Source organism: Papilio xuthus, unplaced genomic scaffold (genome assembly GCF_000836235.2).
Source record: "Papilio xuthus unplaced genomic scaffold, Pxut_1.1 DF826933.1, whole genome shotgun sequence".
In the NCBI taxonomy this organism is placed as follows: Eukaryota; Metazoa; Arthropoda; class Insecta; order Lepidoptera; family Papilionidae; genus Papilio; species Papilio xuthus.
The window spans coordinates 5,448,254-5,520,342 of NW_013531716.1; the positions used below are offsets into that span (position 1 = coordinate 5,448,254).

Here is a 72,089-nt window from a genome sequence, read left to right on the forward strand (position 1 = left end):
TTATTCTGATTAGGTCAAAGTTTATTTTTATTTTTTAAATTAAGAACTATATTTTGATGTTCCAGGTATTGTTTCCTTGAAAGTACTATGAATATATGAAAACATTATTAAATTTTTTCTTGATAAAAATTTCATGGTAATAAGATACTCAGTATGTATTAAGTTTCGAAGTATTATTTTTTTTCTGTGACGGGCGTTGTAATTTGGTAAGCAGACAAGACGCGCCGTGTTGTTCAATTTAATAATAAAGGACCTGGCCAATTTTACCCGAGGCACTTGTAGACTACAGTAGGGTAACCATTTTTTATCAGATATTTACCTTTTCATGGATGACATTAAAAAAACGTAGAAAAAAAGCACAAACTCGTAGACTTATTTCCTTATAAATCTTATAAATAATATCTAATAAAAATGTATATGATAAATAAAAATGATGAAAGAAAACCGATTTGAGGCGAGGCAATAAATATCTTTGTGAAGATTTAATAAAAGCTTGTTCGAGATTTATAGGTACCTATTAAATATTAAGTCCTTGTAAACATTGATATTACACCATATTATTGTATAATATAAACCCAAGATAATGCTAGTTTTATAAATTCGTTGACCTTAAACAAAAGTATATAAATATATATTTAGAAACTTGCACGTGACAACCCTGGACGGAGTGCTATCGTCCCTCGCGAGTGCCACAATTTCCCTGCAGTCGCCACTTGAACGAGCCAGAAGAGCGCACCAATTATACGAAGCAAACTTCTATTTATTATTCAGCATCCGCGCATTGCGATTGGCTCATTCACAGCGTTTTGATCACTCGATTGGTCACAATTACTTGTTATTTTGTAAAGTGCTCGATTATTGATCTAATAAAGTTAATAGCCACTTTTTTCTATTAGCCCAACAAATGTTAGAGTCCATTGTGTTCATTTTTATTGAAGCCATGCAAGTCAATTGGTTTCTGTTCTAAATTGAATTGAACAACCGTATCATATACACTTGTGATCTTGTTTAAATGACTTTCCCCTGGAGTAAAACATTAAAAAAGATATCTCATTTTTTGACGATAAATAATATTACTAGCAATCGCCTGCGACTCTGTCCGCTCGGCATTAGAAAAAAAAAAACTTAATCAGTAGTCTTGTTCCAGGGTATGCTCTAGATCTATGCAGCCGTTCTGGAACTTCGGACAAACATCCATACGTCCATACATCCAAACATTTACATTTATAATGGTAGATGTTTTATAAGGTTGGATGTGTTTAAGGTTTTGACAGTCATGGTTAAATATTATCTTGCATTGGTAAACAAAAGAAAGCGACAACGGTCAAAGTTATAAATTGCTTGACACAAAGGACAAATAAATGAGATTCAAGATTGTTTTCATTCCCTTAATCTAATTGTAAACACTGACCCCTATAAATAACAAGTAATGCTTCGGACGTATTAAATTAGAGTTACCATAAACCCACGGATGAAATCGAATAATGTAATGTAATAAATTAAATAAACATAATATTCAGATTGTAATTTCATAGACCGGCTTCTTATCAATAGTAACAATAACTTTCTTGTTACTGAGTTACAAAATCCTGTTAATCATTTAGCCGCGTTGTGGAACAGTCTGTTCTTGGCGATACTTCCAATCCAATACGACTTAGGGACCTTCAAGAAGTGAGCATACCGTTTCCTTCTACGCATCTGCAGTTCATCTCGTGTTGCAGATGTTCATGGGTGTTGTTGATCACCACGGTGTTGTCTTATAAAAAAATATCCTGTCATCTCTTTTACCTGTCTGTGACTACGGATAACATTTCTAATTTTCTTCAAAATAACAGACAGATAACACTATGTTTTATATAAGTCCTGGCAGTGGGAACTTAGAAAATAAAGACCTGTTCTCTTTTCCGATACGTGCAGGTAACATCACGATGTTTTCCTTCATCGTAACAACGTCGGATAAATGTACATATGTAAATCGGTAATCGAAAAACACATTGATACATGGCGGGATTCGAACCCCAGGACCTGCAGATTGCAAGTCAAGTGCTTGACCACTGAGCCACCGACGCTCCTAGAGTCATAATATTAACATATTTTACAAGCTTATACTCGACTATCAACTAACTGTTCTTGATACTTTAAAACTAATCGATTCTGAATTTATATTCTTGTAACATAGCTGCAACATTAGTTATGGCAAGAATTATCCAAGGTAGCTATCATACATTGGTTCCACTTTACAACATAATTGTTGAAACACGGTTGATGCATAACAAGTTACTGTTATGTCAATTAATTGCAGAACTGATAATTACTTAGTACTCAGTGCTTATCTTCTCAATTGAAATTTGATTTTTTGTATACACTTCTTGAGCGCACCAGAATGTTGAAATGTCCATTATTTAATGTAGTTTTCACGTTTTTAAAGGCGATAGCAGATCAACAGTGAGTTTTAACAGTGGTAGAGCATGCTTTAACATCTTCGCACAAATTGGCCCGGTTTGCCCGGTGAAATACCACGACCACACAAAAGACAGGTGTGAAGTGGAAGCAATTCCGCGTTTCGTCTGATGAGTGTGCGTCCTTGAGGCCTATGTAGTCCTCTTTCTCCTCCCACCCTTTGTCTTATAAGGAAAGGATGGGAAGTGAAAGTGGACTTTCCAGGTGAGAGGATGCATGGCATCCTCTCCTTCGTCGATTAAAGGTAGGCAACGCATATGCAATTGCGCATGTCTATGGGCAACGGTCACTTCCCTATTCCAGCAATTTTAGGTGGCCGCTCGCTCGTTTGCCACATTATGATATAAAAAAAATCTTTTTTTGTTTATGCGTTCTATTTTGAAAAAGAACACTTGATAGTAGCCAAGCAACTTTTTGTACCTACAAACTAATGAGTTAAAATCTATTTACACGTTTTTACTTACATTAAAAAGTTCTGTATTAACTTTAAATAGATTGATAAGTTTTTGTGGGTGCTACGTATATGAAAATTCAATCTTTATGTGGGATAGTTAGCATGCGCATGTTTGTGCACATTGGTGATCGAGTATGTTTAAGCGCGTTATGCGCTAGGCAGACTTACTGAGCGTGCAGAAAAGTGCACATGGTATCTTGCCTCCCAATCCCTTTATGTCCCAGCGAGACCTAAAAATTTTTTGGACATTATCTCTTGAAATATTTCGAGCCACCATAAAGTTTGGATAGCACTATAGTTTAGTAATTGGATGTGATACACTCGAAACATGTTATTGGATCTTCTGACTAAGCGGAATGTGTAAGAGCGATGCCCTTGTGGATTTAGAGACTTGATGATGATGGATACGTAACACAGTTGAGACTTTTGCGGTAACGAAAAAGTGATCAAAGGAAAGACGGATTGAATATATCAGATTATATAAAAATAGGAACAATTACATGTAAAAAAATCGTCCTTTTTATTGTAGAACTGTTATTATCATATTATAGTTTACAAAATGATACTAAAGACAAAAAATTCAATTTGAACTGTGATTGTTCTCGTGATGTTAGAAATATTACGTAATGATAAAAGTCTTTGACACGTCGTGTCGGGTAAGCAACAAAAAGAAATGTAAAAACTTGATGGCTATCTTAGACTTACGCCACTTTTCGATTTGTCTTGCATTCCTTACAGCCATGAAATGCTCCGTGAGACGATATCGATTTTTAATTACTTTCTTGTTCAACTACAAAGGTTGTACCGTAAAATAAAAAAAAGCAACAAATAAAACAATTATTAGATTTCAAAGATTAATTAGCGTGCGCTATTACAATGATTATGAAATATTATTATTTATTTAAGTTTGATTTTTTCTAAATTAAAAAGTAGGATACTATGACAATGACTGGTATTATAGCAAACACCTCAGTCTCCCTAGTGAATTGTGACTACAAGCGTTGTAAATTGCTTAACACGTCGGGAGGATAAAAAAAAATAGTGACAGTAATTATTTAAAAAAATGTTTGAACTAAGTGTTGTATTAAGAATACATCTTTAATCTATGTCGACTTAATTTAGGTGAGCAGTTTTTATGAGTTTATCTTTAAAATATGTCTGATGAATCAGAAAACTATAGGTGACATAACTTTATATTCTCACGAGGTCAAGCTGTGTGAGTCAACTTATAATGACTTTAAAACCCTCCATCGCAGTGACTTATGTAACACACTCGGCGATAATATGTCATATATGTATTTCCTTTTTTCGTATATTTTCTTATTAATAAGTTCTTCATAAAAATATGAATGAACCTACGTGTTTTATTTTTGTCTAAGGCATTGTCATAGAGGTTATTAGATCGTGAATTTGTTTATATATTATTTAATGTATTTCTTATAATGTTTTCTATCTCAAACTATTTTTGAACATCTGCGGTATTTTTAATTAACATTTAAATGCATTCTACTCAAAATAAACAGACCTAAGATGGCAATAGCTTCGAAAAGTATAATTTTATTTCCTGATTTTATATAATTGGCATCAAATGAAAGGATCGGATATTGATTTAGGTAGTGATTAAACATCGATGAATCAGACGCTGAAAATAAGTGGAGGCATTAAATTTTTTTTACGCCATTTTATTACATACGACCGTTTCCAATTAGTTATCTCCGATGTTACGTAGAATTGCGTCTTGGCGCGAGGCTCGATCCCGTTAAATTGCATCACAATTGTATCGAGAGCAAAAAGCTGCTCGTCATCTCCTCCCATCGGCTCGATACACGTAACGACAGAATGATTGAGCCAAGTGGAATGCACTGACGCTTTTTATATCGACTCCAACGAAATTACATTAACACGTGTGTGATGATTGAACTTTTGATGAGTATAGCATGTACTATATCTTAAGGTCTTAATGCTTAATACCTTTACTAATTTACTGTTTAAATAGTATGTAATTACGAGTATAAAGTATATAAAACTTTGAGCACTTTTCGAAGTTTTAGGTAGTGTCAATTACACCATGAAAACAACGACCTGAAATCATTTACACTTCAATAAATTGAGTTTTCCCTCACGGTTCATTAAAATATTAATTAATTTATTTATAGTCATGATTAAGTATGATATTCAAATACTATTTTCGTCTGTCAATATTATATTTTTTTAAATAAACAGTTCTCCCTGGATCGTATCGCATTTAAAATATTGAGTGACATTTAAAATTTTCATTTGCAGTTTGTATTTGAATGTTTCTTTTTGGGCTGATCTGCCCACCGATTAAGCGGTCCGATGGTAATATATTTTTTATTCTATAGCCATGATCAGCTCAATGGGAAATATCCTTTGATTTATATGAACAGAATGACTGCTTTTTTCTTCAATGCTTTTCATTTATAGTCGAGAAAGTTGACTTACTATTATAATCATTTCGATGAAGTGTTATTTGGGGATCACAATGGAGTTAAGTGGAAAAGATATAATAGCCATTAACTGTATAATGTTCAATTTTAAGTGGTAATGAAATTTAATTCTTTGACTGGACGTGATAATAAATTTAAGTCGGGAAATATTTGTCATTGTTTTTTTCATTGCCTATATGATTACATTATTGATAATTTTTAATGAATGACTATTAGAAGAAAACAGTTTGCTTTAACAGCGTTATGGAAAGAATGTCAGTTGTTATTTCTCACGAACGGCCTGATTCTATAATCATCTAATTGACAAGAAATTGCTTTGACGTCATATTCGTAAGGGTTATGTTAAGTTAATAAACCGTACTTAAAACAATTAACGAAAAATAATTACTGTATTACTCTTAAAATACAGTTAGACATTGTATTGTACACGTGTTTTAAACCTGTGACCGCCGGTGATTATTATTATGAATTTCAAAGTGGTTTTAAAAGTTTAAGTTTTGACTATAAATGTGTACCACGAAAACTCCTGTCAATATAGTACTTTGTTCTTTAGTTGCCAAGATCGTTAACTACGCTTGTTCATATTTAAATAATCGTGATTTTTGTTTATGTCTAATATATGTTTATGGTAAATGAGTTAACATAATGTGGCTTAGTAACAATGTTTCACATACATTTTAGTTTAAACTTACGTCAACCTTTTTTACCATGACTATAACGTATGGAGCGGATTTTTAGACAAATCATGGCTATTGAAAACAGACGACGATGAAGGAAGTAGTGTGGTGATACATATTTATAGTGGAATATATATAACCACTTTGACGTCCATAATGTTCTTTGCCGGGTTCCAAAGGGTTAAAACACGTGTTTAACTAAATTGTGTCTAACTAATTTTTTTGGGCATTACAGAATATGTTTAAGTTAAAATGTAATTTTAAAACTACTACGGAATGGGGACTAGAAGCGGGGCAATGGAAGGAAAATTAGTATTTATAAGAAAGTTCTATTATTTCAAATGGCTAAATATTAAATACCCTATTAGAATATTACGTCTTTTATTTACAATTTAAGTTTTTTGTTGTCGCTTTAGTACAATGACCAAAATATTTGTTTTTATTATAAATAAACGTTTAAAAAACGCTTTAATTGCTTCCAACTGTAAACTCTCGCGTTAAGGGTTGGTAAAAAATTTAAAACACAGTAATGACACGATATTATACGGCCAGCGGACTGTTTTATTTGGACAAAGGCCGAACTTAACCGAATTTTAATGACCGCTACGAAATTATAGACGTTGAAAAATTCTTATTGCGTTCAACTGATGCCGGAATTTGGATGGACGCCAATTTGTCTGATTCAATTTGTTATTTAACCCGCAAGTGATTATCGCTTACTCGACTACGCGGATAAAGGTACGCGTCCATTGGCCCGCACCGGACGCACCGCACGGACGGCCCGCAACGGAAAATTGCCAATTACCATAGCGATTCCATAGCTATTTCACATAGCATGCCTCCTTTATCCGCGCCGCGTCGAAAGACGGCATTTATCAACAAGCAATCCGTTGCGGGCCGTGTGTGTGGTGTCAATGGACGCAAACATCAAAGCTCACCTATTGTTTTTGTTTTTTTTTGTTATTTTAATAAATAAAAGAAATACGAAATATTTTGAATTTTACGACCGAATCGGATAATGACGTTGATATCTGATTACATTAATTTGATGACTATTATTTTAAAGTCATTAAAATGGTCATATACATTATGTATGCATGTCGAAACAGTTGTATCAACATATTGCCAATTCTGTTTTTGGAACGTTAATGAAAAGGATAGTAATATGTCTTCATACAAATATTTTTAATGTGGAAACCCACAGTATAGTGATAAAAATACAGAACTAATTACCATAATATAAACCCCGTAATGAAAACTCATTTGAAATAACCTTCTTGGTACTCCGAGTTTATCTACAAGTAGTCCTTCAAGTTCCATTACATTCATGGGTTTCATTATATTTTATGACGTCACGCCTTCTTGACCACAGGCTTGCAATAATCCGGAGTGTATAAGATAGGATCTGGGTCCCTGTCCTTTAATAACTGTGATTGGTCCACAGAACCCGCAGTAAAGCCCATTTCATTGCGAGTACTTGATGTTGGCTCATTTGTGTTCAAGTCGTATACGACAGATAAAAGACTGGACTCCTGATATAATTATACTAATGAAACGTTCTGTCGGCTTAATTTTGTTATAAGTCTAAGGTAAGGATGAGAAGGGAATGTTTATTTTATTAATAAAGTTCATCATTACATTCACATGTCTAGAGTAATACAACTTTGTGCTACGAAGTATATCGGTCATGTTGGTCGCTTGATTCACTAGTTTAAGTGAATTCCAACCGCTCTTTGTCAGCATGAATTGCGAGCCGGGAACAGTTCTATCGACCTGAGTTAGTTAAATCTTTGCCCGTAAGCGGGCTTTGTTTGACCCGACAACTGATGTGTTTGTAAGTTGTTAAGTGTCGCAACCTAAAGCTTTCAATGGATTGAATCGAGTTGTGAATGTGTTATATTTTTAAAAACGACTTTCGTCAGTAAACCCTTAAATTTTATAATAAAAAATTAAGTATTTTTGAATACTGAACAATGTGTTATCTATTTCATAATTCTAATCTTAATAAGAAAGAATATATAGAAGATATTTAAATGTATTAATTTTAAAAATTAAATCTAAATTGAGAAGTTAAAAAAGTCTTTATTTTGATAATCGTTGAACTTAACAGATGGCCAGTACAATTAGTGCATTTAAAAAAGGAACCCTGTAACAATTAGCAATGACAAAACAATTAGGGTTGCCATCAAGAATACTAATTCGCCACTTAAGCTGCGACGGGGTACGTGCTGAATAAAGTGGAACATTGGAGATAAAGAAAGCGTTAATTGCCTCCTCTATGTGTGGGTGACGAGTATTGTTACTTAAAGCATTTAGCCTGTCTTTCAGCTGCTCTCGAGTCTCAGTGTTGCAATTGACAGCTGTCAAGCGTTAGACTTCGAACACTATGTTACCATGTATCGGAATAAATTATGCAGATTAAATTGGAAGGGACATTTATGGTCTTGTTAAATGTATAACATTTAATTAATAATTATAGTTATTTTTAAGGTTAAGTTTTCAAGGTTTCATGACAATTTTTAATGAATAATATGTTGCTTCATTAAAAATTGTAAGTGAAACCTTGACAGCTGAGTTACACAAACATATTATTGTTTAGCTTATGATTTTTTTCTTTTGTTTTATCGACGTCTTAAATATTGTAAACAAGAAACAAATGAGAATTAAATTTTTAATGAATATAAAATAAGAATGAATTAAAATACATATGTAGAACGTCATCAATTCTTAATCACTCCTTTAATTTTACCAAAATAAAATGTGACATTTTCAATTAAAAAATAAATATTTAAGTACACAAACATTATTTAATTAAACGTGAGGTTCTGGTCTTTTTATTAAACATATCGCCATCCCCGTCTTTTATCTTCAACAAAACAGAGATAACAATATTTTTTAAACGAGGTTTTTGGTCTGAGAAACCGACGGTTAGGGTTGATGACGTTCTATGTAGGTTAATTTATTCTTATTTCCATTCATTTAAAATTTAATTCTCGTTTGTTTCTTGTTTACAATATTTAAGACGTCGGTAAAACAAAAGAAAAAAAAAATTAGATTGAAAACAATAACATGTTTGTGTAATTCAGTAATCGAAGCGCCAGTAGCCTAATGGTTACAGTACCGACATCCGATCACGTAGCAGTGGGTTCGAATTCACTATTTGACTATGATGAACCATAGTAGCACAAGTCTAGAGTTAATTTGAAATAGCTTAAAATAAATATTAGTTAACGTATGTGTTTAAAAAATTAAAAAAAAATCTTTTATTACCTTAATATCATGTTGTCCTTCGCTTCGATCCAAAGTCAAAATTATGTAAACAGAAGAACGCTAATTTCCATGGTAGCTTCGCTATCAGATATTAAGATATCTTTATTTTTAATTATTTTCTGAAAATTTTGAGATAAAGTGAATATGTTCTAAAATATCTATAGGTAATCTATACATATTTATATTTATCTATACTCTATACTTTTATTAGAGGTATGATTTGTATTTTTGTAATTAACGAATAAAAATTCACTAAGTGACAAGCTATAAAACATAGTTGTGAAAAATACAGTAGTATATTTAGTTTTTAGTAATAGTAGTAATATAGAGAATATAGTGAGAAAACGTAAAAATATTTTGGACTTTCTTACGTTTAAGTGTTGGTATTTGAATAGGGAATAGTGTCAGCGTATTTATGTGTATGTGTGCAGATAAGTTGTGTGGGTAACGTGTGTATCGAGAGCTAATTAAAGATGACGTGTCTTCGTTTTTGCAACTCGAAGCTGCGTCGCGACACAAATTGCAATGATAATTTTGTTCTGTATTAGTAGTTGTATGCTTAGATATATGGAACGCTATGTGTGTTTGTTTGTGTGTGACAGTGATCTATGTACTGTTAGGATGAAAATCCGACACTTTGCCGGAGTACTGGGCAACACTAGCCTTACTAAAATGTCGACGTTTATGTTTCCTTCCTAATCATTCTGTCGCTCAATCTTGTAACGAAAGCGCGACATTCACGCCAAAAGATACTAACTAATCTATATATATATAAAAGAAAGTCGTGTTAGTTACACTATTTATAACTCAAGAACAGCTTTACCGATATGGCTGAAAATTGGTGAGGAATTAGCTTAGAGCCTGGAGTCGGACATAGGATACCTTTTATTCATTTTTTTTTAAATCTATGCCTTGAAGAGCTGCTTTTCATTTAACTTACTAATATTATAAATTAGAATCGCGGGCGATAGCTAGTACTATATTAAAATACACATCGGTGAACTTCATAAGTAGTTTAACAGTGGTAGAGCCCGCTTTAACATCTTCGCACGAATTGGCCCGGTGAAATACCACGACCACACAGAAGACAGATGTGAAGTGGAAGTAATTCCGCGTTTCGTCTGATGAGTGTGCGTCCCTAATTAAGTCCTCTTTCCCTTCCCACCCTTTTTCTTATGAGGAAGGGTTGGGAAGTAGAAGTGGACTTTCCGGATGGGAGGATGCATGGAAAGAGAAAATATTTTCTTTCTGTGCATCCTCTCCTCCGTCGATTAAAGGTAGGCAAAGCATATGCAATTGCGTGCGTCTATGGGCAACATTCACTTCGCTATATCAGCGTTTTCAGGTGGCCGCTCGCTCGTTTGCCACCTTATGATATAAAAAAGTAGTGTTTTGTATGTTTGAATCAAATTCTGACTTAAAGTTCATAAAAATCGATCTTACCGTTTTTTAAGAAGACGAGTTTGTTAGTAAAAACTACATGTTATATATTCTAATGTGTTCAAATGTATATTGTGCCAGTGTCATTTATAAAATATGCTTACTTAAAAGTAAAATTAATTACATGGGATACTATAATCTGTACTAATTTACTAATTTAAAATTTTATTCATAATTCAATATTAGCGTAATACAAACATAATTCGATTTTTTTTATTAAAATGTATAAAATAAAATCCGGCGAAATAAATAAAAATAATTGTATACATTGTTTATAAGGAAAGTATTTGTTGTCAGGCAACTATGTTATAAATATAGGTTTAACCTTTTTTATTTTATAAATTGCACTGTATATAAACCCATAAACTTCCTGTATAGAACAAAAAGAAAGGCCTCAAGGTTGATCTTTGTTTTATTTAAAAAAAAAAACCAAAATACAAAGAACAAATATAATACGTAAATACCAGCTTCTCTAGTTCTATGTTAGTTTGTTATTGCTTACGATAGCTTTGCAAGTTCAATACAATATTCGTTTTTTTTCATATCTAGCTGAACTCTACGTCATTGACAATTTGAAATTGTCTGAATTAAAATCTAAATATTGTCAAAGATTTAAGCAATACGAACTTTAAACGCGTTTTATTCATATAGATAATGATTTCTCGTGGTATTTAAAGATTGAAAATTTCACCTAAAATCTTATATATGTTTATGTAACATATATGTATATGTTAAGCTGTATGTGATTTAATTTTAGTCGACCTTAAACCTATTTATTTTACAACTTTTAAAGTAAACAAAGTTAACATTTAATAAACATTAAAAAAATTAAAACATTGTATTTTGTATTTTCAAAACAAATATGATATTTAATTTTTTTGAAATTCAAATCATAACTTGATTAATATAAATAAAAAAAACATAAATAATATGTACAAGAGGCGGCTATATAACATTTATTTAAAGCGTGCTGTATTCTACTATTCGAGCGGTATCATTTGATGCCCATAATGAGGTTGCTTATATGTCATCAGTTCTAAAGAAACTAAACTCGACTAAGTTCTAAGTTCGAAAGTACTAAACTCAATTATTAAACTTGACCTAAACAAATAAATAAACATCGAGTGATATCAGCAAAACTTTGAAAGCAGTCATAACTTTTTGCAAAGAAAACAACTACATTGATAAACAATCTGTTTTTCCGGAGAGTTGTCGAGAGTTTTGATATTGTAGAACACGGTGTGTCGCATCTCGGTGTTCCGAGCTATTAAGTCCAGATAAATGACATCTCGTGTCTGGCAGTCGACCAGATCACTCTTCACATCTTTGTTGCGAAAAATTGTTTGCAATTGTTATTAGTCTAGCCAGCTTATTAACTGTAATAGTTCTTACAACTTTACCTTATAACAGAGATGGCGTATAAGATATCCAACTACAGGATATGTGGAATTAAAAAAGTAGAAAAAGTTATGAACATTTGGTAATTTTAGCTACTATAATTTTTTCCATACCATGCCATCCAAAAATCTCTGTCTTTCATTTGATTGGATATTCCAGAATGTTTGATTTACAATTTAACCTTTTTCTTATCTGTGATCGAATTTAATAAATATTTTATAGTATCCCTAGTATACACTTGTCCTCAAGACAGCAAACTGATTAAATTTTAAGTCACTTTCAAAACTTTCATTCGATCTTCAAAGTTTATAAAATATTAACACATTGGCAACTTGAAGTTTAACCGCGAACCCTATCTCTATTTATACGTATTCAGAATGTCACTCACATTGTTCACATTGGAAACCTTATAAAATACAGCTGTTATACTGATATGTGTTTCTGTCCTTCTTTCTTTCATAGAGTAGAAATGAAATAGAACTATCGATGAAGGGCGAATTTTATCAACTTACATTGGCGACAGGGCATGACATGACGCCGTCGCTTGCGTGACCTCCTGTTACAACACCATGTATCCCTAAACTCCAATTTTATAAAGTTAATGCAATTCATCTGCTGCCTTATTGCTATAATAATAAGGCACTTTTTGTATATTAGATATAAATGTATATTTGCTTCTTGTTTGAAAATCATTATCATAGTAATGCGTCATTGTCCAAATTGCAGCTCTTGTTTAAATGACTCATAAACTTTGATAGTAAACAAAATTGAAGCAACCGCACAAACTGAAGCCACGCAATAAATATTGAAGACAATGGCCATAACAGAACAACTATAACTTTTATATGCATTTTTTATGCCTGCATTTTATAGTTTGACATATTCCGCGACCGTCGGTTCAGTTTTATTTGTTCCATAGTTATAAAACTTATAGTAGTAAAGGAAAACGATAAATTATTAGCGCATTGTGTTAGGCTTCTTATTTTTATTTATCATTTTCCACAGGTCGCGTGAATAAAGTCATTTTTCAACATTCAGACAGGGAGAAGCATGGTGGTGATTAATCGTTTCGTTTAAAAATATTCGTGGAAAAAACTATACGGTTATTTTCAGTCGAGATCAAAAACGGTAGAAATCAATTTTGATTTAGACTAAAAGTTTTTATCGTTTTTGATTTTTGTCAGTCCGTGAACCAGTGAACAAATCGTTTGATTTATTGTTAGCTCGTTCCATTGTCACGAGGATTTTTATCGATTTATTCCTCGAGTTTTAAATTTTTTTAAACCAGGATTGTGTTCTATACCAGTATTTTGTACTTACATTTGCATACTAGAATATTCAAAATATAAGTTATCGATTATTCAATATCCAAACTGTTAAAAAGAAAATCTGAAAATGAGCTAGTGTATTGACTCAACACTGGCCTTGTTAAAATGTCCACGTATGTGTTTCTCGTGTTGACATTCATTCTAACACTAGACTTAGTAACGAAAGCACGTAATTCAAGCCAAAGGATTGTAACGAATAATGTCTAAAAATACTTAAAACTTATTTGCTGATATTTGATAGTCAAGATTTTTTATGGAAAGCGAAACCAAAGCAAGATGATAAATGTATTGATGACTAGCAACGCCATCTGGTATGTTTTTCCAGTACTACAATAATCAGATTTAGTAAACTTCCACCATACTGTAAAATCTTTCTGCATTTCCCTTAGGTGGATATAAAACTTAGTAAAACATAAAGCACTAAACATATAGTCAAAGAATAAATCTTTTGTTTTAAAGTTATATACATTAACACGATTGGCAATTTGTTGTTAAAGTTTGAACTATCAAACTTTCTAGTTATCGAAGGAAAGTAATAAGTTTTAACAAGACGTATTAGTAGATTGGAGAAAGTTGCAAACATATTCTTAAATCATTAGATCTTAACTAGATACTCAGACGTGTAGAACGACCTGTATTAACATGAGACTAGTATACACTGTATTATAAAGAACTCTTTGACCCTTACATCTGTAAAGCCCCAGTTTCACTAAGAAACTATCCGCACAGTTCTGGATGTGTGCAAGCTATTTAGATTATATTATAAATGTTGAAATAACAGTCGCATGAAGCTTGATTCGCGCGGCTAGTCGTGTTAGTGGGAATGAGGTTTTAGCTGAGTTCGTAACACAAAAAATAACATTCCTTACACCGCTGTAGAGTCTAAGCTTTGTTTTTAATGTAATTTACTCGCCTTTGTTCTCCGCGATGCTTTGATGGAACGCGAAACGGAATGGGTCCTTTAAGCTTTTATATTTCGAAAAAAGGAAAAAAAAATATGTTTCTTTTTTTAAGTCTACAGACTGTTATTGTTTTGATAAAATTTGTTTCCGACTCTAACAAGATTCAACGAACTCATATCCAATGGAAACTAGAGAAATCGAATGAATTTACAAACTAAACTATCATCAAAAAGAACGTAGATATCTTGAAAATTTCCATATGGAGTTTTGAAAAATATATTACAAGAAAACAAAACTTTACCTTCAATATTAGTATAGGTTAAGACGAATCAATTCGTAAATAACAGTGAAAGTTATTTTAACAATGTAGTCGTTGCAGACTTCGGTCAGCGTTGTGTGGGCGGCGGGTCTATGGCCCCGGAAATATATCTTTTATAGCATTATGGGCACAATGTTGTAATGAGTTACAAACTATAAATTGCGTTACCCGCTATCAAACTTTATGACTTAGAAAGAGTACCTTATTTTATTCTGATAAGCGAATTTACTATTAAATTGGTATTTTTTTTAGAAGCAAAATGTGAATAATTGTTTACATATCTTATTGTTATTATGAATGCGAATATTTAGTTGGATGAATGGATTGTTTGAAGGTTTCTCCCGATCGTTGTAGTTTGTCTTACACATGTAAATGCTTTATTCCAATTCAAATTAAGAACTGGGTATATGGTAGTTACTCAACAGTTAAAGAGTTTTTTAAATCCGTTTAGTAGTTTTTATAATGCAAAGAAACAATCAAATCTTTCTTTTTATAATATAAGATGGTATGTACAAAGTAAACTAAACTAAGTACATACAATCTTACTTTTTAAATTAAACTGAACTGTACATAAGTATGATGTAAATTAATTTCCTTTTGAAATCTCGAAATGCATGTCGCTTCTAATACGACTTCCTATTTCAAAGTCAGGGAGTAAGCCATAGGCTTTTGCGAAACCTCATCAATATATCTTATTGCGTTGGAATAAAGATTGTTATCGTTTGAAGGAACTGACCGTTGGTTTTGTAGCGGGTTCGTGTAACGTCTGAGGCCATGTCCCGTCTACTAATTAATTAGGATTACCGTTAATGCGCGTTCACTGTGCTCGCGTCAGATAAAACTTTGTGGAGTACAACGTCTAACCGCACCCTTAAATCATTGCGGCCCTTAAATTTCTCGTAATCCTAGCCGCGACTCGACTCACTGATTGTGGCTTCTTTGAGTTAAATGATAAGTCTTTTCGGAGTGTATATTTCACGGGTTCAAAGCAAGAAAATGGGTTTAGTTTCTTTATCTCAGGTTGATGTGATTGATGTTCCTATTACCTTTGTAACTTTGTAAACGTGATATTAAAGTCCGGCACAAGTAATTCGCAGAAATTTATACCAAACTTATATTTTTTTTATGAAGTATATAATTAAATATCATAGTCTTATTTTTAAGAATAACAAAACCAACATAACTAAATTTGTTATCACACAGTTTCTGCGAATCATGACAAAGAGGTGATATATTGTCAAAGATTTAGACATTTTGAAAAGGGTAAGCTTTTAACGTGTTTGTTTTTTTTTAATCGATTGTTGATAAACGTAAAACGTATATGATCACATCTACGGGATAATATTAATGCTTGAATTTACATATTAAAACATTTAATTGAATCGTAAATTTACACTTTAATTAAAAATATAAATGTTCGAGATAAATGTCGATGGTAAAAAAAAAATATATTTTATTTTATTTACCTAATTAGATAATATTGTAATGTATACATAAGAGTTTGAATTTTTGATAAATATGAATTTATTATATACTTTTTATTGAAATTGAAGTTATGTATGTTTTTATTATTATTGACCTTATTAAAGTCTTTTAAACGTAAACCCTATCTTTATAAAAACAGATTTTCATCATCATCAGCTCACTATACGTCCCACCGAGGGGCTCGGAGCCTACCCTAAGTAAAAGGTGATTAGGCCATAGTTAACCACGCTGGCCAAGTGCGGGTTGGTTGACTTCACACATATCTTGGAATTAGTTCTCATATATGTGCAGATTGCATCACGACGTTTTCCTTCACCGTAAGAATGTCGGATAAATGTACATATGTAAATCGGAAATCGAAAAACATATTGGTACATGGCGGGATTCGAACCCAGGACCTGCAGATTGCAAGTCAAGTGCTTGACCACTGAGCCACCGATAAAAACAGACATAAGTCAATAAAACATTAATTTGTTAACGTGTACTTTTTAAATTATTTCAAAGATGAACTATGAAAGTTTGTAGGGTATAAAATTCGAAAAGGCCGTAGCGTAGTCAACAAACATCGATTTGTAAATGTTGCAAGTTATCAAGCAAAATGATCTGTACAGACTCAAATGAGTCGGCGTCGTAAAATTTAACGTTGTGCCCGACTGTCGCTAGATAGTGACGTTGGAAAAGAAAGTGCCTATAAAGTGAATTGATGAAGCGATGCCTTCGTCGTTGCTCATAATGTCCTTCTGATGTCTATTGTATATTTGTATAAGGTACTTATTACACAACAAGCTTATAATATAAAGCTAGTACCCACTGTGAAAGTAAAGAAACACATTGTACCTTGTAGGTATACACTCGAATTGGTTTTCAAATTATATTCAGTAATTAACTTTGATCTTTTTTTTGTGACTGAGTAGTCAATGTTTGCCTTGAAGAGGCATTTACAGCTTTCAACTTTGACTAGCAATCCTCATATTTGTGACTATTTTGTAAATGGAAATAGTCAAATATCCATAGTGAGTTAACATTTGAAAAGAGGCGATAACTTGCTTTAAATTTTACAATGACCTTTTGAGTTTTTAATACGAGACCGTGCGCTTTCACTGGCGAAACATTTGTACAAAAACATATGATTATTTCACTATAATTCATAGACAATAAAAAACATTTGTCATGTTCTTCGTCAATGGAAACTGACTGTGATTTCGCAGCTGTTAAATTTGCACATGTAAAGATAAGAATAAAACTATGAATTTTAAAGGCATTTTTTTATAAGTGAATTGGAATGTGCCTCCAAATAAATATCCGCAAATATTAGCGAACGATTTTTTGTGTGCGCAATACCTAAAAGCGCTCATTAGTACTACATAAGATTAAATTCAAACTCAGAAATGGGTTATCGTAATTTATAGATTTCCATTGCTAAGACTTGTTTTATTACCTTCGATAAAAACTTTAAAAAGTTTATTGATTATTTTTCACGAAATTAAAAAACTTTTCTCCTTATGCACCTAATATAATCATATCTTTATTATTCTCTTTATTAACTAAAAATAAATTGATATGAAATTTCGACTGCTCGATCGAAGAATCGTGATGGTTAGGATTCTATACCCGTAAGGTTTTCGCGCAACTTCTTTACTCTACAAAAGCGCCTTTTTGGAGTACTCTACCACAGCGATATTTTTAAAACAATTAGGATTATTGTTCCTTAAAAAATTGCTTATGTTTGTTCTAAAAATCCTTCCTACTTTAGAAGTGATTTTTTATATCATAAAGTGGCAAACGAGCGAGCGGCCACCTGAAATCGCTGAAATAGCGAAGTAACCGTTGCCCATAACATACGCAATTGCATATGTGTTGCCTACCTTTAATCGACAGAGAAGAGGATGCACAGAATGAAAATATTTTCCCTTCCCATGCATCCTCTCATCCCGAAAGTCCACTTCCACTTCCCATCCTTTCCTTATAAGGAAAAGGGTGGGAAGTGAAAGAGGACTAAATTAGGCCTCCGGGACGCACACTCATCAGACGAAACGCGGAATTGCTTCCACTTCACGCCTGTCTTCTGTGTGGTCGTGTTATTTCATCAGGTGAGCCGGGCCAATTCGTGCGAAGATGTTAAAGCGGGCTCTACCACTGTTAGATTGGAGAATTAAGTAAATTTTTAATAAACGTAAAATCATTGCATCAAACTAACATGAAAATTATTCAATTATTAATTTAGTTATCTGTTAGTACTCAGTTGTTGAAACATTGACAAATGTATTTGAATGTATACAAATCGAACAAATGTTATTACTAAAATCAAACCAGAGTTTATTTGATTAATTCACTGTTGTTGGAAAATCAAATGTTACAAATTCGAGCGAATCTAAAACATCGTAACGTTTTATAGTGCATGACTATTTGCACATTGGTACTAAGCTTTATGTAGTATTTTTATTATTCAAGTTTTGTTACAATACCACACAATAATAACAAAATGTGGTAGATAATAGCGATAAATAAACAAACAAACAAACATTTTTATTAAAAACGAAAAAAAATTGTTGAGATTTTTTTGAGGTACAAACCTTTTCTGATGTTTTTAAATATTTTACAGTCTTATAATATTCATAATCTTATTAAAATCTATCTTGTACTTTAGGAACTTATAGGTAAAAAACTTAACAAATAATTTTATATAGATATGCTTATAATATATTGTGCTAGACCATAGCAATTCTGAGTGAAACTAGTAGCGGAACCGTATACATTCCATGTCGGCTTTCACATCGATGTCGAAACATGACTCAGGAGCTCCGGAAATTCCATACAGACGGATGAAGAGATAATTTTTAATTAGTGCAGTGCGCACCGAACTATTAACGGCCGTAGCTACCGCTTTATTATAGTTATATTTAGTTTTTATGTGCACTAAATGTTTTAAATAAGTAATAGTTTATGGCATCGGACGCGTATGGGTGCACACTGGTAAAGTAAACAGATAAGATAGTTTTTGTGTGGTCGCCATTATATTTTACGTTCCTCATTTGTTTTTAACAAATGAGAAAGAATTAAGTAGCGAAGCCAGCGTATCACCATCTCAAAGGCCGGCAACGCATCTGCGATTCCTCTGGTATTGCTGATGTCTATGGGCGTCGTTGAACAACTCGGTGTTCCCGCTGCTCGTATGCCCCCTTCTGTTATAAAAAAAGCAACATCGAAATTTGGCTCTGAATTGTAAAATATAATTCTGTTAATGCCATAAGTTAAGGAAGTGGAATTCAAGATTATAGTTGAGTCGGTTACAACGATCACGTCTAGAATTTAGACGTAAACTTTGCGGGTAGTACATAAGTTGAGAACTAATGTACGTGAGGCAAGTTTGTTAACGCTGTTCTAGAGCATACCTTGGAGTACACGAGATATTCCAGTGAGTCTCCTAGAGTTGTATTCCAACACGCAACGATGGCGTGCGTTGCCGTGTTTGCTTGTTATAAGTTTCTCGTATGAAATTATAATTTATAATTACAATTTTGATACAGAAACTATCGTTAAAGAGACAGTAATAGCAGATGCCTTATGTATGTAAACAGTGAAGGAAAATTTGGTAGCAAATCTATGTTTGATTTGATTCTTCAGACGGCTCTTGACACCTTTCTTCTATTATTATTTTATTCTAATAACTTGTGCTGATTTACTGAACATGTAAAGTTAATAGAACGAATAATGATTTATACTTTTTTGGTTCCTTTGTCCAACGTCCTTAAAAGTGATAGAACTAAGAATTAGAAAATGTATTAGTATTCAATGTTGCCTACAGATTTAAAGGAGTCAATGATGTTTTGTTTAAGTTATCTAGTTCTAAACATTAATTGTCAGTTAGTAATTAAACGGATATAATATAATACGTCTTCACAAACAAACATTTTAACCCTGCAGAAAACACACTTTGCCATAGATTATGTTGTCAGTATGGCCTCAGAGGAGCCTCAAGCGAGTTACTCATTCTGTGTATAACGTTGGTTAGGTGCCCGTCAGGTTAATTTCTGTGCAAATAACCGAGATTTCAAACCGGTTTTCTGAAACAACTACGCCTGTTTATACTATTTAAGCACTGCAAATGGCTAGCGCGAAGTGCTTGCTTTTAGCAAATGGATGCTACAATATTCGTGAGTGTATTTCACACTTATATTTAATGTTTGTTATACAAAACGAGTACATTATGTCTCCGAGAAGATAGTGATTTAAAGAAGCCGTTTATATCAACTAAGCGTAAATTCCAATATGTAACGGTTTATAAAGGCTTAAAAAGTTTAACCCTTGCAGTAATTAGGGTTATAATTTACTAGCTGTAGCCCGAGATTCCGTCTGCGCGAAATCGGAGAAAAACACTTAATTAGTAGCCGATATGTTCTTTCAGACTATGTTCTATATACATGCCAAATTTCATCTAGATCCGTTCAGTCTTTTTTCTGATACCTTTCAACAAATATCCATCCATCCATCTATTAAAATGTTGGCATTTATAATATTGATAAAATATTCTTAACAAGTTATGTTGCTTAACTCAAAAATAAACAAATTAAAATTGGTCTATTTCTGTAACTAAACTTACTTTGTGGAAAAATCTTTTAGGAAACGTACAAATAAAGATTTCATTTTCATTACTTCATGCCTATTGTTTGGGCGTTTGTATGGCGTATAATTTATATAAAGCTTGTGGTGGGATCGTAATTAGTTCCATGTTTTGCGTCTTTGGCAACATTCTGCGCTGCGTCGACTACTTTCCTCAGAGTATAAATTACTTTGAGAATGTTCCGTACACCGGCTTGGATGTTATTTAAGCAACAGTGTATTTTGTAAAGTAATAATAAATACGATATTATATGAAATTTTCTTAGTTATAAAATAATATGAAGAAGATAAATTCAATGACTTAAACCTATTATTTTTAACCTTAACTAGCTATTAGTTAATTTGTTTTAAGCTTGATTTTCTTAACAAACAATTTCACTATTTACATGTTTAAAACTATACGAATGATATTAAATGTATACTTTACTTCTCTTTTTGCTACCACACTATTGTTAGACGAGTTATTGTAACAAGATATTGTTCAAGCGTAATTCAATTACGTTAGAGGGCGCCACCAGAAAACTAAAAGGTACTGGCACATATTGGCGGCGTGAGATTTTATATTTTTTTTTATCAAATCGAGTTGTCTTTTGTTTTATTTTTTCTTTATTATTGAGAGTGAGTTTTTACAATGAGCTGAGAAAGTGTCCTTAAAGGTCTATTTATTATCGTATTGTTTTGTTGTATATATTTTGTGTAAAGTTGTAATGATAAGTTCATAATAAACGTTTCAGTGAAGTGTGTGTTGCTTTTGAACATGTATGATAATTCGTTTTGCTATTTTAATTATTTTTAAATTATCCAAAATTTTGTAAATCACATCGTGTATTTGCAAGAATCGCTACGTAAATTTCTTTTAGAAAGTTTTAAATTTATGCGACAATTAACAACATTTCAGCTAATTTTGAATTTGAAAACAGCCGCGTCGGTTGTCAACGTAATTAATTTAATGTAGCTCAAAGTTGTTTGCTTAACAATTTATGACAACCTCTATTTAATATTTCGATATTAAAGAACATTTCATGATGAGAGTGTTCTGTGAAAACTTCACAAATAAATTGTAAGTAATATAATTTTATTATTATATAATTACGATGCAAAATTAATTTAGTGTTCAAAGCAAAGATTATAGACGAAGAATATAAATTTAAATAAATGTAAATAATTTATGACAGGAATATTATCTTTCTGTGCGTCACCTCCTCTTTAAAGTTAAGCAACGCATTTGTAAATGATGATGTGTATGGAAAGTGGTCGCTTCGCTATTTCGGCGAATTCAAATGGCTGCTGGTATTTTTGCCACATTATAATAAAAAAATTGATAATTACTGGCTTAATAAAACGTATGTTTACCTTATAATAGCTTTGTACACATTTACATATTTTAAATACTACTTTCAAACACAAACTGATTTAAAATGAACTAATTTGTTATATGTAAATACACGTTTAAGAAACATTATTATTTAGATGTTAGTTAATAAACGGCACGTGCGGTTACGTACTAACTTTTAGGGTTATTTGGTTGAGCTACAGCTGGTGAGTTTTAGTTGTTAACATTTGCAGCTTAAAGTCCCAGTGCTCGATTTAGCTTAGCAATATCTGTGATTTAAATGACAAACTGTTTGAGTTAAATTATTGATAGAGAAAGTTTGTCTTACTGCTTTGCGATGTTGGACCTTAAATAAAATATTAAAGTCTGAATCTTTGTCATCTGATTCGTATAGGAATAGCTACACACTAGCTAATGTAATATAATAAATGTATTTTCATTCTATTAAACAGTTTAATTTAATGATGATTTTTAAGTAAAAATTTAGCCCTTTATATATAAAAATGGGTTACGTTTTATAATCTATAAGAATTTTGTTTAAGTAATTAACGTATTTTTCAGATTTAATTAAAATTAAACTCTTTAAGCAGAGAATACGTAAGTGCTCGCTTTATATGAATGGCTGTCCAAGATTTTAATTATTCAAAGTTTATAATAACGAACCTGAAAAATTTTGTTAACTCAAGTTTTGTATAAATTACGAAAAATTGTTTGAATCCAAATTCTTAGCTACGGCTATTAATAGCCTTTTTAATATATATTTGAATTATTTCTTCATAAAATACTAGACCTTATACAGTATTTTTAAAGTAAAAGATAAAAAAAAATCTTTTCATTCGCACAAAAACATCTTTTTCTATTCACGAAGAAGAGTTGCAATTTCTTGCGTGTGTCGTCAAAAGGCTAGATTGTATGTTATCTGTGAAGTGGAGATGATGATTTATGTTGAAATACGTTGCTACATAATTTTATACTCTTTGAAGCGACTTAATTTTTATATTTTATGCATTCATACTTCGGTGTGGAGAGTTTCGAGAGCATTCTTTTTATTGTTTTTTTTTTTCATTTTAATGGTTTTTTTATTAGCCAGTTTCAAGTACACATTCCATTTTTGTTGTGACTATAATGACGGATTTACCAATATTTTTCTTTAGTTATTTGGAACCCTTGACATTGTTTAAATTCAGATGTTCCAACTACGGGGCTTTTGGGTCTTTTAAACTAATTCAACGAAAGGGTTTGATTTTCGAAGTATGTTCATTAATCAAAGTATACTTCGTAAACGAAATTGATGATTACTAAGGTCAAGAGCGTCGGGGGCTCAGTGGTCAAGCACTTGACTTGCAATATGCAGGTCCTGCGTTCGAATCCCGCCATGTACCAATGTGTTTTTCGATTTCCGATTTACATATGTACATTTATCCGACGTTCTTACGGTGAAGGAAAACATCGTGATAAAATTCAAAGATATGTGTGAAGTCAACCAACCCGCACTGGGCCAGCGTGGTTGACTATGGCCTAATCACTCTTAACTTAGGGTAGGCTCCGAGCTCCTCGGTGGGAACATATAGCGAGCTGATGATGAAGGTCAAATTAATAACAATTTTAAAATAATTCAAACATGCTGTGATAGTTATGTGCTTAAGTATAGCACTTAATTTCGTTGTTAAGTTAGAAAATAGGAGTCTCAATGGTAACAAGTTGAAGAGTCTTGTTTGTTCAAATAACGTTTCAAAATTGCACATTAAATTTAATTGTGGTAATTAATATTGCTTAGTTCTTATTAAGAACTTAAATTACTCAAAAACATTACCATTCTCTTAAAAAGCTTTCGAAAAGGTTATTGTAGCGTTACAAGTATTTTTATAAAAAGAGGAATATGTTTAATAAGTCTAGTTATTTACTTTACATTTAATAACTTAAATATTTTTTGTCGATTAAAAATAAAAACAAGTCAAACTACAATCCAACACAATATCAATTGGGCAATTAAATTGGAGTGTTTATTTTTAACTTATATTTTTTAAATATTTGTAACACTGGTAATAATTTTGCGGCTAGTATTTTTTAAACGTTACGCATTTTAAATAGTGGATTCTATTTCTTATCAAAACTGTAACATTTAAGTATTATTATAGTATCATTAGTGTTATCTGGCAGCTATTATCGGTTTCAAAAATTACATACGGCTTATATATAATTTTCAGTTGATGACGTTCGTACTTAAATACAAAATATATTAGGTCACTCTAACTCATTAAAGTTTTTAAAGTGGGTTTTTTGTCTATAGTCTCAATGACTTATACGCGTTTTTGGATCGTCGGAAAAAGAGGTGGTTTATTTATGATTATAGCAATTCCAACTCATTTGGTCTTTATCATCATTTCAGCCACGTACAAGTGACGTTTTGCATCCTTCAGAATTAAAAAAATAGTGGTGCGTATTTATAAAAATTAAACAGAAAAAAATATAGTGTCTATCCTTGCCACTTTATCTATTTAGATATTTGTTACATTTTGCGTGAGTATAAATTTTCATCCATCTGTAAGATAAATTGTATTATAAATTAAAACAGGAATATAATTGCAAAACTACAGGGGGCTATACATAAATTTACATATAAGCAAGATTGTTCCAAGTCCGAATTCAGTATAAACACGACACGCCAGTTGTAACCAAGCGCGGCCCGATTTAAGCCATTTGCATACAAATTAACCGGACGACTACCTAGCCGACATTTCACACAGAATAAGTAACTCCTGTACGCTGTTCGCTCTGATGGCTTAGACACATAATCAGATTTAAAGTTAACCTACCTCTTACTTAAGCTGTAGAAGTGAAATTACCTATGAATATCTTCAGCATGTTCTAATACGACATCACCTATATGCAGTATTTCGATACTTCGAATAATTGTGTCCCCTCTTTAGGTTATATTACCAAAAAAAGTTGTAACTGCTTTTTGTCTAGCTTTTTATTTTAAAATAAATAACACTTTTAAACCATTGTAAGTATTTTTTTTATAACAGAAGGGGGCAAACGAGCAGCGGGAACAGCGAGGTGTTCAACGACGCTCATGGACATCAGCAATACCAGAGGAACCGCAGATGCGTTGCCGGTCTTTGAGGTGGTGATAAGCTCGCTTCATTTTAGATGAGTAAATTTGTGACTTCGTACTCCCAGAATAATAAAAATCTATTAATAAATATAGCCTATATCACGCCGATTATCATATTAATATTATTAATGCGAATATTTGATGGAGATGGATGGGTGGATGTTTGTTTGAAGGTATCTTCGGAACGGCTTAAAGGATCTCGATGAAATTTGACACAGATGTAGTACATACCCTAGAGAAGCACATAGGCTACTCATTAAGTTTTATTTTAATTTCTCGCACACGGAGTAGCGTGCAATATCTATTTCCAATAAAACGACAAATAATTCCAATTATAATTCATGTTTCGTAAGTTTTATTCGAATCTAAATGTAATGAATTTCAATCAGAACTAATTATACTACCGTTTAATCGTTGTGAATACAGATTAATGCATCTCTTAAGTCTATTATAATGAGAAAACATTAACACGTGCGAACAGAATAAAGGATTCTTAATTGATAACTCACTAACCACTTCTTCAAAGGAAATGAGTAATTGATTCAATCAATTTAGGTAAACTTTGTCTATAGTATGTTCTAAACATTTTGTAAACTCTTTAAATCAATCGTGTAAAGAACAAAGAAAATTTTCCACACAAAAGCTTTGTTAATACAATGCCCCGGTGTAAGAATGGGATTAAAGTTTAACGATATTTTAAATAATGTTTGTTAAAGTTATTTTGAGCACGGATCGTTAATTAATTTTTGTATTGAAGTTCTGTTACTTTAATACGTATAAAACTTTAAGATTTAAATTGAATTATGTCTAAAATTATTAATAGTAGGCATATTAAAAGTATAAGTAATATGGTCATCATCATTATCATCAGTTCACTATACGCCCTCACTGAGGTGCTCGGAGCTTACCCTAAGTGAGGGATGTCCAGGCAATAGTCAACGACGCTGATCCAGGGCGGGATGGTTGACTATTATGTATATATATTTCCTGTGATGACTAATAAATTAGTTAAGCCAATGCTATAAAAGTAGACTTGTAAATAGCTATATGTTAACTATCTTGTGAATACTATTGTCACTTTCAAGCTGTAAGTCTACCATATAAATACATAAATAAATCTCTTCTGCATCATGACGTTCTTTCACCGTAAGAACGTCAGATTAATGTACACAATATGTAAATCTGAAATCGAAAAATTGGTACATGGTGGGATTCGAACCCAGGACCTACAGATAACAAGATAAGAGCTTTAATGTTTTATAAACTGCCTATCGCCAGTCAAAACTTAGGTTAATTTCTTTATTAGAAACTACAGAATATGCAAAAGGATGAGACATTTCCTTTGTATTGTTATTTAAGTAGTATGTGAATAACTGAAATATTTTCTATAAACTGATGATTATTGCGAAAGGTATTCATACAACGTAAGTAATGATGCTCGTATGGGAAAACAATGAAATGAGGACGCGGTCACACGGCCACGCTGGGTAAAAATAATGCCATGTTACCTCACAATTAGAACGTGAATTAATAACAAATGGGCATGTGAACAGTCCTAATTTCACACGAGGGCAAAATAGTAGATATTGTATTCACTGTGGAAACCGCACTGATCTGTCTCTTCGTTGTTGGTTAAAACAGTATTGCCCTGTTTATTCTGCCCTCGTGTGAAACTAGTTTTATGTAGGCAATCTGATGATTTGAATAGATTGAATTATTCACGCGCTCTACAGGATGTTTGACAATTCGATAAATTTTTCTATTTCATGAATTGAATTGTGCAAGTAATTTTGTCATCATGGTGGTGTGCTAGGTACTTTTGCCTTTAGATATCCCTATAGTCTATCCATTCGCAATCGAGAATGGCTGCTTTTAGTAAGTTTGTTGTTAATGTTTACACATTTATATACAGGCATATTGTCGATGTTGTTTTTCTCTTTGACAAAATAGAGAATGTAATAATTCAACTTTTACGGCAGGGGTGTTCTACGGTTATTCAAAAGAGCTACAACTTACGTTGTTTCAAACAATAGAACACAAACCGATTAGGTTTTAGTAAAACTATAGTATAATCTCAAAGTACGAAGCTACACTAATGAAATTAGGTCACGTAAAAGTTAAAAAAGTAAAACTTAAAACTGTTTGCATAATCTGAAAGCTTTTTAATTGCTTTTGAATTCCCTGACGGTCTTTAGTGGCGGGCGCTGTATAAAAATTTTACTTTTAACAATATTATATTTGTATTATTTTTTAGTTTAACCGCGGTAAGTGTACTACATTTTGATGATATCTAGACCTAACGTTGGACTTGGACTGCCGAAAAAAAAATTTCATATATCTTATTAAAAAAAAACTGATATAACACGATTGTGAATAGATGTTTCGGCAATGGAGACACACGAAAAGTTGATTATTACGATGTGATAATAATGTGCCTGTTATAAAATATGAGCAAAATATTATAAACGCATTTCGAAACTCCAATAACTTTGCTATTTTTTATTGCCTATTTTCAAATAGTTTGGTTAGTTGCGGTAACAAATTTATTTCGAACTTTCAGCTTTTCGCCATCCTCGGGACGGAAAAGTTAAATTAAATAAGAGCTTGTAAAAAGTATATGGCGAAATGGGCGCCTATAACGAAGCTTAAAATAATGGCTCGTTATTTGCACCGCGGAGCGGAATAAAAATGAGAAAACACACACATTCTGCATACTGTGGTTATAATTTGATGAACTTATTTCATTCTGTTAGGATATCGTTATGGACTTAGCATAACTTGCGCCAAAAATTCAGACGGCAATTGTTTAAAAAGGTATAGATTGCTTTTGTTATATAGACAAGTAATTTAACAAAAAAAAAATATACTTTGATGACAATGAAATACACATACTTACAAACACATTAAAATACTGGCAAACATATGATTTTGTCAATAAGTAAGCCATTTAGTTATTGATATAATGATATAAAAACTTGTCGTATGGAGAAATTAATGTAAAATAAATAGAGCGCATAATTTCAAAACAATGAAAGCTCTGAATCAAATACAATTAAGAGTAACATAAAAAGTTTATTCAGACTAAAATGAGCCGTTTTTCTATCATTTGTTTCTTTGAATGTTCTTTAACATTATAATGTTAATTAATAGGTTTACAATAAAGGGAAGTATTTAATTCAGAGATTTTGAGAATTTATAAAAAAAGGCTTTCAAAGAAAAACAACCATGCATTACATCTTACTTCTTATTAATATAATAAATACGATTATTTGAATGTATGTATAATTGGATAGATGGAGGTTTATAACAAGGTATCTCTAGAACGGCAGCATGGATCTAGCTGAAATTTGGCATGGCTATAAACCTTGCTTGCATATTTTGTAACGCTTGTAACGGATGGAAGGAGTTTGAAGCGGTTACAAAATAAACTAGGTTCAGGAGTTCTGTAAATAGCTAGGCATTTGAATTCTAATGGCAGTACTGAAATACCGAATGCCACGTGGTGTGGTCGCGGTCGTTGCACTGAATACTGCTGCCGATATATTTAAATCGGAGTCCGCGCAATTAACGCTGTGAACTCATTACAAGTTCGACATCAGGTCTTCTAATTATAATACGATTTCGCTCGACCCATGTAATTGTTTTCTCATATCAGTAGTAGATAATTTTTATAATTACTCTTGCCAGCTATATTAGAAAGTAATCATACTAATATTATAAATGCGAATATTGATGTTGATGGATGGATGGATGGATGTTTGATTGCAGGTATATCCGGAACGGTTGAACGGATCTTGATAGAATTTGGCATACATATAGAAAATAGTCTGGAAGAACACATACGCTATTAATTGTATTTCTTTTAAATTCCGCACAGACGGAGTCGCAGGCGATAGCTAGTTTCAAGTAAATTTTACTTAAATGTTTTAAATAAGACTACATAATGATAAATATGTACAATCAGCTGTATAAATTCGTAAACGTTTATCAAACTTTAGAATATTGTTTATGCCTTCGAATTTAAAAAATATGTATGCACTTATCCATTCTCATACTTCCAATTATGAATGCTACCTATTGTCGAATATGTGTTGACGTTTCTTTGAAAATCGAAGGCGTTTTCAAGTTTCTGAAGTTTTTGCAAATGTTTACATATTTATGCAGCTGACTGTACATAGTAATGTTAAATACAAAAGTTCAACATATATGCGTTTGCATGCAAAATGCCATTCGCTTGCGAACAGTAAATTGGTTTTAGTGAGGAGCGGCATGCGGTTTGTTACAAAGGTTTCGGGCGTTACGTTTATTTGCATTTCGTTAAAAGCTTTAGCTGAAAAAGAATTTATCGTATTGTTTAAGTTATATTCATTTGTTTTTGTTAGAAATCCCTTTGGTACAATGTTTATTGGTTTTGTACTTCAAATTCTGAGTTTTATAAATTATTTTCAACCTCCTAAAATCAAATTAACAAATTATTCTTAGTTACCACTCCCGCAATATTTGTAGAAAAAGGCATTGTCATTAAAAAAAAAGAAAACAAACAGATAATATATATTAGACTAGCTGTCGCCCGCGAATCCGTCCGCGCAGAATTAAAAACGTAATAACTTACTATGTGTTCTTCCAGACTATTTACGTGTGCCAAATTTCACTCAAAACCGTTGAGTCGTTCCGGAGATACCTTCAAACATAACATACATCGATCCATCCATCTAAATATTCGCATTTATAATATTAGTAAGAAGTAAGATATAGCGAATTATGAAACAAAAAACCTTTATTGATTTCAATTTGTTTACAAAAATAATTTTTGATTTAAGAGTATGTATTTTATAAATCACTAAGCACACTGACAAACTGATGATTGACGATATTTCGATTATTGTGTGCATAAATATATCATTTGCTTCGTATAGAGAGAACGATACGTCATGAATTAAGTCCCCAAATTGAAACGGGAAATTAGAATTAGAATTCTTGAAATTCTTTACTAAATTGTTTAAACTTTTAATACGACAGGCCCGCAATTATTAGACAACTAATTGTGTGAGTGCAACCGATTTGTTTACCCTAAAATCTGTTAGTTCATTAACTCCAATATGATTCGCAGATTAGTCTTTCACGTTAATTAATACGTATAATGGTCGAGATTATCTGGACATTTCCAATTTAATCAGATAGAATTTAGTCTATCGTAATCACAGTTATCAAGGATTAATCTTAATAACATAAATGCGAACGTTTGGATGTATGTATAATTTTTTTTTTAAATGATATATCTAGTCTGGAAGACCACATAGGCTACTAATTAACTTTTTTTTCAAATCCTCGCGGATCGAGTCGCAGGCGACACCTAGTATCTGAGTAAGAACTGGGTACTAAATAAGTACTAGGTTCCACACTATAGCAAGGTCTACAAATAGTCTAAGAAATAAGTAGAAGTGGTAGAGCCCGCTTTAACATCTTTGCACAAATTGGCCCGGCTAGCGCGGTGAAATACCACGACCACACATAAGACAGGGAGATATTTTCTTTCTGTGCATCCCCTCCTCCGTCGATTAAAGGTAGGCAACGCATATGCAATTGTGTATGTCTATGGGCAACGGTCACTTCGCTATTTCAGCGATTTCAGGTGACCGCTCGCTTGTTTCCCACCTTCTGATATTAAAAAAAGTTATGAATTCGTAGAGTTGTTTTTTAAATATTATAGAAAATTAACTAATAATTATTATTTCATTACTTAATCGCTTGAAAATCATATAAGATGCAATAAATGTAACATTTACAGTATAATTTAGACATTAAATTCTAAAAAAACTATGCTAAAAGTCAATTTAATAAAGCGATAAATTATATTTATTAGTGGAAGATTTCGTCAGATTATTAAGAATGCATCTATCAAAGTTTACATCTGGAAAAGATGACCATCCATTTGTTTTATAAGTGCAAACGAGGACGGAATTATCAGAATTAGGACAAATAACGAAGCTCTTGCTGCTCATGGTCATCTGTATTGCCTACGTTTAATTAACACAGGAAGCGACGCACAGAAAGAGGATATTCCTTCTCCCTCCTCCGCCAAATTGACTCCTCTTACTTTACCTTACTAGATATATTTCCTTAGAATCAAATAGTGGGAAAAGAACGTGGACTAAAATTAGGCCTCAGACACTCACACTCATCAGATGAAACGCGGAATTGCTTCCATTTTACACCTGTGTGAAGTGGAAGCAATTCCTCGTTTCGGCGCATTTCTAAAATATGTTTTTAGGCTTCCTTTCCTCTAAATAAAAAAAAGTTAACCCGTTATAGGATCACTTCGTTGTCCCTCCGTCTGTCTGTCAAAACATTTTTTCTCTGGAACTCGTGAAGGTATCATTTATTTATAATAAAAACAAACATTTGAAACGTAAACAACATTATCAGAACAAATCGAACAAGTCGAATATGTCAAATAAATCACACCAGTTGAATGTTGGTATTGATTTATACACATGACGTGTTATTGGATAAAGTTTCATGTTTATTCCACTTACTGAATTTTTAGTACTAAAACGTTTTGTTATTTGTTTTTTCGTATTATAACTGGGTTTGTATATAGATAAGTATACGCCTATAAGACCGTACGACTATTTTTTTCTAGTAGTTAAACTGTGTTGGTGGATATTGGAAGACTACAACTTAAGGGTCCCGATCCATAAAGTATGTTCTGTATGTAAGTAGTTACTTCTTTCTGGTTCTTCATAATTCCATAGTTCTTTAATTCTATGTTAATTCTAGTTAAGCTTTCTTTGTCAGTAGTTTTCTTTTGTATCGCTTATCTAAATATTTTCATAGGTTTCCAAAGGAATCTGACTTTGATATAAATACCGAGACGAAAATGCAACTAAAAGTTTTGTCAAGGCAGTATGATAAAAATTACAACAAACATTTTAAGTAGTCAGAATTAAAAGCAATAGGAAATAATGTTCAGAAAATATTTATTGTTTAAAGTAGTTCAAGAATTGATATCTAATGTTGCAAAAACTCATCAATTGGCACTCTATTGAAGAAGATTTTGAGTGTATTGAAGACATTCTTTGCAATTCCATTCTCGATGGGCTCGCCGACTTGCCAGATGGTCGTCATATCCTTGTTGAAGACGTTCATCATTGGTTGAACTGAAAAATACAACAGAAAAAACATTTTATCATTATCCCCAACCAAGAACTCACTATTAGATTTAACTGCATTCAATCTTTACAAGGCCTTTTTTTAAATCTCACACGTAAATTTTAATAACAATCAAAATTACTTTTAAACTAAGAAGCTTTAATGAAAGTATGTCATTAAAGAAAATAGTATTTATTCTTCATATTTTTGGCACAATTTAAAATTGAAATAAAAATAAATTGTACCTTGTTCAAGGTCACCAGAGAAGAGACCAGCCAAATCAATGTTCATGGATTCCCTAGGCTCACTGAAAAATTCATAGGTCAAAAGTTTCCAGTAATTCTTTCCATTTATAAAGACTTTCTCAAACTTAGCTGTAATTGTAGTCCTCATTGAATCTGTAATTATAGATTAACTATGTTCAGAATGGTTTTCTTATTTAATTATTAATATTTTTAAGGAAACTTACTTGTTTGCATTCTGAAATCACCTTCCTTGTCGATATCGAATATTAGCATTTTTCCATTGAATTTGTATGTACCAGTTCCTATCATTGGACAATCGACGATTAGTTTTATAGCTGATTGGTCACGGAGTTGTCTGTGAATAAAAGGAAGTTTTAGCAGATTTTTTCTCTTTTTCTTAAGCATACGTAGCTCTGGCAATCTTAATATTTACCTGAACTCAACAACTCTACACCTTCTTCCACCGCGTATTTGTAAATACGGCAACATGAATCTGAAATTATTTTGTTCCGCCCACATTGTGATGTTTTCGAAATTCATGGGATCCATTCGTGGGACACCGATTTCTGGAATCCCATCGGCGATGTAGGGATAAGCGATTTGCATGTTAGCGGTCAGGAGACAATCCTCGTCGTTCAGATTGCAAGCTTTGATGAACGGCACTAGAAAAACAGAAAACACTTTCTTTGATTATACGATAAAATAAAATTGTCCTATCCTAGATATTGTTTTCATTGTGTGTACATAAAAATTGTTTGGTTACACGTTAAAAACGTTTGCGGATGTGTTGACTTGTCTTAACATTTTGTTCAAACCAAAGAAATTTTTTTTTTCCAATCAATTTATAATTTTATTTTATAATAAAATAATAATTACTAGTAGTAACTACAGTTGTATATACTAAGTAGTTAATATGTCATGATTATATAGAAAATTATACAAGAAAATACGATACCAATTGTGTTGCAGGAGCAGTGTAGAGCAAAACTCAAAATGACAAGAAAGATGTACATTTTTGTAATCTTCACGTATTTTAAGGTAACCAAATCCTTCTATGATTCTTGAAATGCCACCAGTAAGCGACTGATACAAACTTACCAAAGTCTTCAGTATATATACTTATTATTTTGCTCTGTCATTGGGTCAAATGACAAAATTATGATTAGAAAACTAATAAACTAATAGATAATGTTCATAATTATTGAGTAATTCAAGCTTCTTAAAATTTAGTAATAGCTATTTTATTTATATTTCATGTCCTACTTATATTTAGGATGTCTAATATTTTTCCATAAGATTTAATAAAAATGGCTGTCAGGGAAGAATATATCAGGGCTTATAGCGAGACGTTTAAGGATGGAAATGGGGAGATGTATTGTTAGGGGTAGGTACAACAATTAACAAAAAGTCATTGTAGAAGACATCGTGTTACTCAAAGTAGAACTAGACCCAAAAGTAATAAAATATCAAAATAACTATAATATAATAGATAGAAAAAGCAAGGTTTTTAGGAACAAAAATAATAACTAAAGTTAGGAAAAAAGATTAAACTATAGTTAACAATATATTTTTTAGCAAAAACACATCAATATTTTGTCATAATCAGCAACTCTAAATAAATAGCTATCTTAAACTTAATATATTGTTTATAGTTTATTGCGGTAACTGACATAATATTTTATGGTGAAATTAAATGACAATAGATTATGGTATCTACTAAACTCGTTAATAATAAATAGCCAAAAAACAAAATATTAGAAATATAAATTGATTTTGTGTTATTAAGTCTGTAAATATTTATGTGATTTTTTAATGGTTAGGTTAAGTTAGTTAACAAAATGTAGCTTTTTATAACTAAATAGCAATAGTATAAATAGAAGCGATAGTAATTTTTTTCAAATAAAGCGCCTGTGTTAAAGTATCTGCAAAGTGGATTGTATGTAATTTTTTGTACATTTTATCTGATAGAATTGAAATTAATAAAGTATTATACTTTTGATATAACCTGATCCGGTAAACATAATAAATTCTGCAAATAATCTTGCGTAAAGTACTTTTTCTTTAGCGATGTAATTTACGCGTAAATTTCTAAAGGATTTTAAAGAAGACTGACTACCGTATTCTGACTTCTAAATTATTATTAAGGGTATCTCTAAGTAAACATTTCATGTACTTAATGTACACTAAGCATACTAAGGAAGACCAGGACGGACACTCTGAGTTAGTATGAGAAATCTGCAATGAGGGTCTACCTCTAAGTAACCAATTATCTAGTCAGTAGGGTTTAAGTGTTTGGTTACTGGACTTTTAAATGTACCTAAGATATGCTAGAATGGTTCGAGGTCGGTAATTATTAAGTTCAGATGAAAAATTTTCAAAGCGATTCAAATTTCGCTTACTAAGTATAAAAACGGAAGTATGTTAGAAGGTATCTTCAGAACGGCGGCATGAATTTCAGGGAAATTGCATTGATGTAGAACATATTCTGCAAGAACACAAACTCTACTAATTAAGTTTTTATTTCAATTCCGCGTGACAAGCGATAGCTAGTATCCTATGAATGTCTTTACGGATTTAAGTGGATGTCGGTGGGTAAATCCAAATTTATAGATCTCAAGAAGCTCTCGCTAAACAGTTGAATTAAGGGCCCGATACAATAGGCAGTTATCCTAGAAACCGCGCGCATCGTGAGAAGGTTCCTGTCTCTGCAGCCCTGATCACTGGTTGTTTGAGTCATGGGATTCCGCAGCCGGTGGTGTTCTGTTTTGAATTTAATATATTTTGTATAATTTTTTATTTTGTATATGAAATGTACTGTTTTAAGAATATGATAAATAAATAAATTATAAAATTGTTGTCGTGTTAAGAATATAAGTATAAGAATATTGTCATGGTCCATGTTTATTAACCATCGCTATCGTTATTGTATCGCATCGTAAGCTCGCTTTCCTTGACCTTTATTGAGTATTTTATATTTTGGATGCATGTTTTTTGCATTCCATAAAAAGCGTACTGATCTAATTAATATTCATTCCAGATAAGTGTTGACATTTTGCCAAATTTTGGAATCATAATAGCATTAAAATAATATGGTGTAATATAAAGTTGTTGTTAACATCGAAAACTTGTAGAATATATTTTTTACATATATGAATGTCATATATTTTTAATATAACATATATAATGGCCATAATATATAATAACAGAATGGTGAAGCACCAGCATAGACATCAAGCGGAAGTTTTCCTTTTTCTTTCTCTTCGACTGATGAGTTCGATGACGGAAAGAATATGGACTCTATGTAAGTTAAAAATAGTTTCAATATCTGTTTTTAATGGCGACAGGCAGACGGCCAGCCAGTGATAAAATTTAAAGCCAAAGCATTATTATAGTATGTGCTACAGGACATGATCGAGAAATTGAGGAGCAAAAGGTTAGCGTGGTTTGAACATGTTATGCGGAGAGATATAATCAAAACTGAGATTGAATGTGGATGGCTACAAAGGTAGAGGAAGACCGAAGAATATATGGATGGATTGTGTGAAAGAGGATATGGGTAGGAAGCGGGTAGATTCAGATATGACAGCTGATAGAGATGTATGGAGGAGTAGTACATACTGTGCCAACTCACCGTAGCGATAAGGGCAGGTTGATGATGATGAAGATCATATATAGGTGACCAATGGGTCATTAAAAACGAGGTAACCTTGTTCCTTTAGTTAAAGAAAATAATGTTTATCTTGGTTTAATTTTTAAAAAACTTATACTTATGAAGAATTCCTTTGTTTTAAGTTTAAAGATCTATGTTTATAGAGCCACTTGACACACCGACTGACTTGACCGCTGGAGTCTGGTCACACCATCGATAATGGATAAACGCAACGCAGACGAAGCCGGGCATGTTAGGTGGATATGGATATGATTTGCGATAACTTTAATATACTAAAATAAAGCAATATAGAGTTGTTCGAAATTCTTTATTACTTAAAAATATAATTATGTCTTAAGTTACATAATTTAAGCTTATAGAAGATCCTCAATTGGCACTCTAAGGAAAAATGCTTTTAGATTTTCAAAGGTGTTCTTTACTATAGCGTCAGCAATAGGTTTTCCAATTTCCAGTGTACTGTCCCAGTCTTTGTTTACAGCGCTCAGGAATGATCGTGCTGAAATATAATATAGGTTTAAATGTAAAAGATGAATGAGCAATCGAGTGGCAGGAGATTGTGCAGGATAAGCGGCGCTGGCGATATCTTGTGTCGGACGCAAAGACCCACTTTGAGTCGCTGCGTCAGCGCAGTACGTGTTCCTTTATCATTTTATCGTTCTTTTTATTTGTATACGTCTGAAAGGAACGTAATACTGAGTTTCATGCCCTTTCTACTTATAAAGAAATGGGAAGAAAAATATTACTTGCCAGGATAGGGGACTTAGTGGAAAGAGTCATCCTCGTTCTGTGCATCTCTACCTCCGTCTATTTAAGGTAACACCGCATCAACTTGTCTATTAGTTGGGTGCACGCTTGCTCGTGTGCCATTATTTATAGTAATAAAAAATCAAAAAATACCTCTATTCAATTCACCGGAGAAGAGGCCGTCAATTTCTATATGCATAGATTCTGAAGGCTCGCTTGCGGATTGGTAACTCAAAAGCTTCCAATGTTTCTTTCCGTTGACGATAGTTTTGTCCATCTTGATTGTCATGGTCGTCCTCATTGAATCTTAAATTAATATTTATATGAATAAAGACCTTTGTAAAAAAAACATAAAAGACAGAGTTTTATAATGCTAAATTGAATTTATTGGTATAAAAGAAAAAATAAATAGAAGAGGGAGTTTCGTACTTGCAGAGAAAATTATTGAATTTAAAATCATAAATTAACATATTGATATCACAAATGGCATTATTTGAATATGGATAAGAAATCATAATGTAACATTAGGTTTTGTTATTTCATGATGTTCTTTATTTTTATGATTATTCCATTTAAAATTTGGTATTGTTGAAGAATTATTATAAAATCCTATGGATTAAAGTGTATTGTAATAAGGTAGTCTAAAACACGTTTATTTGTCCGGTGTCGACACCGCGTGCAAATATATATACCTACCTATATATATAAAAGAAAGTCGTGTTAGTTACACTATTTATAACTCAAGAAGGGCTTTACCGATATGGCTGAAAATTATTGAGGAGGTAGCTTAGAGCCAGGAGACGGACATTTGATACTATTTATTCATTTTTTTCGAATTTATGCTTAGAAGAGCTGCTTTTTATATATACTAATATTATAATTGCGAATGTTTAGATGGATGTGATGTGGATGGATAATGTTTTTTTTATATATCCACGCGGACAGAGTCGCGGGCGACTGCTAGTATACCTATATATGTAGCCGTTTATATATTAGTTTATAATAATGTCTCACGAAAATTTCAATATTTTTTTAAATTTATTAAATGTCATTTAGAATTACCTGTATGTAGTTTGAAGTCTCCTTCCCTTTCTATATTAAATATACTCATTTGTCCTGAAAATTTGTATGTGCCTGTTCCTAAGAATGGACAGTCGAGTGTCAACTTCATAGTAGACTCCTCAAGATTTTGCCTGTTAAAGAATACAATTGATTTATTATTTATTTAAAGAAAATCCTAGAATAGTTAGTAGATTTAGGATATTTTTTTTTTCATGAGGTGGCCAACGAGCGAGCGGCCACCTGAAATCGCTGAAATTGCGAAGTGATCGTTGCCCATAGACATACGCAATTGCATATGCGTTGCCTACCTTTAATCGACGGAGGAGAGGATGCACAGAAAGAAAATATTTTCCCTTTCCATGCATCCTCTCATCCGGAAAGTCCTATTACACTTCCCATACTAATAATACAGAAAAAAAACAATAAATAATGTTAGGACATCAATCTTTATCGTAATAAGTTGAAGAACTTATTTGATAACATTCTAAATGAGAATGTTTGGATAGATGGATGGATGATTGTTACTAGGTTACACAAGACTTATTTAACGGAATGGATGAAATTTGACAAATATAAAGATTACAAACGGCATTGTTTCTGGGAAAAAAATTGTTTTAATCATTGTATAAGATTTCACGAGGAAACAAGCTCGTTTTTAATAAAAATAATATCAAAAGATCTAAACGTGCGGAATTAAAAAAAAAAAAACTTAATAAGCAGCCTATGTGTTCTTCCAGACTATGTTCTACATGTGTGCCACATTTCATCAAAATACGGTGAGACGTTTCCGAGATAACTTCAAACAAATATCCATCCATCCTTCTAAACTTTCGCATTTATAATATTAGTAAGATAAGATGATAATAATAAAACTTACTTAAAATCAGCCACCTTGCACTTTCTACCACCTTGTACCTTTAAAGTTGGCAAGACAAATTTGAATACACTTTCATCTGTGTCCATGACTATATTTTCCAAAATCAGTGGGTCCGTGCTGGATATGCCGATCTCTTGAATCCCTTCCGCGATATATGGCATGGCAATCTGTAGGTTGGACGACAACCGGCACTCATTGTCATTTAATTTGCATTTTTTCAGAAAAGGGGCTTAAAAAAAATAGAAAAAAAATTAGTTAATTATTAGTTTAACCATGGGTTACTAACACCAGAATCACCATTTAAAACATATTGTTGTTTCAGTTTTGTTAAAGATCACGATAGGTTTTATAAAAAGATTTTGATCTGAGAAACCCAAGGGAAATGTTTCATTTTATACCATAAAAATCATACCGAAGTAAGTACTGGAGTCGCCGACCACATATGCAAAAAGAAGAAGAATAAATATGCAAGTGTTGCGTAACATTTTAATTTTTGATAGAAGGTCTGGTGCTTCTCGATGCGATTCCAAAAATCGTCTGATTGGAAATTATTGAACACCACACAATATATAGCGTATTATAGATTCATTATTTTAGCATATATTATTTGATACGACGCGGTGAATGTTACACTGTTAATAGATAATATGTATTAAGTGTTTTTAGGGTTCCGTACCTCATAGGAAAAAAAACGGAACCCCTATAGGATCACTTTGTTCTGCGTCCGTCTGTCTGTCAAGACCCTTTTTCTCAGAAACGCTTGAAGGTATCAAGCTGGAATTTATTTTTATAAAAGACTAGCTGTCGCCTGCGACTCCGTCTGCGCGGGATTAAAAAATAGATAGTAGCCGATTCTCAGGCCTACTCAATGTGCTCACAAAATTTCATGAGAATCGGTCAAGCCGTATCGGAGGAGTATGGGAACGAAAATTGTGACACGAGAATTTTATATATAAGATATTATTAAATTTTACCAATGTTACAAAGCCCCTATGTTTATGCTTTTAATGTTACTCCATTTTAGTCAAATTTTCTTTGTTTTTGTTTCATAACATCCACAAATTATAACTAAAGTAAACAAAAAAAACTAAATTAACAAATGTAAGACTAGAATAGTTTTGTCGTCATCGTGATTCCCTTTTCCCTATGTATTATTTTAGCAAACATAACTCATTGATTTAATTTTTACCTAACCCATATATGTACATATATAAGCGAATTTTATGAATAAAATTGTATTTCTATTTTTAGGTACGACATTTAAAAAATTATGATACATATATTAGATTCCACATAGTGAGTCAATTTTTATCTAAATATAAATAATAATTAACGGAAAACAAAATCATATTAAATTAAAAATTATTTCCATACTGCAATAAATATGCAATATTTAATTAGTGTAAAAAACTAAGAGGCCAGCTTTATTGTGGATTTTTTAATTCAATTAAATTTCTTATTTATTGGTTTCCCTTAGTGGTTTCATGTGCTTTTTTGTATTACGGCATATTATATATCGGCTGGCCCGGATACCGCTGACGAGACGCCGTAGACCTGGACCTGTGGGAGCTACAAGCGATGATGGCAAGAGAAGGCGTAAGAAAGGTGACTTTGGCGATCTCTTGTGTCGGAGGCCAATACCCACTTTGGGTCACTGCGCCAGCGGAATAAGTATGTATTGTTGTCTCAGTTTTCTCAAAGAGGTTGTATGAAATTACAATATATTGACCTCTTTTCCTTCCCACACTTTTTCTTATAAGGAAAAGACGGGAAGTGAAGTGGACTTCCCGGATGAGAGGATGCATGGAAAGGGAAAATATTTTTTCTTACTGTGCATAAACATAACCATACGCATATGCAATTGCGTATGTTTATGGGCAACGGGCACTCGCTCGTTTGCCACCTTATAATATAAAAAAAAATATGTACATATTTTATCAACTGTCACTGTAGTGGAGTGCTAAGGTATTCTACCCGAAACCTAAAACAAATCCGGTAGGATTGAGGTTAAGCGTTAGTATATTTATTTATTATATGTAAAATTAGAATATGAATATGCGAATTTTATGATACTACTAATAGTCGCCGTCGACTTTGTTAGCGCAGAATAAAAATAAAAGTGCTGTAGAATATAATACGCCTGCGAGCATCAGCCCCATGAAAGATCCATTAAAGTGGCGTCTAAATCGAGTTTGTAGAGAATGTTTCATAGAGTACCCGTGACAAACGTTACCTTGTGGACAAACATACAGACAGACCAAAAATTTGATATTTCGTTATCACCAACGCAGAAATATCACGTGTACGAATTATGACCTTTTTTGTATTACGTACATACATTCCAATTTTATTTATATGTATGTATAGATAAAGATTAAGATCGCAGTAGGCGTAATTTTATTCTCTCCTAATCTTAGAATTAAGAACTAGTTTAAGTTATGTTAAGAAGTTGTTGAATAAAAAAATAAGCATATTTATATTCGATAAGGATTATTTCTTAATGAAATTATTGATTATTAATAAAAAAAATCCAAGTTTTTATACTGTTTTTTAATAAAATCTTTGATTCCTGGAAACGTATTATTTAAGCGTGTCAATAATTATTGTTGTATGCCAGTTGACATTAAGACGTGTTTTTTTTTCATTGTAGAGAAATCATTCGACACAGACAATCTTTTTTTTATAATGTATGTATGTAATGATATCGTTAAAAGCTATGAAGATTTTTTTTAATAAACAACTCGGAAAGTTGTTACTACGCTACGAACCAATTACAAAGTTTGTCGAGTTCGTAATGGTAAGTATTTTTAAGTTATAAATACATATTAAAAATACATCGCAACATAATGCATTTTTTAAACTACTATGAAATTAGCTAATACAGATTTTTTTATTTAACCTAAAACAGTTTACATTTCCGATTCAGATATTAACAGTGGTAGAGCCCGCTTTAACATCTTCGCACGAAATGGCCCGGCTCGCCCGATGAAATACCACGACCACACAGAAGACAGACGTGAAGTGGAAGCAATTCCGCGTTTCGTCTGATGAGTTTGTGTCCCGGAGGCTTAATTTGGTCATCTTTCCCTTCCTACACTTTTTCTTATAAGGAAAGGATGGGAAGTGGAAGGAGACTTTCCGGATAAGAGAATGCATGGAAATGGAATCCTCTCCTCCGATGATTAAAGGTAGGCAGCAACGCATACGCAATTGCGTATGTCAATGGGCAACGGTCACTTCGCTATTTCAGGGATTTCAGGTGGCCGCTCGCTCGTTTTACCAGCTTATGATATAAAAAAAATGTCATGTTGCAAGAATGATAATGTGGGTATTAACGTGTGATTAATAGATATTTGTTATGATTAAGATTTGACTTTTATAAAGTTCAGTTTATGTAAAAGCGATCCACCTATGTAACTCAACTTGATAAAAGTCAAACGTGGCGCATGTCGCTATGTATTCAAAGACACATGCGCCACATTTTGTGTCGTAATATGCAATACCAATTCATCTGTTTTTATGCTGTCTTTAATAAAAAAACAGCTTTTGACTGCCACTAGTTGAACGCGCTTAAAAAACTTATTTAATATCCTATTTATTATTCGAGACCATGTTCTATCGTGACATCTATACAAAATTTAAGCGAAATTTGAAAATAATGTTCTAAAAATAACAAAAATACATCCAGGCATAAAAACTTACTCATTTATAATATTACTAAGATAAGATACGCATTATGCGGTCAACTATAATATTAATTGTGCCTCATACTTATTTCTATTTGTATTGGAACAAGCTAAATAGTAATTAATTACTCGAGCATACTAAGTGACATTTCAGATTTAATGCCGATTAATGAAAGCCCCGCCTTATAGCAACAAACAAAAACAGTACAGAGTTCAAGGTTAAAAGGGACGCCGTACACAATGAATCATCATTTACGATCAATTAGTGTTTGATATTTAAGTTCTGCGTAAGACAAAGGCCTTTGACATTATGCCAACGATGTCAAATATTTCCTGATTGTTTTTCGGAAATTTCCGGAAAACGTACAATATGAAAAGTTTATACAGAAATAATTTTCTCAAATTTATATTCTGTATACTCACATCCTTAGTTTCTACTAATCCTTATTATGGATTTATTCTAGATAACCGGTAGTAAATTAAAAAAATAAGCCCAACTAATAGTATTTATTTACATATTGGGGAGGACAATTAATCGAATAACATCTTTCTTTAAAATCGGTGAAACCGTTAAGAATGCGGCAACATTGGAACAGACGTAACTAGTCTAGATACAGACATAGCAACAAAAAATGTAGATAATTTTTGGTCTTAAATTATGCGCCGATCTATTAAATAAATAAAATAATTCCTATCCGACTTGATTTTTTATCTGTAATTTGATTCTTCACAACGTTAGAAGAGTTGGATTAAAGGTTATGTAGAAAGAACTAGACTAGATTACATACTCAATGGCAAGGAGTTTGTCTTTTAATAAAACTCCTTACAACGCGTTGCTATGTTTTTGCCATGAAAGAAGAAAAAAACTGATTTTTCAACATACTAATAAAATTTAAATAAATAGCTAATTTCGTATATATCCTTGATTATTATTTGAAAGCGTAAATCCATTAGGATTGGATATTAACATAATTTAGAAAACTGTTTGTGTTTATACATCATTTGGATTCGCTTTTGGTGCTTTTGGCATAATTAAAAAATGCGTTTTCTGTTTAGATAAAATAAGTATAAACAAATATAAATGTTAGGAAAACTAGGTCTTATTAATTGTGGATACACACTTACGCACTACGATAAACTTGCTCCGTATCGATATCGAGCAAGTACGATTGTACTATCCATTTTGATTGAGCTTTAAGCTTTGACTGTTTGTTTTGAGACTTGCATGATACAGACGTGTATGAAATCGAACAAATTTATCGAACATGTAATGAACTCATATCTTGATTTTAATATATTTTGCTTTAAATTTTGCTCAAGTAGATTAGCCAACGTGACTTGATTAACTTTTCTTAGAAACCACATTAATTATGTGAATTCTGTGACAAATCTCTGCTAATACGCAACAAAACGGCCGGTTTTCATTAAAATGATACTTGTACAGTCAACACAAAAATCCTTAACATACCAATACATTACGTTAAGTACTTGACTTGCAATCTGTAGGTCTTGGGTTCAAATCCCGCCATGTACCAATGTGTTGTTCGATTTACGATTTACATAAGTACATTCATCCAACGTTCTTACGCTGAAGGAAAATATCGTGATGCAACCTGCACATATCTGAGAAGAGATTCAAAGATATATGTAAAGTCAACCAACCCGTGGGCCAGCGTGGTTGACTATGGCCTAATCACCCCTAACTTAGGGTAGGCTCCGAGCTTCTCGGTGGGGACGTATAGTGAGCTTATGATGACCAATATATAATGCTAAACACAACCTAACTTAAATCGTTAGTGAAAATCGATCAATCCGTTTAGGCTTTTGGGGATAACGATAAAACGACAGTTGAAATTCATAGTAAAAAATTATATTTAGAAAATTAGACATCAAATGGCTTGTTTTTCTGACACTCCTTCTGAAACATGAATTAGAACTTCAACGGATTTAAATTCATTAGTCTAATATATTATGTACGTCATTATCATGAAATAAACAAGACTTTAGCAATATAAATTTTGTTATTTAGTTATGTTAATGGACAATACTCGATAAAAGTTAATTTGAATATTGTTTGTTACTCTTAAATTCTTTGTGTGGTCGAATTAACAATCGATTTATATAAATTGAGAGCAGCATGGCAGCCAAAATGTATGTATTTCGTTGTTAACACTTCCCAAGTGATTTTCTTCTCCTTTTTACCCATCTTTTTCTTAATTGAAAAGGCAAAGATTTTCAGTAGTCAATACGATGTTTTTACCGCGGTTGCGCTCGGAAGAAAACTCTTATTATTTTTAAAGCAGAAGAGAAGACAGGTATATTCAATAGTGATAACCGACAATTTTTATACGAACACATAGACACATACTAGGTTTTTTTTAATTGCTCGTGGACGGTGTCACAGGCGACAGCTTGTTTTTCATTAAACCTAGCCTATTATTTCTGGTTCAATTTCTGTAACTGATTTCTTTTGTAATCCAAACAATTTTAATAATTTTTAAACTTGAGATTTTATAGAATTCTTTGTCTTCACCACAATGATATTAGGTAAGTTGAGTCGGTATTGATGGTTTTTAAAATTAGCTACTAGTAGAATATATCTATTAGTCTCAAAATAAACAAATTTTGGCATTTAACATTTAAGAGGATCAATTCATTTCAGACGGTATTATCTATTCAAAAATTAAGTATTTAAAATGCTAATTAATATATGATAAAACACCTTTTTTATTTACTTGCATCCTATTTAAATTTGAGCTCGTCTTTTGCTACCTACAGAGCTGATATGTATATGTTTGTGGCGATTTGCTGTTGGTAATATTCAATTTTTAACCAAAGTAAGGATTGCACATTAACAATGATAGTATGAATAAAAAAGCAGAATTTGAAATTCAATGATATGTGTGAAGTCAACCAACCCGCACTTGGCCAGCGTAGTTGACTATGGCCTAGTCACCCCTAACTTAGGGTAGGAATCGAGCTCCTCGGTGGGGTCGTGTAGTGTGCTGATGATGATGATGAATAAAAGAAGCTAAATATATAAAAGAAATTAAATGTACATAAAGAAGCTAATAGTTGTTGGAAACACTGAAGGCAGGATATCTCATCGACAAGGTCGAGCGACCAAGTGAAGAACCAGTCATCACCCGATGTCTTCGCAGTCGTGAGAGATGCGCTGGACCGCAGTCGGTGAAAGCGAATCGTCTACTCCAGAAATAACCCTGATGCTGACCACAATCCTCAGCCATGAGAGATCGACTCTAGAGGAAGAGGGATATACATACTATATTACTTATTGATTAGTTTCTGTTAGTCGCTACATAAAGACTATTTTATTAAACAAACATGCACAAACAGACCGGAGTATGTGTCTGGAGTTTTCACTTGTGTTTGTGTGAAAGTCGATGACTCTTATCATTCAACACATCAACGTAGTTTAAAAACCGACGAGGGTTCTTCAACAGGGTGAGTGATTACTAGGCTGGATTCTGTTAGACTAGTCAGTGCCGACAATGGACTAATTTTATATCAATAGCTTTTATTTAATTAATTACACTTCTCATTAATATAATAAATACAAATGTTTAGATGGATGGATGTATGTTTAACAGTATATGCTGAATGGCTGAACGGATATCGATGAAATTTGGCATACATATAGCAACTACTAATTACGTTTATTTTTAATACCGCGTGGACGGAGTCGCGGGCGACAGCTAGTTTATAATAATTTCCCACCAGAGTTTCATTATTTAAGCTCATAAAATTTTATATGACCACCGAGTCATAATAAGCAGAGTAACTCAAACAATAAAGTGATTTTATTCCACAATTTTTCATCATTTAAAAACATGAAGATTTTGTACCGTGGGAAACGGATATGCAGCTTGAATGGAAGATTTAGCGAATTGTTGCGAACCATAGGTATTCCTTTCTGAGGATAGTTTAGTTCTTATCTTCTTGTTCGATATCACAGTGTAGCAAATCAACTTACAGAAGAATAAGCAAACAAAATGAACAGATACTAAAATGGAGCAGTATTTTATCCGCGTTTAATTTTATGGTCTTATTAATATCTAATTTATTTTACATTATTATATTAAAGTAAGTTAACATTATGATGCAAATTTCATACAATGGAATTTAATAATACACTTGTTTTTTCCAACACACATCCACTTTATTATCTTTATATATATAATTCTTCTGTGAGTGTGTATGTCACTGAACTTCTCTCAAACGACTGGACCGATTTTGATGAAATTTTTTGTGTGTGTTCAAGATCTGGGAATGGTTTAGATTCACAATTTTGTCCGCTTGACAATGTTTTTTTAATTAATTTTTAATTTATTAGTAGTTGTTGATTTTGGAATGTTTTACATTGGATCCGACAGACGGCGCTACCATCGCAGTGTCAAATTGTCAGACAACGTCTGTCGGGTCCGCTAGTTTACGATATAATTTCAATATTATATTTGTAAAAGATTGACAACTTTAGTAATTGAGTGTTTCAACGTGGCATAACGTGCCGTGTCGGAAGCGGTAAAATCAAAAAAAGAATTCTGAATGTAATATATGAAGAGTTCTTATGTGGGACTGCTTGATTGGATGAAACGTTCTCCCCTTATGTTTTACTGTAAAGTGAATCCCAAAATCCTTTCGTTTCCCTTACTGTTATGGTAGAAATAAAAGATGTTAGGGTTTTTATCTTTTTATAGGATCGCTATTTTATAACGTACTAGCTGCTGTCCGCGACTCCGTTCGTGCGGGGTTAAGAAAAAGTAATTAATAAGCTATGCGTTCTTCCAGACTATGTTATACATCTAAGCCAAATTCGTACTATAATTGTAATATCGATGATGGATTATATTTATGATAAATCAGCATGGTAAATAACAAGCGTATAAATTGCAAAACAAGCATTATTTTAGTGTATTAGGATTTTTATATCTAATCAAATCAAGATCTAACTAATCTACGGATTTAAATACTAAAGCGTGCTAAGGTGTTTTTCATTGTAATAATTAAGCATGCATTAGTTGAAAAATAAAGATTTTATTGATACGATATCTCATTTACATTAAGATAAAATATAGGTAGCTACCGTAAATAACCATTCTAGTGTTATCCAACGGTAGTTTCCACAGTGAGTTGAGGATCATTCCACTCTATCTGCAATCACGCGCAGTGGAAATGTCTCTTAACTAATAATTGTTATGCAACTGTTAATATTGTTGTTTCTGTAAAATATTGCATAATAATTTGATGTTTGCATAAGAAATAATAAAGATGTTTGTTTTTTATTTAAATATATATAAAAACATCTTTTGCCAACTCAAAACTCGAAATGGTTCGTCTTACCTTGAGCATAAACTTGTTAGTTGTTAACGTTGTTACAAAGCAGAAATTGTGCTTGTTCTTAGAGTTACTTTATCTTATTTAAAATTTAGTTTGCCTTTCTATTGTGTAGCATTTTCTATATCCTTTGTTTGTTTATGTGATGCATATATTTTTGAAGGGGAAATATTTCTCTGTGACTATGGTAGTATTGTTGTAAGGCAAATTGTATTACAATACAATCCTTACGACTGGATTTTTTTTTTATATCATAAGGTGGCAAACGAGCGAGCGACCACCTGAAATCGCTGAAATAGCGAAGTGACCGTTGCCCATAGACATACGCAATTGCATATGCGTTGCCTACCTACCTAATATACCTACCTAAATCGACGGAGGAGAGGATGCACAGAAAGAAAATATCTTCCCTTTCCATGCATCCTCTCATCCGGAAAGTCCACTTCCACTTCCCATCCTTTCCTGATAAAGAAAAGGATGGGAAGGGAAAGAGGACTAAATTAGGCCTCCGGGACGCACACTTATCAGAAGAAACGCGGAATAGCTTCCACTTCACGCTTGTCTTCTGTGTGGTCGTGGTATTTCACCGGGCGAGCCGGGCCAATTCTCGCGAAGATATTAAAGCGGGCTCTACCACTGTTAAATTTTTATCACCTTATTACCATAATCTTAACTGTCACTGCTAATTGCACTTTTAATATCCAAAGCTTTAAAAAATATTTAAAACCAACGACCACGCAGAAGACGGAACTAAAGAGAAGACAGGTGTAAAGTTTACTTCCAATCCATTTCGCGTTTTGCCTAATGAGTGTGTGTTTTGAAGGCCTAATTTTAGTCCTCTTCCTACACTTTTCTGACGAGGAAAGGATAGGATTGTTGTAGAGACCCATAGTAAGTTAATATAAAACTTTAAAAATGTTATTTGTGGTGGTCAGTAATGTATAATTCTAATAGCCCTCCATGATACCGACAGCAAAGATGCAACACAACAAATTGTGTAACGTTAGTCTCTACAGCCGAGACACGTATATAAAATTAACACCATCACTCTCAATCTCTTTGAAACAAGATAGATAATAATATGACTAACATGCTGTTAACGTTTTCACTTCGCAAAGGCTTAATGAGTCGATTTAATCATTGCCCGCTTTGTTTTGCAAACCATTCCCTTTTCAATGCGAAATGAGAATAAAAAAATAATAAAAAAGCGGCTCACGCTCTAACAGATAATCGGTGATGAGATCTCGGCTGTCGGGATGATTGCATTGTTTGTAAATGAGGGCCCGCAAATAAAACGAAATGTTTATTCGGTACTGTTTTCTCTATTGTAAGGGCCGTTAGAACCTTGTCTTGATCTTAACAACAGTCTTATTGAAACATTTTGAAATATTTATTCACAAAATCATACATTGCGCAATTTAGATTTCCATTGAATAGATTGAGAAAAATATTTCTTAGTGCTTGCCTTTGTAATAACAAAAAACTGTAATTTTTCAGTGTATTGTCAAGTGGTTAGGATCTAATCTTAATCAGTCAGTCATTAATCTATTTAAGTGTATTGTTTATGTTTGGTTTTCTCATCATTCGATTTATGTCACAATTTTGTTCTCCGTCCCCAAAAAAATGAATGTATGGAAATTTATTTAATTTAGGCGTTGGTTAACATGAAATATAGATCTTATGATTCCTTATTATTATCTACGTTTGCTGCAAATGCTTTGTCTGGTATTATGTGTACTGGGGATGTTAAACGGCAGATTTTAACAGTCAAGAGGCTGCCTTGCGGCGTTAACGAGCATCTCCAAACCCCTTGGATTGTGAGGATTGTGTTTGTAATCTTTATCTCCCTTCGTTCCTTCCCAATGCTTCTATTTAATGCTTAGATGTATAAGATTAAATGAGGATAGGCATGCAGACGATAAATAATAAAAATTATTTCATATTAATTCTTTTTTCATAACTTAAATGAGTTAGAATATTAAAAAATGGAGTTATACTTGATGTCTACCGGCTGTTGAATTAGTTTTATTCGCGTTCATTGAATTTTATGAGAAAAACTTGCTTTGTAAATATTTATTTAATTAAGAGGGTTTACAAAAGACATCGTTTTAATTTATAGAAAAAAATATTCGTTCTGTATTTGTGGCAGTGAAAAGTTGCTAATTATATTTCGACAGGCGCTGTAAAAATTTTGTCTTGTCTATTACTTAGATAAAATTAGTAAATGTCATTTTTTTAAATAGATATTTTTACTTTAAAGTACTCTGATAGGATCCTAATAATATTAAACTAAAACAAAATTGATGTGACTGAAGAAAAAAATGTTAATTCTTCAATCTCTGAAAATAAAATTAATCTATGTAGATATAAACATCAATACGAAGTTGCTTCAACTATTCAAACTTTAGAGTTATTTTATCGAACTGGAGCATAGAACTGATGTATGCACGGAGTGTAATGATTCAACGTTGCGGATCATTGGCCCATTTGAATGCAATGTGCGATGGTTGCAGGCCATTTACAATGCTCTCTGCTAATTGATTACCTTCATTACCTTATAAATGAACATTTATGTTCATATCTTAAACCATTTCACGGTAGATTTGTGTTACAGATTACACCTGAGTAGTATTCCTTTGCAAGAAGCACCACATTAACTACGTTCCTTTTAACTGTATTCTTGCTGTCGATCGAGACGAGAATTAAAAAAAACAACTGAACTTGTATCCCGTGTGTTCTTCCGAACTATGTTCTACATATGCGCCTTTCTCCAAAATCTATTGATCCGTTCCAGAGATACCTTCAAACGTACATCCATCAATTCATATAAACTTTCGCATCTATAATATTAATAAGATTTAACTTTAACTGAGCGGCGCGCAAATCGATTTTTCAATTATCAAAGTAGGAGGAGTGTTAACAAATAATATCATGGAATCAAATATGAAAAATATTAACAGAGAATAGAACTATGTTATCTTGTCTATTTCAGTTGGACAGCAATTCGGCTTGGTACAAGTTCATAATTCATCACGTCGGCGACGCCATTATTGGAATGAAGAGCATTTCATTGCGAGCGTCCGCGACTCGTTCCAAATTCCAGCGCCGCTCGATGTTTTGTCAAACTTTAACCTGAATTATCCATTCATTCTAATCATTCTGCCACGTATAATACAACCCTAATTAAATAATAATTCCTTCTTAAATGAGAACTCTACCGGACTCACATTTGTAATACATGACGTCATCTCTTATATATTCTTTGATATAACACAGACAACAATGTCTTTATTGTAACTGTTCTTACTATCTTGCTAACACTCATTCATTTATTATCCTTTTTCTTTATATATTACATTTCATATAAAAAATAAAAAAAATATACAAAATATATTATATTAAAAATAGAGCACCACCGGCAGCGGAGTCCCATACTAATATTATAAATGCGAATGTTTTGATATATAGATAGATGTATGGTCGTCAAAAGGTATCTTTAGAACGGCTGTATGAAATTCAGCATAGATGTAGAACATAGCCTGGAAGAAAACATAGTCTATTAATTAAGTTTTTTAAATTCTGTTCGGACGTTTCGTTTATTATTTTGCCAGTTTTTAACTTCTTCGAGTAATACTATTTGTTCTATTATTCTATGATATAGATCCCATTAATGAAATTGAATACAATTTTATTTAATTTAAAATTTAAAAAAATGTTTTAAAAACCTTGTATGCAGTATTTTCTTACTGCGTATATTGTTCCTGAATATCTTTGATGTTTTCATTTTGTTACATATGAAAGTCATAAATAATGAACGATTGCCACAGAAACCTTACATTTCGAATCAAGCATTCTACCCACGTTCCACGTAAATTGGTGGGCTTTGACATAAAAAAAAAAACAAAACGGCCCGTTCCATTTGTCACTGGGTACCATAATACTTAGATATTTGATTTGTTGCCCCCGTCTGAAGTTGTCAGTGTTATTGATGTGTAGCGAAATTGGAAAGTTGAAACGCACTTATCTCGCAGATTTAGATAGCGGGGCAATTTATAAGGCGGGGGATTTCTCCCCTAAAGTGCGTTCTTGACAGCACGCTAGACGCCGACGGCACTGTTGCCCACAGACATTTTGATGCGTAATGGTTGGGACTCGTAAAATTAAACCAACATTGCTAAAAAACAAAGGAACATCTATAAAATGAATCCATGAGTAAACATAGAGAACGAAGAGAACAAACTGACCAGAGTGAAGTTGAAAATTTTTACAATAATTCAAACAAAATGCTAATCTTTTTTTTAATTAACCGCTAAAATGTACAAGCAAATGTTCTACTCTTGAAAAACTATTCATAATTTACAACCCTAACAAAAGGGATCTTTGTAGAATGTTGAGATATTGGTTCCATAGCAACGCTATTTGCGTTGGACGCGATCCGCGTTGAGTCTGCTATTCCAGCGGTTTTAACAGCTTGCAGCTCCATTCTGCCATCGGAACGTAGTGATATTAAGCACTTCTGTTTTGCTGTAGACAGGCGTTACTTTAACCATATTGACTATCAGTTCATAATATTATAATAATAAGCCTTTATTTAGATACATTGCATTACTTAAAGTTTAAGTTAAGTTAGTATTTAAGTTTATATCTGTTAGTCTCACGTAGACAAAGGTCTCTTCCAAATTCTGCCATTCTTCTCTTATTTTAGCCTTCCTAGACCTGTCCCGTAATCGAATTTGTAAATGGAATATGTTAAAGAATAAACATACCTTGGTAAAATAAGTTTATAATATTATCACGTAGCAAATCCACAAAAAGAAATGTGTCTATTTTCTGGCCACAGACTTTCCTGAAATCACTTCGATTGGACTCTTCAATTCATCAGTTGTTGTCCGTAATTTAGACCAGATCAAAGGACTATCTTTTGAAATACGTAGTTAAATTATAGATAATTTGTATCAACTTAGGAACCGTTAATTCCAATCACTACTTATTCTACGACTAATAACAATGGAGAGCGAAAACTAATACTATTACAGATGTTTGATTGCATTTCATCTTCACCATGATCACATCGCATCAATAGAATGGATAGAGACAATCAACCGAATCGATTTAATTAAGATCAATCAATTGTAAGGGCGATGGATCGCGGTGCGGATTTCTAGGAATGCCTCCAATTCCGTACAGCCAGTCTGCAAGATGAATATTTATGTGCAAAGACCTGTCCGGGATAATTGCTGCTCCCCTGACGATATATTGCTAGTACTGTTATGGCTCTGTATATTTTGTAATCAGCTATTATTTTAATAGATTCAATATTGATTTAAAATACTTGATTACTTAATTGATTTGATTTTTTATTTTCTTCGTTGCTGGTTCATTAAAATATAGTTTTCTTTTATCCATTATGCCAGTGTTAAAATTTCTATTATTAATACTTTAATTTTGTAAAATATTATGGTTCTTCTGTGCTATAGACGAAGGAAACGCACGAGCGTAAATTTTGAAAAAGTATGAATGTTAAAAATAATAATTAAACGGAAGAGAGAAAAGATAAGATTAGCACACACTATAAGAATTTATATTCATAACTGACATTTTTTAATCATAAAAAAGAATAAAAAACATAAAACATTCTAAATTTAAAAATAATGAATAAAAAAGTGTAAAGAGGTCCGTTTGTATCGGCTACATAGACGATGCCTGATACGGATAGCTAGATATAACTATACCACCATGTAGTTTCGTTTGTTTAATATAAAATTAATTAATGCAACCGGTTCGTAATATAAACACCGCAGACAAATTATCACGCGCACGTGGAAGCGTTAAAACTTAATTTTCCGCGGCCAACCGCATTTAGGAACTTAAAAATTTCCAGTCGTTTAAAACAGTTTATGAGCTCACTCGCCTGGCACAAACTTCGCTGCAGCAATGAAAGTCAACTAGTTTATGTTACCTAACCGAATAATTATGGTAACGGACGTTACACGGAACAAGTTTAGTTATTATTTGCTTTTATAATATTTCCATACATTTCGTTTAATAGTTGTTTATGTTAAATATTATTTTCAGATTACTAACTATGGAATGAAGTATTAACTGTCTTAATTTGATTTATTTTTATAACTATAAAGTACATATCTGATTGACGAAGATTTAGATCTCAATTTTGATTCAACGGACATAGAATAAGTGCTTACAAAACAAACATAAATTTTTACTTACAATTAGAAAAATAAAAATAACAGAATTGAAATATAGTTTTGCAATTTGTTAATAGATGGCATTAAACATAATTATTATTGTTTTATTGTGTTTATTAGTAAAGGGCATTAGATCAATATAAATAATGTTTAACATCATTTTTTAACATGTGCATAAACTAACAATGTAATTGGACATTATTTAAAATTAATAAATGTCCAATAAAATAAACATACAAATAAAAGCATGTACAAGATTTGTAATTAAACAATCCATTAGGTTGCATCACGATTTTGTCCTTCGCCGTAAGAACGTCGGATAAATGTACATATGTAAATCGGAAATCAAAAAACACATTGGTACATGGCGGGATTCGAACCTAGGACCTGCAGAAGAAATTCAAAGATATGTGTGAAGTCAACCAACCCGCACTTGGCCGGCGTGGTTGACTATGGCCTAATCACCCTTAACTTAGGGTAGGCTCCGAGCCCCTCGGTTTAGACGTATAGTGAGCTGATGATGTAATCCATTAGGAAGCTGGTAATAAAATTTCTCATTAAATATTCTTCTGCAGACACCGTAAAATAAAAATTAAAGCGTTATTGTATAAACAATCACGTCTTTATTAAGTAATAAAATGTGGTTGCTTTATTTAAAGTTCTAGTTTCAGTTGTTATGTTAGTCTATGAGAAGAAATGAAGAGAGAAGAAAAATATAGTAATAGAGAAATTGGATAAAATATTAGTTTAACGTGGTATGAAAATATAATACGGAGAGATCTTACTAATATTATAAACGCGAATTTTTAGATGGATGGATGTATGTTTGAAGATATCTCCGGAACGGCTAAACGGATCTCGCTGAAATTTGGCATAGTTGTAGAACATAGTCTGGAACACCACATAGGCTTATTAAGGTATATCTGCGTGGACGGAGTCGCGACAGCTAGTGACTACATAAATATCAAAGTAATGAGACTGAATGTAAATGGCTACATTGAGGAAGACAAAGGAAATTATGAATGTATTGTATGAAAACAGGATATGCTTGAGAAGAAAGTGAATTTAAATATGTCGGTTTATAGAGACATCTCTAGACAGAGACTCTCCTTCTTCTTCGTAGGGAATAGCTACCATGTTAGGAAGAGTTCACACTTTACCTCTGTGAACTATTAAAATTGTCAATTGGTAATAAAATAATTATTATTTATTTTCAAGTTCAATATAATTTTATTTTTCCCATAAATTGTGGAAGATGCTAATTAGGTTAATACAGTTTTTTTTTTTATTTAATCATTTAATTATGTGTAATTTAGTCCGAATAAGGATAAGTAGTTTTTATTTCAAAAAAATACGAACTAAGTCCGGGCGTATTAGCGCTAGTTGCATATATTAATCAAGATTGTACAAGTTCAGAAATAGATACAGCCAGGAAGAACTTCTTCACACGTTCAATAGCGATTTTGACTACGTCTTTTATTATAGGTGCTCCTAATTCTGTTATCAACTCCTTCCAGCTTTGATCAAATAATTCCAAAAGTGGCTTGGCTGTAGACAAGAAAATTGTGATTTAGGAAATTCTACATCTAGGTCTCTAAACGTAGTATAGTCTGTCTATTTAAGATAGATTAGTTTGACAATTCATGTGACAATTTACTAGAGATGGGTTGATTAAAATCGGTCATGAAATTTTTTGTTTTTCGATGGTTTTTCTCATAGAACTTGCAATTGAAATTATTTTTGATTATTGCTTTTGATTTACGGTCACAATGAAATAGTTTTTTTTTATAACAATTTTATTCTTCTAAATTAGGTATGTAGTAAAATAAAATTTCATACCAAAAATTGAGATTTTCAGAAATTTTTAATTAATTGCATGAGTCAAAGGTAAAGTAATAAGATACCTAAGTCATAGTATTTGTTTCTTCGATTAATATAATTACAAAACCGATTCTCGGTAGTTCATAGTTATTAGTAATGCGCGTATAGTCCTACACTATGAAAAGCGTCTATTAAGTACAACATTAAAGCTCATACAAAATTAATTCTATAATTTATAGGTGTCACTAGTCAAAGTAATCCATCTTAGACATACTATAGTAGAATATTTCGTTTCAATTTAATCTTTTTTTTTAAATATGGTTTTTAGTAACGTATTTATTTTATAAATAACATCCTGTAACTGTTCATAATATTGATTTAACTTACCTCTAGTAGCATCTCCACCGAATAGATTTTCAGGCATAAAATAGACTTTGTTGATTAAGTCATATTTGTAATCGTAACTTGTCAACTTCCAGTACTTATCACCTTTTTTGTCCGTGATTGTTGTATATTTTACATCAATGAACACCTTAACTTTATCTGAAATTAAATGTTAATATGATATTTAAAGAGACATATAAATATTAAATCTTACTAAGATTGTATTAAAATTATATAATAGTATTCTTCTCGGGTTGAAATTAAGTTATTTTGGATATTTTTAATGGATTATAACAATAGATTCTCTGAATTAGGTGAAGATAAGTTGGTATCACGGATAAATGGATTTAAGAGTAGGTATATGCACTGTCGACGCTCTCTACACCACTTCGGGGACATAGGACTTTAAGTCAAGTAAGTCAAGTCATATTTAAATTATATGTAAAGAATACGATGACTTGTATCGTGTATCAATTTACCTGTTTTGATCTCAATGTTTCCTTCTCCTTCAGCGGGGATAAAGAGAATTTTGCCTTCTAATTTATAAGTACCGTTAGCAAAAAGAGGAGTTTCTAATTCTATACGTATTACTGATTTCGCCTCATCCATTCTGTAAAAAAATAATAATAAATGTCAACGTGTTCATAATTGTATATTGCCTTACAATAAAATATAGTAGGACCAAACTCAATGGACCTTACTATAGAAATATTAGACAATGTTTTAAATACATTTTACGTTGACATTTCAAACTTTTTATACCGTGATTATAACTCCGCGGATTTTTGATAAATAACGGCTTTTGAAAACATTTTTTAAGACCAATAAATAATGTATTTATACCGAAAGTAGTATGCATAATTATGGTAAAACATATAACTTTGACGTCCGTAATATCCATCACCGGCGGTCAAAGGGTTAAACATGTGTATACGATATTTTTGGTCAGTTTTTCATCTTTAATTTTTTTTCGGCATTTTATAACAACAACATGTTTTGTTATAATTCAAGTTAAGAAAACGAAACTTACTCTACATTGTTAAAGGTACTTTGGCTTAAACCATATATGTTCATATCGTTAAAGGTCAGTTTCATTTCACCCTGGTCAGATGTGGCTTGTTTTATGTACAAGGGTTCACTGGGTGGGATATCTAGGGCGGGTATTCCCGGTACAATAAAAGGTATCGCTGCTGTTGCACTGGATTTTACACATTCTTTATCATTAAGCTTGCATGGCTTTATAAATGGTGCTGGAAAAATACAGTACAATTGATTAATAACACATAAATTACAGGTCATAGGAGTTCACAAAAAAAAATTACTCAAAAAATCTTTGTTATAAATGCGAAAGTTTAGATAGATGGATCGATGTTTTAAGGATCTCCAGAACGGCTCAACGGATAATGATAAAATTTAGCACAGATTTAGAACGTACTCGGAAGAACACATAAGCTACTATATAAGTCCTTTTTGTTCCATCGCAGACGGAGTCGCGGGCGACAGCTAGTTATTCATAAGTGTATAGATCAATATAAAAAGCTATAAAATGGAACCATTGGAGACATAACATAGTCGCTTCAAAATCATAATAGAAATACTGGCTAAACTGGTTTGATTTTGTTTTCTACTTTTTACAAGATATCAGTGCATAATTAAATCACGTTTAATTCCTTAAGTAACCGGTTCCTGAGAACAAAAATCCTCGTTTAAAACGTATTATTATCTCCGTTTTGCAAACAGACAGTGATGACGATAAGTTTTATATAGAAATGATTTCAGAAACCGACTATAAGTGAAGTTAGAAATTGGAAAAATTTTATTTAGTTGTATTATATTTAACAACACTTCAAACAATTTCTTTTATGACAATTCCGTGACCGTGAGTTGCTGAGACAAACATTACTGTATAAAAAGTGCCATCATCTCTGCCTTTCTTTTTTGATAAAATAAAGATAACAATAGGTTTTAAGCGAGGATTTTGGCGTTAAAAACCCACGGTTAGATACGCTATGAAATTATCTAATAACGTCTACGCCTGTGTAGTTGTACTAAAACTAACTTCAAAGCGTAAATAGCCCAATAGTTAAGGTAACGGATTACCACGTTGTCGGGGGTTCGTATCCCGCCATTTGACTATTGTCGTAAACCATGTCCTTGCACAAGCCTAGACCTTAGTTGGAATTGTGCAAGAAATATTGGTAAATTAACAAAAATCTGATAATAATAAAAAAAAAACTTACCCAAAGCAGCATTAGCTCCAGTTAACACAACTGTTAGAAAAGCAAATAAATGTGTCTTCATTGTTATTAATTTTGTCTTTATGTTACGAAAATGCAATGAACACTGCCGTAACTTGAATTAAATTGGACTATTATATACGATATTTTTGTAGAGATGCTTATGAACTTTTTTTACGAGGTCAGACTATAATAAAGTAATTAACAAAGCATATCATAGAGGCGTCCGTGCAAAAAAATTGTCATTACTTATGAGATTGTTTAGCGCCTAAATGCCTTATTTTTCATCTATTATTATTTTAATTAAAAAATATATTCTAAAATATATTAAAAATCATTTGATGTTCGTTAGTCTCGGTAAAACTCGAGAACGGCTGAACGGATTTATCTTATCTTAGTCTTGAAATGTTCGTGGAGGTCTTGGGAAGGTTTCAAAGGTGAGAAAAATTCGAATAATTGCCGGGAAAATCCTTTAGAAACCTTTTCCGTAACACATTAATACAAAATTATGTACGTTTAATTTAAAGTTCAAAAAAATCGTATTTTCATAGATTCCAGACAAAGACTAGAAGAATGTAAATGGCAATTTTGTTTTTAACCACGGCTTGGTACCTCCAAAAAGGAGGAAATTTGGACGGCTTAAGCTTAAAAAAATGCCTAGAATAGCGCATATGTTGCTTAGTTTTATTTTTATCACGTGCGGTCGATGACAAAAACTATATGTTTTTAATACGTAGAAGTTTAAAATAAATTATTAGATTCCTTTGTGATATATCATACATCAAAATTACCATCTTTAACAGTGAGTTTCTGAGACCAATATACCCGTTTAAAATATATTGTTATCTCTGTTTTGTCAACGATGAAAGAAAGGGATATTTTATACAGAGATTTTGGTGTAAGAAACCCAAGGTTAATACTTTACGGAAGACAAGATCGTTAGGAATAATCTACATTGTAAATATATTATAACAAATAAATTCATTTTATTCAGTTCCGCTAGAGTTACGGCGATACTCGTTTCGTTTAATTTAAATTAATGATGAAGTGTTTTTATTTTAATTAAATATTTCCAAAGAAAAAAGATGCGTTGAGGTCATATACCTGTTTAGACTTTTGTAAGGTGACTTGAGGACGAACAGGGGACAAAGGTTTTGGAACTTGATGTTGGCTAGTTTTAGTCGATCAAATCAGCCCTGTCTCCTCCTAAAAGGTAAGGTAACATTGTAAAGTCCTTCTCCAAATAAAAAAAACCTATAAATATTGATATTTATTTTAATCTTCATATTATTATAAATGCGAATGTTTGGATGTATTGCTCAACGGAGTTAACCACATAGACTACTTGCTTTTTTAATACCGCGTGCACAGAAATGCGAGCCATAGCTAGTAGAGTAATAAATCTATTTTACTTTGCAGTGTTCTGCAACCGCTTTATGTGAATTTATATTGCTCTAACTACACAGGTTCTAAACATATTATTATCTCGTACTTTCCAAAGAAAATGAAAAGGATGGGTAATATGTTTAAAAGTAATTTAAAGTTATCGTTATTGATGTAAGGCCAAAAACACTAATCATCTATAGAAAAACTATGAAGAGACCTTTTTAATCTGTAAGTGTTCTGTTTGAATTTCAATTTTGTTATCAGCTAACTTATAATTTAAAGTGAAATTTTATAAATACGATTCTAAAGTGCGAACAACTCGCAAGGCAATCGAATGCTTTGAGTTGAAGCTGTTGAATTTTGTATGAAACAGATGCACTTGGTACCAGCGAAGACAGATGATATTTCCTTCCAAACCAACATCTCTGGGCTAGGATAAAATATGTACGTGCTATCTTCACATCGATTTCCTACTAGTATACGATTTATGAGAGTTTCGTTGTACTGAAATATATGAACAGAATATTCTCGGTCTTAAACAAGAAATGCGTTAAAACATTTTTTTTATTTATTTATTTAAAAACTGCATAGCATCCTTACAGTATACAACATCTGCAATCCTAAAGAAATATACTTTAATATTCAGGCTCGTATACCAAAACTTCTATTCAAAACATATAGCACATGTAAAGAGAGATGTAGATTAGATTAGATGGAGTATGAAAAAGTCGTCAGCTTATTATATCAATCAATTTAAAGGTGACTAGGCTATAGTCAACAGTGCGGGTTTACACTCTTTGAATTTATTCACCGATATGTGCAGGTTGCATCACGATGTTTTCCTACAACGTAAACACGTTGGACGAGTGGCTAATTAATGAGTCTGAGTAAGATAAGTTGAAGTAATTTGAAACAAAACAAATCTGCGATAAGTTTTTATGCACTGCTTTTTATCTATTATGGGTTTTATTTATTAACTATAAGTTTAATAGGGACTGGTTTTAAAATAAAATACAACACTTAAAGAAACTAACAAAACTGTTCTGTTTTGTTAAGCAACATCATCATCATCAACCTGCCCTTATCCCTATTGAGGGTCGGCACAGTATGTACTACTCCTCCATACATCTCTATCAGCCGTTATATCCGAATCTACCCCATTCCTACGCATATCCTCTTTCATACAGTCATTCTATACTTTTTTGCTCTTCCTTCACCTTTGTAGCCAACGTTAACGTTTTGTTAAGCAACAGCAATACGAAAAAAAGAAAATAAGTGAAATCATATTAATGACAGAATCCACTGATTTTAATTACCCTAGATTAATCTACATAATTTAGTAGTATTTATGGTCTAACAATTCCGGTTTGGTAATTTGGTAGCAAATTATTCTGTTTTGCATACAGTAAAGTTTGTTTCTTATTTGTATCTTAATTTAATTGAATGGCACACCAACTAGCCATCAACCAGATTGTAGACCAACCGCTGTTTGGAATTTCAAAATCGTTGTAATTTAAAAATGGCGGATCGATTCTGTAGGGTTGACATGTCGTCGCTATGCGTTAACCGAATATACAGTGACAAAGTTATCTGAACCGGTGGGTATAAGTCAAACTAAATTATTACAGCTCACTAGCGCCCCTCTCTTATAACGAATATTGTCACAAAATTCTTTGTATTGTAGCTGTCACGTCATTTGTTTAATTTTATATCATTTTCTATGTCGTAAATAGGTTATATTCTGAAAGACCCAGCCGCGATGGTAGCGCCACCCTCACCGGTTCAGATATGCTTGTTTAACTATACACAACTCGCGTCTACGATATCAATGTTTTGTGCACGGAGCGCGCGACGAGATTCTCGCGACGCAACTATAGTTTCGATGATTTACATTGCCTGGTGTACGAAGGGTCGACATAAATGTCCGACATGACTATACTCTTACACTTGTATTTATTTTTATACAGCGGCTAACGCGACATTAGTATCGTTTTGCAGTAAATTTTGTAATCTCAGATACTCGTGTACATACAGAGACATTCGATGTAAACACAGAGAATATCGTGTATAGTATCTGTCTAATTGGACCTGTTTTTGACTTTAAATGTAAATAAAAAATGTATATCAGGTTTAATGAGTCATTAATTACAAAAATAGGAAAAAAAGTCAATGTTAAATATCTTTTTAACCCCCATTAAAATATATAGCAATCAAAGATGATTTTTTTTAAATTAAAAGTTATAAGCACGATTTTATGTTTTTTTGTGTAAACACTACGTTTTAGTGTCGCATTGAAGTTTCCATGTTTTCTGATCGCGCTTTTACGCTGACGATAAGGGAAATGTGTGTCACTTTAAAAGGCACTGAAGCAAAACTGTGTTGGTGTTTTATTTTGTAGATGGGGTTTGTGTCATGAAAAAACCAAGCTCTGATGAATTATTATTTGTCTTTTTACGTATAAACATTTGTTCTAGAGAGAAGTTTAACTTTTACATATTTAAAATGTCTTATTTATTTATGACTGCCAGCTTGACTTTTAAGGTATGAGTTATAATTCGCTTTCATTTTTTTCTCCTCAAAATTTAATAGCGTTAAGTTTGTAAAAGTAAGAATATAATAAGTATAACGTCACCAGTGTTGCTTTTGGATCGGATTGGAAATTTATTTTGGTATTGATTTATTTATAGAACTAGCTGTCGTCCGCGACTCCGACTGCGCGAGATTAAAAAAAAACTTAATATCTGTACCAAATTTCATCAGAATAGGTTGAGCCGTTTCGGAGATACCTTCAAACAAACATCCATTCAAACATTCGCATTTTTAATATTAGTAATATTACAATAGAGTGATGAATGTTTATCATAATTGGAAATATTCTGATAATATATGATGATATATAAATTCTCGTATCTTGCAATTGGTAGTACATATTGTTCTGGTTTTTACTTCCATACAGAGAAGGCATAATCCTTTCAACGGTGGCACGGTTTCCGGATCCATTGTTTTAAAACAATTGTTCAGTACATTTTTCTGCTGTCGTTCTTTCCGTGACATGTATTCCGTAAGTGCATTATTGACTTTAAAATATCTACTCTCTAAATGGGTAAATAAAAGAATATGTTTAATTAAAAAGAAAATAAATTTATTGCATTAAAATATCTACTAGTTTACTACAAGATATGTTAAGTAATATAATTGTGTTTTTTCTTTCTTAAAATTCATCTGTTCTCGTAAGAAAGTAAACGCTATATTGATTAGCTATTCTAAAATCTATGTCTTGTTTTTGTAAACTCGATTACAGATAAGTATGTTTAATTCTTCTCATATTGGTAAATGTTATTTACGCTCGCAATGTTATCATCATCAGATCACTGCGTCCCTAACGAGAGGCTCGGCGCCTACCAGAAATAAGGAGTCAATAGGCCATAGGCAACCATGCTGGCCCAGTACAGGTTGGTTGACTTCACATATATCTTTTGAATTTCTTTGTAGATATAAGTATCGGTAAGAATTAGATGTAAGAATCGGATAAATGTAAATTAAAAATCTAAAAATACATGGTGGAATTCGAACCCAAGACCTGCATATTGCAATTCATGTACTTAACCCTTGAGCCATCGACGCTCAATGTAATACGATATTCTATTTAGTGCGATAGGAATTTTTTTACTGAATAAAAGAGGTGTTAATTTTCTAACTATTCTCAGGACCTGTATGCTTAGAGCTTTATTACAGCGAAGTGCACTTGACGTCGATGCTCGCTCACTGTTCGCATTATAATTATTTAAAAAGTTTTCTCTCTATTTATGTTGAGAAGTCGGCGAATACGAGGGTACGATATCAAAGAGATCTTTTGTGAGTCATGATTAAAGCTGACTGACATTACTTTATAAGAGAAATTTTGTACAATTAAATTTTAATTAAATGCATATTTAATTGCAGCGTTTGTAATCTTGCAATCAATACCTAAGAATTGTTGGTTTTTATATCAGAAAGAAGATTTGAAATTATAAAATGTTTGGATGTATGGATGTCTGTAAAAAGTATCACCAGAACGGCGATATAGATCAGGCTAAAATTTGGCATAGATGTAGACACAGTCTGAAAGAACACATAGGCTACTAATTTAGTTTTTTTTTAATCCGCGCGAAATCACGGTCGAAAGCTAGTTTAAAATAACATTGTAATAGTGCATGAATAAATTTAACAAGCCTTTTCTAATATCAAGTTTCTTAAGTGTTTGACGTAGCACTAAAAAGCATTTATAATATTAAACATGTATTACGAAAGTGCAACATATATGATTTTCAAGATGCCAAATAATGTTTTAAAGTTTCGTATGCAATACGTTCCCTAGAGGCTAGAATATTCATAGTACATCTTGCTGGTGAACTTGCCACATCATTTTAATTACAACCACGGTCGCCTTTAGAGAGGAAAACTTTCATCTACTTATACAACACCTGCTCGGTTAAAATGCTTCTGAAAATAATGAAATTGAAATAAACCTTTGCTTTTTCGAGTTTAAATTGCAACTACATTTTGAACACGAATTAAGTGATTGCGGTACATTTTAGAACGATATAGAAATTTGGATTTCTATTCAATGTTAAGCGTCAATAGCCTAATGGTTAAGGGTACGGATTTCCGATCACGAGGCCGGGGGTTCGAATTCCGCCATTCGACTATTGTCGTAAACCATATCCTAGCACGAGCCTATGGTAAAAGAAATATTTTAATAAAAAAATGTTATTTACAGGTAATATCGTATTTATCAAGTAATTAATAAATTGATACAATTTGAATAAAAAAAACTTTTTAGAAACCCTTCTATCAACGAGCAAATGTTTTTAAAATAGAAATATTTCGTTTGAAATTCACATAGAAAATATTTTGCGTTAAAAGTTTTCTTATGAAACGTGCATTTCAACTGAATGCTAAGGCATAGCTCTTTTATGATCATCTTTTAGAGTGGCTTTAGCGTTTGTTCCCGAGGTGTTTTTCTCTCATAGCGATCGCGGCTTTCACCTGCATACGCTGACGATTCAAATGACGGTTAAATGAATGTTTTGTGTTCTTATGTTTTTAAATAGTATTTTCTGTATTGCCGATATACTGATATGAAAAGAATATTTAAAAATAATATCACATTTATAAATGAGCGAATTAATTCATCATCGTGTCATAATATGGTATCAAGCTACGAAGTGTAGGTACTGCAGCCTACGAGGTGTTCTACGTCGCGTCGTAGGCATTTCTCTCTTTTCTCTGTAGGCAGACATTTCTCTTTGTAGGCAATATTAATGTTCATTGTTTTTTGACCAAATACAGAATGCTACTTATTTCTTAAATCCACAAATAAACTACAAAAATGTTTTTGTTGTGCGTTCCTTCGCTGACCCAGTCTATGGGGCTCTCACAGATATGCAGATTTCGTACCCGGGAGAATTCCAGAGACCGACTCATGATATGGTCAACATGTCTTACTTGCGCGTGTAATTGTCATAGCAAGATTATAAATGTAATTTTCTATTGTTAAAACGTAAAATATCTGTCAACCCATATCATTTTACTAGTCAGCAGGTACTTTTGTACCTACTCGTGAAAAGACATAGTTATGTTTTATACATATTATTTCAATATGTATATGTTTTATATATACATATAAGATTTCATGATGGTTATATTGTTTTTTTTATATTATAAGGTGACAAACGAGCGAGCGGCCATCAGAAATCGCTGAAATAGCGAAGTGACCGTTGCCCATAGACATACGCAATTGCATATGCGTTGCCTACCTTTAATTGACGGAGGAGAGGATGTACAGAATGAAAACATTTTCCCCTTCCATGCATCCTCTCATCCGGAAAGTCCATTTACACTTCCCATCCTTTTCTTATGAGAAAAAGGGTGGAAAGAGAAAGTGGACTAAATTAGGACTCCGGGACGCACACTCATCAGACGAAACGCGGAATTGCTTCCAATTGACGCGTGTCTTCTGGGTGGTATTTGTATTTGCCGATGGTACCAGATGTGTCCTACAATATTACTATTGGTTCTATTCTAAAAGACATCATTTGAATTTTTTCCATAATTGACTATTCAAAGGCGTAGAAAGTTCCTATTTTCCAATATTAAACGTTATGATTTTATATAAAACGGAAAAGATTTCAACTTATATCGCACATGCAAATACGTCAAAGAAAACTTTATTCGCCCGGTGCAAGGAAGACTTAACGAGCCAACGAGCCAACAAAGCTGTTACGAGTAAAGACTTGGGGTATGGTACAATCCCAAAGCGTTAAGTTAATTATCTATTATTCAAATGTAGCCAATTACATCTCTTCACCAAAAAAGAAGGACAGGGAAACAGCAGTGGTAGATCCCTGCAATACCAACATCTGTACCACGAATGGCCGACTTGGCCGATGCTATATCACGACCACACGAAAGACAGGTGGGAAGTGCCGGAGCCCTAATTTTAGTCTTCGACCTCTTGTGCTCGTCCTTCCACCTTCTTATAAGGAAAGAGGGGGAAGGGTAAGTCGATTTGACCAACGAGCATTCCCTTCTCCGTCGGTTTAAGTAAGGTAACGCATCTACAATTGCGTATTGCAATGGTCAGCCGTCGCTTCGCTATTACGGTGCTATAACTTTGGTGGCCGTTCGCTCGTTTGCTACCTTATAAAAAAATCATAGTCTTTCTATCTTAAATAATGTTCACGCTTAGGTGTGTACAAGAATGTACACAGGAATATTTACAACATTAAAAATATTTACAAGTTTTTGAAAAAATTATGAATATATGTAACTATGAAAAAATTAATTAAAAAAATAAAAACATAAAACGCTTCAGCTTATATCTTGCATCCCAACGAAGAAGCACAGCTATTCTCTGCCGCAAGCTGCGAGCTTCCTCCAGAACCGCAGCTACCCTGACTAAGCGCTTTATCGTTCACAGCCAGTATTCTACCTCTACGCGAATTGGTTGTAATGAATGTTAGCTGTTAACTAAATTAAAAGATAAACCATCATAAACGCCACGCCAACGCCAAAAATAAATAAACGTTTCTTACTCTTGGTTGTCGTTGTTCTCCGTAGATAGCAAATTTCAAGAGCCTTTTCAGATTTATAGTAACGTCAACCAACAACCGTAACTTAGGGTAGGCTCCGAGCCCCTCAGTAGGGACGTATAGTGAGCTGATGATGATGATTTGCAAACTCGTGCCAATCTTCTGATTACTATAAAGTTCTATTTTTGCACTCAACGATGGACTATTGAAATATATTAAACCAAATTAAATCACAATGTAATTCTTTGTTTAAAACATAGTAACCTTAATAAGCAAAGGAATGTTATATTTCAGTTCAAAGGAAAGTTGAATATTATTTCTGTGTATAACCACATACCTCTGAAATGCTCTTTGTTGTCACTGACCACATGATTTAAAACGGAATGCTGTTATGGGTATTGCGGTCAAATGTTTTCGTGCTTACCAAATGAGTCTTTGAGAAAGGATAACACAAAAGATTTTAAAACCGGATTTAACCTTTTGTTGGCTGCCTCAAACCACATCTTAAAATCTGGATTTGTAATATAATTAAGTCGTTTATACTCATGGCCGTTTTAACCCTAATCTGGTTTGTTAATTACTCTTAATTTCGACTACCTATAATAAGCTTACAGTATTAGATTACATATATACACAAAATACTACATTAAAAATAACAACTAGATCGTGGATACTGAAAGTCTTTTTTCTTATAGAATTTCCTATCAATAGTATTTACTCTACTTGATATAGGGAGGCAATAACAAGGGACATGCTGTATGTTACATACATGCATACATACAGGATGTCCCATGTAAGTCAAAGATAAGGTTACGATTGAGATTAAGCTACGATGAACTCTAGGCGCGTTTTAAAACGATTATGAATATGAAACATTAATAAATTATCCACACTGTTTACAAGACGTTGAACTAAACGCTCGATTTGTTATGAAAGAAGCAATTATTGTGCATTGTGTACAGAGTTGGCTCAGTTGAATAGCTCGAGATCAATTTGATGGCCCAGTTTCCGAGCAGCCTTGCATAGGTCAGCGGCTGCTTATAATGCATGAGCAACACAGTATTGGAATACAATCAAATCATCGAAAATCCATTCAGTTCGCTACCAACATGCATTATGGAAGCTTAGACTATATAGGGTGTTCTATTTACATATTACGGAAATGACTATTTTCCATTCGAGACAATATTTTTTTTGTGCTAAGCGCCTTTTTCGAAGAAAACAAAACAGGTGGAATTGTTTGACCAATCGTTCCTAACGCTCGCCAACCCCGGTTCGTGTATGGCACACCTCAATAATTGATCGCCCAATTCGGAGAGATATAGTTCGTGTATGTTGTCCCTTAGTTTTAATTAATTATTAATAGAAAAAATAAAAAAGACATTATTTGCAACTTTAATATTATTTTCTTATAAGTATTCTCTTCTTTAAGTATTGTGTTTCTATTTTTATTTAATACAAATCTCATTATTAAGCTTTATGTAGACTACTGTGGAAAAAAAGTTAAAAAAGAACGCGCTATTGGAAGAAATAAATTTTCTAAGTGCAAGCTAGAAAATTTTCATTACATTCGAAGTCACTTGACCGAGTTTAACTACAAAGGAATCTGACTTACTTTTATCTCTTTAGTGAGGCATTTATTGCGGTCAGCAAAAAGGTCCCCGGATCAAAGGCGATTTCTATAAATATATTGTTGAAAACTGAGGGACTCCAGAGACTTTGTTGTTTTATTTGTTCCGATAGAAGAATAATATTACTTTTATCTTGTACAGATTTTCTTTACATTGTATTTATAATTTTTAAAATTGCAATTTTCTTTATAATAAAACAGCTAACTGTTTGGCTTGTAGGAATTTATGACGTAAGCACCTCCAAGTGATATATCAAATGAATAAATGTAATTCAATATGATTGCAACATGGGTTTCCACTGTCGAAACATGTTCATAAACATATTGCCATTACTCACTTCGATGAAATAGGGATAATTTTTTATCTATTTAAATTTTGCAATCTTACTTCTTACCACTATTATAAATGCGAATGTTTAAATGGATGGATGGATATTTGTTTCAAGGTATCTCCGAAACAGCTCAATAGATCTCACTGAAATTTTCCATAGATATAGAACATAGTCTGGAAGAAAACGTAGACTACTTATTAAGTTTTTTTTTTAATTCCGCGTGGGTGGAGGCCTGGAGAAAGCTATTGGTATATAAAATAACGAGATTTCATAATTATTTCATAGTTTTTATGTGTGATTACTAAGGAAATATAATCCTAGCCAGTTGCACATACATCATAAAAGTACATAGAAACATTCAAAGTAAATACTGTGCTTGGGAACCAAGTACATGCCTCGCCTTAGTTTTATAGTTTGCAGGCTCGTTGGTGCCTCTAGCGTCGTAAACTAATGATTTACATCGGACTCGGCTAGTGAAGGAAAATGCCGTGAGAAAATTTGCATATGTCTGCGAAGTCGCTCCACTGTGACGAGGCAATTCTTCTATTTAGTAGATTTGAGACTAAAAAAAATTAAAATTATAAAATAACATAACATTTTGTATTGTGCAGCCGATGAACAAATGGATTATTTGTTTACAAAACAAGATTATCTGATATAGAAAGAGCATTTAACTAACGCAAAATAAAATTTTCTACATATTTAGTATTATTAATTATTATCTGAATTTCTTAAACTGAAACTATATTCTCAAACAAATATTCGTTCATATTTTCTGTAAGTTTCCATGACTTTTTTGACGTTTTTGTTTTATACATTATAGATGTTTGTTATAAAATAAAGTCACAAGGATGAGTTCCTAAACCGCTAATAAGAAATTGCTATTAAACTTTAGCAAGATATTTGAGAGAACACCCTACCAAAGTTTTATAAAAATAGTGCAAACAAATGACGAACTCCATGGAATAAAAACGTATCTGCGTATTATGTATCAATCATGATGTCGAAACAGAAAATTGATATGAAACGAATAATGTACTTTAAGCTCGTAATAACATTTATTGTAAAATTATATGACATGTCGAAGTAATCGTCGAATCCATTTATCAAATGTGTCACATCTTAATGTGCGTAGATTTATCAAGCCCTTCATAGTGACATTTTATACTCGTGTCTTAGTAAATGATTACTATATTAACGAAGACTTCGTCGCTATAACGAGATAGGGTCAGCTCTGCGCGGTCCACTGTAATCCTTTTAAACCCTTAGAAAGGAAGTTTCGTAATTTCAATTTTATGTCTTAGTGATAAGGTTGCGAATTGATAGTGAAAGTTTTTGGTTGAGATGGAGGATTGAGAGACGCAGATGCGCGTCGGGGTGTCTGTCTTGATTACACGAACGGAATACGAATTTAATTTGTGTGCATTGTCAGGAACTGTATGGAGTATTGGATCAGCTGCATTGCTTGTCGCGAATAATGAATACTTTGGCAAGCTCGATAAATCTCTAGCAACTGTTTATATATTGTAGTAAATCGTAAGAGAATCTATACGCGAACTCTCCGTCTTTTTCAAATCTTTTTCTCCGTTTTGTTATTGTAGCAGGCTGCATTAAATTTTCAGATTATTTAATTTTACTGAGTTTTAATCTAAAAAATTTGTTTGTTTAAACGCGCTAATCTCAGAAACTACTGGTCCGATTTGAAAAATTATTTTTTGTTGGATAGTCCATTTATAGAGGAAGGCTTTAGCCCATATAACATAACATTCGACCAAGAGTTTTTATTTTAATATTAATTGCGCGCGGACGGAGTCGCGCGCGACAGCTAGTTAAGAATAAATAATAATATGGCTACTTGTTTTTATGGATCTCATTGTTTCAGAGTATAAATCTACTAATTACCTACAAATTAAGTGAATATTTGAAACAACATTTTAAACATTGTGTTTTATATTTTCCTTGAGACCAACGAATCTTTATTGCACTGCACATTGTTTCGTAGTAGTTAAGAAGGTTCAAATGTATTTTTTTTAATATATTTTATATAATACTATACGCGGGAATTATGCAAAACATCTCAAACTGATGCTATCTCTTGTTTCACTTCAAATGATTAAAATCTATTTTAATTTATGCGTACATAAATTAATTACACCTTATGCTCAGTTTCCCGCATTTATATTCAATTATATTATATTAAGATAGATTGTTCTGTCAATTAGAATTTGACTCTGTTGCTATGTTACAGACAACGTCTCTGAATAGATAAACGTTTTTAGATGGAGATATAACGTAAATCATGTAATTATAATAGGATTTAGATATTTTCTCCTCCTTTCTCTACTCACTCCGTTTTTAAGACGAAAAGATGGGATGAGGGGATTTGACTGAGTGATGTATAGGAAAGGAAAATATTATCTTTCTGTAAATTTCTCTTCTGTTGAATATAAAGATAGGCTACGCATATGCAATTGTGGATGTCGCATTCGGGTGGCCGCTTGCTCGTCTGTCGCCTGTAAAAAAACGTGTTTCTCACATTTTTTTTAAAATGGTAATATGATATTCTATTAATTTAGTTATCCTACTCGTATAACAAAAGTTTCTATTAAGACATCAGAATACAAACTTCTGTTCCACATATTCGTGTCATGATAAACGGCCTGTATAAAATTTATTTTTTCCTATCCCTTATCGGATAGGGTATAAAAATATCGAAGGGAAGTTGGTGCGCCATACTTTAGTTCGAAGGTCGCGACCTCCCTAGAGGCAGAGGCGAGTGACTTATGTTTTCGGGACCGACGCTGTGTGAGACAAAACTAACAAAGTCGATATTCGATAAATTTATTATCACTGAATCTCACTCGTTACGTACTCGGTGGGCTACTTTTCATTTTTATAACGTCTTAATTTTTTTGTGTCTACAAAATGTTATAGTTATACTTCTTATGTTTTTATCT

At 32.5% G+C, this 72,089-nt stretch overlaps 3 protein-coding genes across 3 annotated transcripts; all 3 read right to left on the bottom strand.

Moving 5' to 3' along the window:
- Positions 1–32,235: 32,235 nt before the first annotated feature.
- LOC106122053 (uncharacterized) lies at positions 32,236–33,744 on the bottom strand. The gene is given in 5 exon segments (NM_001312054.1): positions 32,236–32,432; positions 32,670–32,822; positions 32,894–33,024; positions 33,103–33,331; positions 33,625–33,744. Coding segments are annotated over 5 exon segments (729 nt in total). The 5' UTR covers positions 33,692–33,744; the 3' UTR covers positions 32,236–32,283.
- Positions 33,745–36,631: 2,887 nt separating this feature from the next.
- Positions 36,632–39,555, bottom strand: LOC106122051 (uncharacterized). The gene is given in 5 exon segments (NM_001312045.1): positions 36,632–36,835; positions 37,237–37,389; positions 38,146–38,276; positions 39,023–39,251; positions 39,435–39,555. Coding segments are annotated over 5 exon segments (729 nt in total). The 5' UTR covers positions 39,508–39,555; the 3' UTR covers positions 36,632–36,692.
- Positions 39,556–55,454: 15,899 nt separating this feature from the next.
- On the bottom strand, positions 55,455–58,789 carry LOC106122056 (uncharacterized). The gene is given in 5 exon segments (NM_001312068.1): positions 55,455–55,817; positions 56,478–56,633; positions 56,954–57,084; positions 57,505–57,724; positions 58,715–58,789. Coding segments are annotated over 5 exon segments (720 nt in total). The 5' UTR covers positions 58,776–58,789; the 3' UTR covers positions 55,455–55,665.
- Positions 58,790–72,089: the final 13,300 nt, after the last annotated feature.